Below are 71,417 nucleotides of genomic sequence, written 5' to 3'. Positions count from 1 at the left end.
TTAGTGTGGCTTTTTTTTGACTGTGTGGCTGCGGCATCTTAGTTCCCTCACTAGGGATTGAACCCAGGCCCTCAGCAGTGAGAACTCAGAATCCTAACCTCTGGACCACCAGGGAATTCCCATTGGCATCTTTAATAACATCTTTTTTTCCTTCCTTTCATCTTTCTTTCCTTCCTTTCTTCCTCCCTCCATCTCTCCTTATATATACACATACATATATATGTATGTATATATATATATATATGTATCTCTGTCTATCAGATATAATCCCTTGAATCTATTTCTCACTTCCATTGTATAATGGTAAGGGATTTGATTTAGATCATGCCTGAATGGTCTAGTGGTTTTCCATACTTTTTTCAATTTAAGCCTGAATTTGGCAATAAGGAGTTCATGATCTGAGCCACAGTCCCCTCTGGTCTTGTTTTTGCTGACTGTATAGAGCTTCTCCATCTTTGGCTGCAAAGAATATAGTCAATCTGATTTCAGTATTGACTATCTGGTGATGTCCACGTGTACAGTCTTCTCTTGTGTTGTTGGAAGAGGGTGTTTGCTCTGACCAGTGTGTTCTCTTGGCAAAATTCTGTTAGCCTTTGCCCTGCTTCATTCTGTACACTAAGGCCAAATTCGCCTGTTACTTCAGGTATCCCTTGACTTCCTACTTTTGCATTCCAGTCCCCTATAATGAAAAGGACATCTGTTTTGGGTGTTAGTTCTAGAAGGTCTTGAAGGTCTTCATAGAACCATTCAACTTCAGCTTCTTCAGCATTACTGGTTGGGGCATAGACTTGGATTACTGTGATACTGAATGGTTTGCCTTGGAAATGAACAGAGGTCATTCTGTCGTTTGTGAGATTGCACCCAATAACTGCAGTTTGGACTCTTGTTGACTATTGAGGGCTACTCCATTTCTTCTAAGGGATTCTTGCCCATAGTAGTAGATTCAATGGTCATCTGAGTTAAATTTGCCCATTCTATTCCACTTTAGTTCACTGTTTCCTAAAATGTCGATATTCACTCTTGCCATCTCCTATTTGACAATTTCCAAATAGATGGTAGATGTCACCACCCTTATGGCAGAAAGTGAAGAAGAACTAAAGAGCCTCTTGATGAAAGTGAAAGAGGAGAGTGAAAAAGTTGGCTTAAAACTCAACATTCAGAAAACTAAGATCATGGCATCTGGTCCCATCACTTCATGGCAAATAGATGCGGAAACAATGGAAACAGTGAGAGATTTTGTTTTGGGGGGCTCCAAAAATCACTGCAGATGGTGACTGCAGCCATGAAATTAAAAGACACTTGCTCCTTGAAAGAAAAGCTATGACCAACCTAGACAGCATATTAAAAAGCAGAGGTATTACTTTGCCAACAAAGGTCCATCTAGTCAAAGCTATGGTTTTCCCAGTAGTCATGTATGGATGTGATAGTTGGACTACAAAGAACACTGAGCGCCAAAGAATTGATGCTTTTGTTTTTGTTTTTTTTTGACTTGATGCTTTTGAACTGTGGTGTTAGAGAAGACTCTTTTTTTTTTTTTTGGCAAAGACTCTTGAGAGTCTCTTGGACTGCAAGGAGATCAAACCAGTCAATCTTTTTTTTTTTTTTTTTTTTTTTTTATTAGTTGGAGGCTAATTACTTCACAACATTTCAGTGGGTTTTGTCATACATTGATATGAATCAGCCATAGATTTACACTTATTCCCCATCCCGATCCCCCCTCCCACCTCCCTCTCCACCCGATTCCTCTGGGTCTTCCCAGTGTACCAGGCCCGAGCACTTGTCTCATGCATCCCACCTGGGCTGGTGATCTGTTTCACCATAGATAGTATACATGCTGTTCTTTTGAAACATCCCACCCTCACCTTCTCCCACAGAGTTCAAAAGTCTGTTCTGTATTTCTGTGTCTCTTTTTCTGTTTTGCATATAGGGTTATCGTTACCATCTTTCTAAATTCCATATATATGTGTTAGTATGCTGTAATGTTCTTTATCTTTCTGGCTTACTTCACTCTGTATAAGGGGCTCCAGTTTCATCCATCTCATTAGGACTGGTTCAAATGAATTCTTTTTAACGGCTGAGTAATATTCCATGGTGTATATGTACCACAGCTTCCTTATCCATTCATCTGCTGATGGGCATCTAGGTCATCTTAAAGGAAATCAGTCCTGAATATTCATTGGAAGGTCTGATGTTGAAGCTGAAGCACTAATACTTTGGTCACCTGATGCGAAGAACTGACTCAATGGAAAAGACTCTGATGCTGGGAAAGATTGAAGGCAAGAGGAGAAGGGGATGACAGAGGATGAGATGGTTGGATGGCATCACTGACTCTATGGACATGAGTTTGGACAAGCTCCGGGAGTTGGTGATGGACAGGGAAGCCTGATGTGCTGCAGTCCATGGGGTCGTAAAGAGTTGGACAGGACTGAGCGACTGAACTGAACTGAACTGAACTGATATGTATTTCTCTCTCTATATATATATATAAATAGATATAGATATGAGAGAGTGTGTAGAAATACAGAGGAAAAGGAGGGGCCCCAAGTTTTGTTCTCATTCTGCTAACTCCTTTCCTCCCTCCTTCCCTTCCTTCCTTTCTTTCATTGGAGCAGAATACAATTTAGGAAGTCATTTTTCAGCAACATGTTTTCTAGAAGGAACTTTGTACCTAGGATTTATAGATTGGTCAACTCTCCAAAATCTTTTTATTTCAGTTATTGAAAATGGTTGGCAATGAATAGGAATTATTTCAAAAAGCTCAGTTTAAGTTTTTGAATGCACTAGACTCAGAGCTATACAGGATTGTCTTTTCAAAGTAGTCTCATAGGATCTTTATAAAATGGTAGTAAAATACACATAACATAAACTTTACTAGCTTAGCCATTTGTATAAGTATACAGTTCAGTGGCCTTAAGTACATTCATATGGTTGTGCAACCTTCACCCCCATCCATCTCCAGAACTTTTATCATCTTGTAAAACTGAAATTCTGTACCCATTAAACACTAACATCCCAATCCTCTTTCCCCACAGCTCCTGGCAACCACCATTCTTCCCATTTGTATGAATTTGTCTACTTTAGGGACTTCATATAAATGAAACACTACAGTAGTGGTCCTTTTATGGCTGGCTTACTTCTCTGAGCATAATGGTCTCGGGTTTCATCCACGGAGCCTGCCCTTTTGAAGTTAGAAGAATGAGAACAAAGTTTGTGGCTAATCCTTTTTCTCTGTACGTCTACACACTGTATTTCTGTACACTAAAAGTGTACTTTTACACACTCTTTCTTATGTGTGTATATATATTGTTATATGTGATTTGGGAGTTTTTCTTCTTTTAAAAATTTTTTTATTTATTTATAGCTGCACTGGGTCTTCATTGCTGCACATGAGCTTCCTCTAGTTGTGGCGAGCGGGGGCTACTCTTCACTGTGGTGTGTAGGCTTCTTACTGTGGCGGTTTCTTTTGTTTCGGCACAGGCCCTAGAGCTCTCAAACTTCAGTATTCAGTGGTGTACCAGCTTAGTTGCCCCACAGCAAGCGGGATGTCCCCAGACCAGGGATGGAACTATGTCCCCTGCACTGGCCAGCAGATTCTCAGCCACTGGATCACCAGGGAAGTCCTGGAGTTTTCCTTCTATGGAAAGTCTAAACTGATAACAAAGCTGACATTCTGCATTTGATTCATGTTGAGAAGATGTGAAGGAATTCCTAAACAATTTCTTTTTTCCTTGAAATGATCATGGCCCAGTTGGAATTAAATGACAAATAATTAAAATCCTTAATGGATATTTTGCTCATTCACTTCAAACAACTCTACCTGTGTTAGTGTGTTAGTTGCTTGATCATGTCCAACTTTTTGCAACCCCACGGACTATAGCCCGCCAGGCTCCTCTGTCTATGGGATCCTCCAGGCAAGAATACTGGAGTGGATTGCTATTCTCTTCTCCAGAGGATCTTCCTGACCCAGGGATTAAATCTGGTCTTCCTCGTTGCAGGCAGATTCTTTACCGTTTGAGCTACATAGAAGTCTATTTACCATTTGAGCTATAGGAAACAATTTTTCAGATCCTAGAATTTTAATTCTCTCTAATCTCCATTGCTGTCCTTGTATTAATACTTAGTTTTTAAATAAACATCTGTTGACTTCAAAAAGGACTTTTTAATCTTTCCTAAAGTTATCAAACTCAGTCTTAATATTTGCACTGATGATCTATTGCTTCATTTACTTAACTATTTGAAATTCTAAATGATGGCTTTTATTCACAATCCTAACAGCTTTTACACAAGTTATTTCAACATTTTTCTTTTGCAATGATAAATATAAACTTTAACTGAAAGAATTTCCACATAAAACACTTGGGGTGATAGTTTCCTCTAAATTATATTCAAAAAAAAGAAAAGAAACAAGCAAACAAAAATAATAAATTACATCTAAGACGACTCCTATGTTTAAAAGTGATTGTTCATATGATGACAATCAATGACTTGTGTTGAGGGGCTTCCCTGGTGGTCCAGTGGCTAAGACTCTGAGCAACCGATGCAAGGGGCCCAGGTTTAATCCCTGGTCAGGGAACTAGATCCCACACGCTCCAACTAACAGTTCACATGCCACAGCTAAGACCTGGCACAGCAAAATTAATTAGTTAATTATTTAGTTTAAAAAAAAAGACCTTGTGTGGATAGATGGTCCTATGCTGAGTAGCTATGGTGATAGTTGAATCAGAGATGGCAAACATTTTCCATAAAAGGCCAGACAGGAAGTATTTTAGGCTTCTCAGGCCAATTTCGATTTCAACTACACAACTATGCCTCCTAGTTTGAAAGTAGCTATAGATAATTACCTGAACAGACGGGTGTCATGGGTTGCAATAAAACTTTATTTACAAAAACAGAAAAGAAGCTAGGTTTGGCTTCAAGGTGGGAAATTGCAGACTCCCTGATGTAGCTGTTAATTGTGCAAGCACAAGACTAAGCATGCCAGGGTTGACAGTAAGTTGGCATTTTACTCTTCAATCTTCCACAGGACAAAGATAAAGCCAAACAGCAGAATTTGGCAGAACGCTGAGGCTGAGCTGAACTACAGAGCTTCCAGAATATAAACCAGAATACAAGTTACAAAACATTTTCAGAAAGATAAACAATTGTCAGCGTAATTCCCTCTGGGAGTGGAAAGGAGGTGGGCGGGAGTAGGGAAATTTTCCTTCTGCTTTTACATCCTTATTTACTCTGAATCTTTTATCTTGTGCATTTTATTAAAGTTAAAAATCCTTTAAAGTTATTAAACTTTAATGTTATTAAAGTTTCCTCACTGAATGATTTGGTATACATAGGATCAGAGTTTGATGTTTTGTATCAAACAAATACTTGCTGTTGTGACACCTTTTTTAAAGTAGAAGATTAAAATTAGCAGACCTTATGAAATTCCTTTGTCATGATCATAGGTGGCAACTTTTGTCAGATAATTATGACTTAGTCTGTTTTTTGGCACTGGGCAGTCACTGCAAGATCAATCTATGATGGCAACCTATGTTCAAAAGGCTATAAGAGTCACAAATAAGGAACATATTGGACTAAATTATATTTAAAGTCATGAATAGTTTAATTCAGTTCATTGATTCTGTCTTTAGTCTTCTCCTATCAGCGTGATCATATTCATAACAACACATTTTTACCAAAAGTTCCTTTATAATTCACGATAGTTTTGTGTTATGAGGCAAAATATTTATCAACAAAACTTGGAGAAATATTAGTGACTGAAGTGTCTTGAGTACTTATCATGAGCCAGACACTGTGTTAGGTGCTTACCATGGATTGTAATAATCAGTGATCACAACATCCCTATGAAGTCAGTACTAATATTATCCCCATTTTACAGAGGATAAAAATGAGGCTTAAAGAGGTTTACAAGTTTGTCGAAAATGGTACAGTAGTGGTTTTTAAGAGTTGAGCCTAGCCTAAGGAGTCTGATTTGAATCTTTCCCCTCACTCCGGATATGTGACCCAACGAGAAAGGATGGAGTGAATAATTCAAAAACATTTCAAATTGGCAACAGAATGTACTCTATGATTTCCCAGTGCGTAAGGAAGTGGGTAGATGAATAACTTAGAAGTGGCACCAAACTCACCCCCTTACATGTTATTACCTTAGCATATTGACCAAAGCTGGTGTTCCATTTCTGACCAAATGTCATTTAGGCCCAAGGAGGAAACAATACTTTTCAGAGCATCTGTAAAACTTGTTCAGCTTTTAAAATTCACTGGTGTTACTGGACCCACGAACTGAAGAGTAACTGTATTGAAAAAATATCAACATCCTCAATTCAATTCCTCCTGTAACCTCAAGGTTCTAATGCAGTAGAAACACTACACCGTTTCTGGAAATGCTTGGGAATGCCAAGAAACACATGATCAGAAGCAGGCTGAACTAGAATGAGGGACAGATGTGATAAAAGGAAAGAAACAAGTAGGATCTGGAGGATGTGGTAAATGTCCAGGCCAAAGAAAGAGGAATAGGAATCTTAGCGGCAGAAGATGAAGCAGGGTGTGTGGTTGGGTATGTACAGATGAAAAGAGGAAATAATGGGAACATTCTAACAAGGCAGTTCCCTCGGATCCTTGAAAGTCCACGTTTGCCCTCTGAATGACTTAGCCCATATAAGGACAGTGTTGACAACCAAGCCAAGTTACTGCCAACTAGAGTTTCACGAGACAGTTAGTTGGACCAAGGAGACAGGAAGGTCAAACTCGCGGGTCATGATGGCCCAGCAAGCTTTCGCCATTGTGCCTGAAGTTTCCTCTGTCTTTACTTTTTCCTCTTTTGGTGAGGTCTGGCTGAAAACAGAGTAGTGAAACTTGTAAATAACCATCAAGTTTTATTTCCATTTTTCTTGTCCAAGGTCCAACTCCTTGGGAGCCTGGCAACTCTGTGGTCATCTAATTAATCTGAAAATCCAACATTATTGGTATGTGAACAGTGTCACCACACTCTTCCCCAGAGGTTAAATTCGTCCAAGTGCTTCACTACTGGGCTTTAATATCTCAGCCATTAAATGAAATAGCACATATTCAGATGACCACATGCCCACCAAGAATGAAAGTACTAGGTGATATTCTATCCTGAGCTACCTAGCAGTCAGTTGATGAGCACTTGGTGGCAAGAAAGATGGTTAAGGGACTTCTCTGGTGGTACAGTGGATAAGAAGCTGCCTGCCAATTCAGGGGACATGGGTTCGATCCCTGGTCTGGGGAGATCCCACATGCCGCAGAGCAACTAAGCCCGTATGCCACAACTGCTGAGCCCAAGTACTGCAACTACTGAAGCCTCTGTGCCTAGAGTCTGTGCTCTGCAACAACAGAAGCCCGAGAACCACAAAGGAGAGTAACCCCCCACTCACTGCAACTGCAGAAAGCCCATATGCACCAATGAAGACCCAGGGCAGTCAAAAATAAATTTAAAAAAAGTTTAAATAGTTAAGAAAGAAAGATGGTTAAAAAAAATACATCCAGTGTATTATCTGATATAGTTCAGTGGTTTCTAGACTCTTGTACATCATAGTCTCCAGAGGTGCCTGGCAAGCATATTCCAAGGCTCTTTCTCCAGGGATTCTGATTGGATGAGTCAGAATGGGAAAATATTTTTAGCAAGGTCCTGTGTGCTTCTGGGATTTTGGACTGGCTTTTGAGAATGGCTATGTGCAATTGATCTTTACAACCTCTTGCCCCACTTTTATCACCCAGCCTCCCCTCACCTCATTCCCCTGTGCAAGGGCCCTTACTTTTACCCAAGTAAGTCTTGCAGCTGCTTTTCTTCTCTTCTGCCTAATCTAGGCCATCTTCCATGTCATGTTGGTATGTCCTAGAACTTTACAACTACTGGATCGATTCCCTCCTTTCCCTAACACGTATTTTTCCTTGAGTGCCATTGGTGGTTCAGTGGTAAAGAACCCACCTGCCAATGCAGGAGACACGGTTTTGATCCCTAGGTCGGGAAGATCCCTGGAGGAGGAAATAGCTACCCATTCCAGTATTCTTGCCTGGGAAATGCCATGCACAGAGAAGCCTGGTGGGGTACAGTCCACAGAGTAGCAAAGAGGAGGACGTGACTTATTAACTAAACAACAACAACAAATTGGTATATATTGGGCCTAAACTTTAAATGGGAGCTACTGTCACTTCTATAACGTGATTGTGCCATATTATTTGAGAATCTTCAATTTTTCTGAAAATAACTAGTGATACAAAAAAGCAGAATAACAGATGAAACTCGTAAAACATGTTGAGGAAAGATAGCAAATGTGCTAAGTCAGAAATCTGTTAAGTTAAACAGAGCATATGTTTGATGAAGTGAAAGTGAAAGTGTTAGTCGCTTCAGTTGGGTCCGACTCTTTGTGACCCCATGGACTATAGCCCACCAGGCTCCTCTGTCCATGGGATTCTCCAGGCAAGAATACTGGAGTGGGTTGCCATTCCCTTCTCCAGGGGATCTTCCAGACCCAGGGATCGAACTCAGGTCTCCTTTATTGAAGCCAGATTTTTTACTTTCTGAGCCACCAGGGAAGCCACATATGTCTGATAAACATAGACAAAAAGAATGGAACAAACCGGAGTGCTACTTGTGGACAGGAAAGAATGGAAGAACCAGTCAAACCTACAATATGAATACAGCACAGATCATATATCATCTTTATGCTGTGTGACCTCTGCCGAACTCACAGATAAATCATAGCTCCTCAGCAAGTTATTGGTGAGTTTCAGGTGGGCCAAGATACTCATCCTTTCATCTCTTGGAACGAGTAAGCATGTGCTGGCTCCAGATAACTTCAGCCTGCTGAGTCCCCTTGTTGTTGTTTAGTGGTTAAGTCGTGTCCAACTCTTTTGCAACCCTGTGGACAGTAGCCCACCAGGCTCCTCTGTCCATGAGATTTCCCAGGCAAGAATGCCGGAGTGGGCTGCCATTTCCTTCTCCAGAGGCTAAGTGCCCTTGTTCACCCTTGGCTCTGGACCTTGTGATCATACCGGCAGCAGGAAATGAAGATGAGAGAGAGACAGAGAGAAAATGAGCTGTGGCTCTTTCACCCAACTTTCAGCCTATCCTCATGGTGACAGCATCCTTCATCAATATTTATTTATTTATTTTGGCCACATCAGGTCTTAGTTGTGGTATGTGGGATCTTAGTTCCCTGACCAGGGATTGAACCCGGGTGCCTGAATTGGGAGAGTGAAATCTTAACCACTGGACCACTAGGGAAGTCTGTCTTACCCTGTGTTTATTCCCGTGTGTTTTAAATTTATTCAGGGACTTCCCTGGTGGTCCAGTGGCTAATGGACCACCCAATGCAGGGGTCCCTGGGTTCGATCCCTGGCCCAGGAAGTAGATCCCACATGCTACAATTAAGATCCAGCACAGACAAATAAACAAATAAACAAATAAATTTATTCAATAAACCTTGTGATTCAAGCATTTAAATTTTATCTCAGCTTATTTCATGAACTCTACGGGAATCTTTCTGATAGTGGGCTTGAAGGCAGTGTGACCAATCTGTTCTGTTTGTCCAAGGACTTTCCCAGTCTTAGCAGGGCAGCTAAGCAAACGGTTGTGGTCAGTGTCTCTTTCACTAGTCAGGAGGTAACCTGTTTTGTTGCCTACTTCCTGTTTAGCCCCGACGCACAGAAAGTAGGGCACTGGCTTTGTATTTTCTAAATCAAACATTCTTTTCAAATAAAAATGTGCCACAGAGGAGTTTCAAAATTGAGGTCTGTTTTGAAATATTCAAGCAAGGCAGCAAATTGTTGAAGGTGACAGGCATCTGGAACAAAGGTGGTAAAAATGAAGAAAATCACAACAAAAACCACACACATAAAAAGACAAATCTACACTGAAGAGAAAAGATCAGCAAGAATACTAACTGTTCAATCCCCATGATTGTGGAGGGTGTAGAAATGCTTATTTTTCATGTCTTTAAAGCAACCTTGACTGTTTCTTCTTTGTAATAATTTGATTGCATCCATGTACCTTCCATTTCACTGTATTCACTCAGCTCTCAGCCAATCTCGTTGGCTTGAAGAGCCAGCTTGGATGTGTATATCTTCCCATCGTGACCATGGTGGGCTGGCAACGGACTTGCCTTCCTCCCCTCCCTGAAGAGTATACAATGGATTTGCTTCGGATCAACTCGTCAACAGCTGTTCACGGACTGCCTGCTCTGCATAACTAGCCTGTTAGATAAAGGAAGGTTCCTGCTCTAGTTGGGGTTGATGTTCTATAAAGAGGTTGGGGCTGTAGACTCTTTTTGTCTTTTGATTATTTGCCCAGGGAAAATAGCTGGGCTCACAGACAAAGTAGGGGAAAAAGTTGCACAAATATGATATAGTTCAAGAAAGAGACTGCTGCAAACACTTAGAATTGGAACTAAGACCTGAAATGAGGGGGGATTTCCTTGGTGGTTCAGCGGCTAAGAATCCATGCTTCCACTGCAGGGGGTGCAAGTTCCATCCCGAGTCAGGGAACTAAGATCCTGCATGCCTCTTGGCACAGCCAAAAAATAAATAAATAAAAATTAAAATGTAACATTAAAAAAAAAAAAAAAGACCTGAAATGAAGGTAGAGCAAGAGTGAGACACAAATCTATCTTGCTTGGGAAGTTTCTCAGAATCAGACTGAAATTTGCCACTGTGATTGTTTCTTGAGACTGATTTTTTTTTTTTTTTTTGCTTTTTAAAATATTTATTTCTTTGGCTGTGTCGTATCTCATTTGCAGCACATGGAGTCTTTCCTTAGTGCGGCATGCAGGCTTAAGTGCTCCAAGGCATGTGGAAGCTTCTAGGACCAGGGATCGAACTCATGTCCCCCGCACTGGCAGGCAGATTCTCATCCACTGTACCACCAGGGAAGCCCTGGAAATCTTGTGTATTTTCAAAACAACTTTTAAAATCGAGGGGGTTTTTTGTTTGTTGTGTCATGTGTTTGCTTGAGTTCTTAGCTACGTGATTGGCTGGCAGGAAGGCAAGCAATGAGACCCGAGTGTCATTGTCAGAGCAGGCAGTTTCTAGAAACCATCTTTAACGTCCTCAGCGAGCTATTAGATAATCAGCTGGCGTAGCACCAGCACAGACAGACAGCACAGCTGTGTGTGGGACTCCAGTAAAGGGATAAACCCAACGTTTAATACTTGCATCCAAAGGGCTGGTCAGTATAACACTTTGTGTGAACAGAATCAGAATCTCTGTATCACCCATGACACTCATATGTAACACCCACTTCCATAAAGAAGAACTGAATAAACAGATCACATGCAAAAAAAGGTAACTTGAGTAGAGTACAATGAGTGCAACTTCCTAAATAAGCCATCGTCATTTATACTTCTATTATTACAAAATGTGAAGAAAGTATTCGGATTTTTTTTTTTTGCTGTGCTGGTTAGCAACGTCCGGGAGGAAATAAGCATTGTCATCATGTTCATTCAGAATGAGCATCTGAAAGGAAGTACTGTGCGCTGGGAGCAAAACCAACTGCAGAAGTGGGGCTGGTAAGAGATGAGGTGGGCTTCCTGCAAGATGCATTGAAACAACGTTTTATATATAAACACACCCGTTCTTATACACCCCACACATACTTTCAGCATCCTTCTGCCAAAACATTTCGGATCTGTCTGCTTCATTTTGATTCTGATGATGTTTCCAAGACATATGTTGAGGCAGGGAACAGATACACTAAGAAACTGTCTCATGGTCACTTGTGATGAGGCAGATCTTAATACACGTTTATTGTATGGTTTATTGTATCGTATACTGAAGCTGAAGCTCCAATATTTTGGCCACCTGATGCGAAGAACTGACTCATTGATGCTGAGAAAGACTGAAGGAGGGAGGAGAAAGGAACAAGAGAAGATGAGGTGGTTGGATGGCATCACCAACTCAATGGACATGAGTTTCAGTAAACTCCGGGAGTTGGTGATGGACAGGGAAGCCTGGCGTGCTGCAGTCCATGGGGTCGCAAAGAGTCGGACATGACTGAGCGACTGAACTGAACTTAATATTCTATTATGTAAATGTTACTACTACTAGAAATAGTTCCTGACATTCTTGGGGTAGTAATAGTATTCACATACAGAGCATGGTTGTATGAAGTATTTTCATACAGTCACTGTTTCTGTGCTTTAGTCTTCTCATCTTAAAATTAGGAATGATAATAATAGTAATTTACTTTTACTCAAGATGACCTGGGCTTTCCTGGTGGCTCAGATGGTAAAGTGCCTGTCTGCAATGGGTTCGATCCCTGGGTTGGGAAGATCCCCTGGAGAAGGAAATGGTAACCCACTCCAGTACTCTTGCCTGGAAAATCCCATGGACAGAGGAGCCTGGTAAGCTAGAGTCCATGGGGTTGCAAAGAGTCGGACACAACTGAGAGACTTCACTTTCACTTTCACTCAAGATGACCCAGTAAGTAGAGGAGTCAGCTCTTACTAGTGCAAAGTCCACGATGTTACTTTCAACAAAAGTCATTTCTTCAGTGTGAAAATAACCAGAACTTCACTGAGATCCTGTCACTTTCTAAACACTCAATAAATATTTGTAAGTGAATGAATGAATGAAAGAATGCTGGTTTGTAAAAAAGGACTCCCCGAGATTGCTCCCTGAATTTTGGGGTTCATGAAATAGTACGAATTGCAATAGATTTTGTCATCAATTCTTTCCCTTTGAGAAACAATTTTGACAAAGTTACAGCATTATTGGGACTAATGCTCTCTACGTATTTTATTCATGTTTTGTCACTCTCAAGTTCATGAAAGAACAGGTTATTACAGCACTAAGAATACTAGTGCCATCTAGCGACCCTTCTGGTTATTGTCCCTAAAAGTGCATGTGACAATGTTGCCTGCTCTAAAAAAGATTCACCTGAGATTATAACGTACAACGATCAGTATGTGCAATTTGTAGTCTTCGACGTTTCTCTGTCCAAGAAATCTTTTCTCAAAATTTCAGTATGTGATACACCTTTTTTATCCTCATTCATAGTTCCCAGATGACATACTATTCACACCAGATTTTTCAGTAGCCATATATTTATATTCCAAAGAATGTGCTTTTTTATCTTTTATGCATGCTTGCTAAATTGCTTCAGTCATGTCTGACTCTTTGTGACCCCATGGACTGTAGACCGCCAGGCTCCTGTGTCCATGGGATTCTTCAGGCAAGAATACTGGAGCGGGTTGCCATTTCCTCCTTCAGGGGATCTTCCTGACCCAGGAATCGAACCCATGTCTTCTGCATCTCCTGCACTGCAGGTGGATGCTTTATTACTGAGCCACCGGGGAAGCCCCATTAAAGGTATAATTACACATAATTTCAATTTTATAAATAAAATGACTTCCATGTATATGATATATACTTATTGACAAATGAGAAAAAGATGTTGATTAGGCTACAGGTATTAATTATTGAATTAGGAAATTATAGGTTTAATGAGAAGCACCCTGCCTTACTCAAAAAGCTTAAAAGTTAGTCATTGCTCAGACGCTACTTACATAAAGTTGAGCAAGTGGGGTAACTTCTCTAACTCAGTGTGCTCACCTGTAAAATGCCTACCTTATCCACCTCCTAGAGTTCTGAGGATCAAATGCAATAATGAAAGCTCTTAAAACTCCTCTACGATGGTTAAGAATCTAGTGGTGTTAACTCCAATTATTTTCCTGAAGGGCAGATTCTGGGGCTAGATTGACTGGACTCAAATTATGGTCTCAGTGCTTCCCACTTGTGTAACCTTGGAAAGCTACTTCTCTGCACCTCGGTGTTTTATCTGTAGAATACCAGAATATTGGAGTGTTTGGTCATTCCCTTCTCCAGGGGATCTTTCCAACCCAGGAACTGAATCCGAGTCTTTTGCATTGCAGGCAGATTCTTTACAGTCTGAGCCACCAGGGAAGCCCAGAATGAGGATAATAATAATATTTTAAAAACCTGCCTCAAAGGCCAGTAGTCTAACATGCCTGTTACAGGGCATTCAGTATCGTTTGAACTACCTGATTACAAACACACAATCATTCCAACTGTGATGGCCAAGGCATCAACTGTCAATTGCAGAGATCATTACTGAGTTGTTCTCAAAAACAGGAAAGATATTATAAGAGATTTTTCACTATCATCACTAATATTTCTTGAACCAGAGAGGAACAAGGTCCTAGCTTTGGTGCCTTATAGAACGTGCTAGATTCCACTACTCTCTTTATAACCACTATGGATGAAACAGAATGGGATATGTCAGGTCAACATAAGGCACTCAGGAAATAGTTTTAGTTGTTTTTAATCTTGAAAACTTTTTTCAATCTCCCAGTCTTCTCAAATCTGCCTTTAAGCAGAGCAAAAGAATAAATGTGGTTAAAACGATGCCAGAGAGCTGGTGACAAGGCAGGGCTGGAGTGGAGTAAAGAGGTCAGAGGAGAGCCACCTCCTCGACCATCTGCGCAGTTCGAGCCACCCTCTTGTCTTGCCTGGACCATCGTTGACAGCCTCCTAACTGGATGCCTTCCTTCTGCTCCTCTTGCCCTCCATTCTACACACAGAAGCCAGGCTGAGTTTTTCAAACATAATTCACATTTCTTCCCTGCCCAAAGCCCTGTGATTCTGCACTTAGATGCCGCAGCAAATACCATCTGTATGTCCTTCCTTGAGCTCTCCCAGTGCTCCCGCCTTGGAGGGAGCATCCTCTGTGGTTGGTCAGCTCTGCCCTGATCTCCACGTGGGCACCCCCTTCTTGTCTTTCCAGTAACCCATAGGTACCATCTCAGAGGTCCTCAGTTCTGCTTCCCACAGGATGTAGGCATGCCTTCCTGATCTCGCCTCTCACAAGAAAACTAAGGCGCAGGAGGGCAGCATTCTTTTTTTAATACACATATATATGTTTAAAATTTTTAATTTATTTTTGGTTGCGCTGGGTCTTCATTGCTTTGCATGGGCTTTCTCTAGTTGTGGTGAGAGGGGGCTACTTTCCTTGCAGTGGGAGGGCTTCTCCTTGCGGTGGCTTCTCTTGTTGAGGGGCACAGGCCCTAGGCTCTCCAGGTTGTCATTGCAGCACGAAGGCTCAGTAGTTTTGACTCCAGGGCTTAAGTTGCTCTGCCGCATGTGGGATCTTCCCAGACCAGGAATTGAACCTGGGTCCCCTGCATTGGCAGGCAGATTCTTATCCACTGTACTACCAGGGAAGTCCAAGCGCAGTGTCCTTGTCTGTCCCGCCCTCCTAGTTTTCCCCAACTTAGAAGTGCCTGGCACATACCAGTGACTGGTAAGTATTGGTTTATTGACAATCAAAATGATCCCAGTATTTCCCCCACATGGTGGTTCGGGTTTTGACACTGCATGTGACGTTGAACTTGGAAGTAGAAAAAGGAGCCAGCTGTGGATTCTTGTTCTTGTGTGGGACCTTGGACTGTTGCTTCGGCTTTCGGGTACTTTAGCTCTCATAAAAAAGCAGGAATCTTACTTGCCCTGCTTACCTCATGGGCGGTGCCTGAGTGCTCAGTCTCTTGTGTCCGACTCTTTGTGACTCCGCGGAGTGTAGCCCGCCAGGCTCCTCTGTCCATGGCATTTTTCCAGGCAAGAATACTGGAACAGGTTGCCATTTCCTCCTTCAGGGGGATCTTCCTGACCCAGCAATCCAATCCATGTCTCCTGCGTCACCTGAATAGCAGGCGGATTCTTTACCACTGAGCCACCTGGGAAGCCCCATGGGCAGTGAGCACTAGATACTATGAACTACAAAGCACTTTGTGTGAACTAGACCTTTAGAGTAGAACTGCTCTTTTTAAAGATGGTGAAAAGCCTAGAAAAATTAAGTGATGGTAAGTGACCAGATCTGCCTGCCACACCAAGCTAGAAAGCACAAATATTGAACAGCATGTAAACGCATTGATTTTAAGCAGATAAAATACCAATACAACACGTGTACGAGCAGGTAAGTGTTGAACAACATTGGGAAACTTTTTTTAATGGATTGCTGTTCCTTTTTTAAGATTTTTCTCTATTTCTCAAATTGCTTGGTCTTAAAGATGTTAAATGAGCTCACAACAGCCCTGTCTGGTTTTCAGACCTTCCATGCAATTTACACTCTACACTATGTGAACCTCCTTCAGTTATATTGCTTATAATCTTTTGTTGTTGTTCAGTCGCTAAGTCATGTCCGACTCTTTGTGACCCCATGGACTGCAGCACACCAGGCTTCCCTGTCCCTCACCATATCCCAGAGTTTGCTCAAACTCATGTCCATTCAGTTGATGATGCCATCCAACAATCTCATCCACTGTCGTCCCCTTCTCCTGCCTTCAATCTTTCCCAGCATCAGGGTCTTTTCAAATGAGTCAGTTCTTTGCATCAGGTGGCCAAAGTATTAGAGCTTCAGCTTCAGCATCAGTCCTTCCAGTGAATATTCAGGGTTGATTTCCTTTAGGGTTGACTGATTTGATCTTCTTGCTGTCCAAGGGACTCACTAGAGTCTTCTCTAGCATCACAGTTTGAAAGCATCAATTCTTCAGTGCTCATCCTTCTTTATGGTCTAACTCTCACATCCATACATGATTACTAGAAAAAGCATCTTGTCAAAAAAAGCTTTTACTAGACAGACCTTTGTCAGCATATAGTCTTTGGTCTTCTATTTTTTTACCTGGCATATAATTTTCTGAATTCTGTTCCCACAATGTCCCTCAAGTTATTTTAAATCTCAATAATGACTATAAAATTATGTTAGAATGTAATGAAAATGTCATGACCTTTTAGGCATTCGAGGCTGCTCAGAGATAGCACGGTGGTCTCTTCATCTACGCTCTGGAGGGGGTGCCCTGGCCTGGAATCCCAGGTTTGGTAGAGACTCAGATCAATCACTCGATTCCCCAGAACTCATTTTTTCCTCTTGAAATAACAGAAATCTATCCCACAAGGTTGCTGGGAGGATTCAATGAAAACTGCCTACATACAATGCTTTACATAATGTAACTATTCATCAGATTTTACCTCTTATTCCTAGACCTGGATCAATAAAACGGTCAATGTATTCTTGGTTCCATTCTGTATTTATCATTCAATAATTTAAACATATGACCAGAAGCATGAAAGAAACCAAGGTATAACTAGTTTTTACTATATAGTGATGTTAATTTATATTAAAAATACTGTCCGATGTATGTGAAAAATCAGGTTTCCTGTGAAATCTGAATTATATGAAGTTGAAAATCTAAAAAAAGGACTACCCCCAACTACTAGGTATTTAACTTTCCATTATATTCCATTTGAGTCGGCATGATCTTTATTTCAAAATAGCATTTTTATTATATAAAAATGTAAAAATCCAGCAAAATCAGAAATACCGGATATATTTTCCTGGGCTTTCACATTTGTTGATTTTTATTTGCAATCTCTTTTTTCAATACAATTTACAACTTTATCCCCATTTGCAGTCTGATTATACAAGTGCTAAGTGGCAGGAAGGTCTAGAATAAATACACCCAAAAAAAGAGGCAAAGCTGTGAATCAAAGTTGCATGCAACAGGTCTATGGTGGGCGGGGGGTAATGTCTAGGAAAAAATATAGAGTAAGACAAAGTAATTGGAAAGTTTTAGCTCAAGTTCTTTCAGTCGTCTTTGTCTTTCGCTCCATGCTTAAGGATGCGCGTGAACTCGATGTAATTGAAATTCCCCTTTTTGTCAATAGGTGCTTCTCTGTACAGCTCGTCCACTTCCTCATCTGTAAACCGGTCTCCCATTGTGGTCAGCAGTTCTCTCAGGTAATCCTCCTGAATGGTGCCTGGAAGGCAGCAGAGAAAAGGGAGTTGTGAACACTGCCCAGCATTCTAATGATCTGGTTCTCAAACTGGTCAATCTTACAAGATATTTCATAACATACACATTTACATGAACAAAAATAAAGCAATATGTAACCATATCATTATGTTTTCCTATTGCCTTTAGAGTTCTTTATTAATATTAAATCATTTTAAAAGCTCAGTTAGTAGATCATATGCTTACAAAATTAATTTGAAGCAAGCATTTTCCAGAGGAGGGAAAAAACCCTTGTATTTTATACACACACACACATGACAGATATAGGATAGAAGGGCAATATGTTTCTAAGACCAAATGAAGGATGGTGCAGTTTTAAAAGGTTGAGACGGGGAGGCAGGAAGGAGGACGCAAGGTGTATCTGAGGAGGAGATGTGAGTGGCTGAGCAGAGGATTAATGCAGAAGCAAAGGGGAAAATTAAAGGAGTAAGAAAATGGAACAATCAGGCTTTTTTCAGTTTTAAATAATAAGGGGAAAAAAACCTAAGGTTTTAATCATTCAAGTTAGTGAACCATATATTTTGGTGAGATTTAAAGTCTCCTGAAGATGTAGTTTTCAGTGTCTAAGAAATACTATTTAACAGCCAATTCTTCTGGCTTTCATGGATGCTCAGAACCAAATTCAAAGGTTAACACCACACACTGTGTAGCTATATGACCTCCATACCTGTGTTTTGGCCCTTCTCAGTCAACTGTCCTATTGTAAATGATGGTTCCCTTTATTCATTTAAAAAAATTTTATTTTACTAATCTTTCTCATTTCCTAAAAACCGTCTTACACAGTCTGGAATGAGGCCGGGCAAAACAAAGAGTGCTCACCAGTCGCTTCTTCATCAAAGCAAGCAAAAGCATTTCTGATGACATCTTCTGGGTCTGTGCCATTCAGCTTCTCCCCAAACATGGTGAGGAACATGGTGAAGTTGATGGGCCCTGGAGCCTCGTTCATCATGGCTTCCAGGTACGCGTCAGTTGGGTTCTTCCCTGTAAAATTTGACATTTTTCCCATTTAAGGACAAAGAACTCATTTCAATAAATAACTATTGTTATTGTTATGTTCCACAATGTATTTTTTTTAAGTTACACCACCATTACATAAAACTAGTCTTTCAGTTAATTTTTCAGTTAACTTACATTGCTGTTGCTGTTTGTTGTTTAGTCACTAAGTCGTGTCCAACTCTTTTTCGACCCTGTGGACTGCAGCTTGCCAGGTTCCTCTGTCTGTGGGATTCTCCAGGCAAGAATACTGGAGTGGATTGCCATTTCCTTCTCTAGGGGATCTTCCCGACCCAGAGATCGAACCTGCATCTCCTGCATTGGCAGGGTAATTCTTTATCACTGAGCCACCAGAGTAGCCCATAACATAAAAAATCTTAGATACACCATTTTAAAAATGCATTCTGGGCTTAGATTGTCCATTCACTGATATTTTCTGCAACTTTTCCTTCACTGTGGTTTAGTTGCTAAGTCATGTCCAACTCTTGTGACCCATGGACTGTAGCCCACCAGGCTCCTCTGTTCATGGGATTCTCCAGGCAAGAATTCTGGAGTGGGTTGGCATTTCCTTCTCCTTCACTATTTTTCATTCAAAATGAAACAAAACAAACACATGAACTATGAAACAGGCAATGCCACATTAGCACATTCTGAATGTTGATAACATTAAAGACCCATCAGGACATTTCAATATTGGTTATTTAAAAAAATCTATTCACATTTCTAACTGTGGTACACGTAGCCATAATTGGTATGCTTCAAACAATTTATTTATAAGTTAGTCATTTAAGCTAAAACCATTAGATTGGTTTAGAACTGGGAGCTCATTTTAAACACTGTTAAATTACGTTCTTTTTGGTTGTCAGACACATCCCCAGATGCCATTACTGGTGTTGAAATGCAGTCTTGTTTAGCATTGTTCATGATGGGAAATCTTAACCTCAGTTCCAACCGTGAACACGTCTCCCTGTTCTGGTACAGTGGGAGGGAACTCCCCTGACCTTCCGCTGGAAGTTGGAAGAAATTCCCCTGGAATGGCCTCATTTGGTGGGAGTAACAAAGAGCTTCCCCGGTCCCAGCGCTTGTGAGGTCTACATGGTGTGGGAAAAGCAGCCCTGAAGGAAGTGTCTGGAGCAGTGGGTTTGAACCCCAGTTCTGCCCCTGGCTGCGTGCCCAGGAGGAAGGTGGCACCTGTCCAGGATTTACTTTCTATCTGTAAAACGACTTGACTAGTTAAACTCCAGAAGATTTCCCTTCCAGCATTAAGTTTGTACGATTCTCCATGAAAAGAACATATACATCAGTAAGTCTCTATTACACCCAACTAAGCTCTAATGCTATCCATGCCAGAATCAAGGTTCATATGTAAGTTTTACTCCTGGGAATCTGAGTGGAATATAAGTGCCAGGTTGACATCCATCTTATTGCATTGCAGTCTTCATTCAGTACACCTATTCAACATACCAATACAAAATCACCCCAAAATTAATCTCAGAATTCTTTAAATAAGTGAAAGTGGTTAAAAAAAAAAACATTACTTTTCTACCTTCAGGCCTAACCCAATTCTCTTGCAGCAATTTTTGGGGGATAAAAAGTGTAACCCAAAGGTGTGAAGAGTACATGGGTACAAAGAAGACACAGGGATTTAAAATGAACTGGCTTAGGCTAGGCACCTATGGACCCATTCAAGGAGTCTAATATAATTTGATTTAAAAGGTATGGGGTTCCCCAAATGGAAGTCCTCAAAGTCAGCCTCTTATTGTACCACAACTCTTTCACCCAACAAAAGCTAACTGAACATCTACTAGGAGGGAACAGGCTGAGTGTTCAACCTCTGGGATACAACCAAGACCCATAATTTTCCTTGGTGGGCTTCTTCGATAGTGACCTGAAATACACTTAGTGATTCAAAGTGTGGAAAACACTGGGATCCACCCCACCTGCAAGTCAACAAGTCAGATCCTATCTCTACTCTTGAAACAGAACTTGCCCTCCACCATGTCCTCTGCCTGCCTTTTGTCTGTGGAATAAATTTAGTCAGAGAATATATTTAATCAGAGAAATGAGAAATTCAGAAGCAAAGGAAAACAGTCAAAGGAGACCAAATAATAATAATGTAGCCATCAAGCACAATCAAGAACCTTTAGTTCTTTCTCAGGGGCTATAGATAACATTCTGAGTCACATTGTGGGAGCCATCTTATAGATACTAAAACACCAGGGTGAAGAAGTTAACCACACTATGACCAGACACCACCCACCACTTAGGTTGCCACAATTCTGAGAACTGGCCTCAAAGAAATAGAATCAAACGAATCCCAGAACTAAAGAGTAACTGTACTTAAAACAACCAAGATGACTCTGGTCAGACCATCAATGACCAATTTGAAGATGACTGTCAGGGCTGACTGTGCTGTTTCTACATGTAGCCCTCTCCTTCTGTCTATAAAAGCTCTTGCCACACTGATGGCCAGTGGAGGGGTGGGGAGTCCGCCTTTGGACAGATGCTTGCCCTCCCTTCCCAGCTGCCGGTGTCTGAAATAAAGCAAACTTTCTTTCCCACAAACCTGGCCTGTTTATTGGCTTCTGTTGGCTTCTGGGCGTAGAAGCCGGACCCCACACATACCCCTTTCGGTAACACTCTCGCTCTAAGAGGAATGTTTCAAAATGTTAACAACCAATGAATCTGGGTAAAGGATGGAAGTGTGTTCATTATACTGTTCCTTCAACTTTATATTAGCTTAAAAATTTTCAAGGGAAGGGCTATATGTATATTTATGGCTGATTCACATTGTTGTAAGGCAGAAACCAACACAACACTGTAAGCAATTATATTCCAATTAAAAACAAATTTTAAAATATTTTCAAAACAATGTTAGGAGAATAAAAGTAAAAGTAAAATAGGGGAATGAGATCATGTGGTTACTAAAAGGAAAAAAAGTGACACCTTTCCTCCTGTTGTCCGTGGCCCTGGAACAGCCGTTTCTGGCTCTCGGTCCAACATAGAAATGCTTATACACAGACCCTAACTGCGGGCCATGCTTGACTTGTGTCCCCTGCCCCCAGGCTTGACACTCCTTTCTACCAACCATGAAATCAGTGCCAACTCAGGCATGACAAGGAGGACTTTCCCTTCCTTTCTTAAGATCAAAACAACAAAATCACATAAAGAAGAATAAACTCACACCCATGTAACCAAAATGACAGAGGTTTCTGTTTGCTTTAAATCTTGTCTCTTTAAATGAAATATTGCCATTTGCAGCACCATGGATGGACCTACAGATTATCATACTAAGGGAAGTACGTAAGGCGCAGAGAAAGACAAATATCAAAAATCACTTATATATGAAATCTTAAAAAAAAAAAAATACAAGTGAACTTCAACAAAACAGAAACAGACTCACAAACATGGGAAACAACTTATGGTAACCAAAGGGGAAGTGGGGGAAGGGATAAATCAGGGATTTGGGATTAATAGATACACATCACTATATATAAAATGGATAAGCAACAAGATTTACTGTTCAGCATGGGAATGTTATTCAGCATCTTATAATAATCTATGATGGAAAAGAATCTGAAGCTGTATTCCTGAAACTAACACAATATTATAAATCAACTATAGTTAAATAATGTGTGTGTGTGTATGCTCAGTTGTGTCCGACTCTTTGTGACCCCATGGACTGTACCCTGACAGGCTTCTCTGCCCATGGAATTTTTCAGGCAAGAATATTGGAATGGGTTGCCATTTCCTACTCTAGGGGATCTTCCCAACCCAGGGACTGAGCATGTGTCTCTTGAGAGTCTCCTGCATTGGCGAGTGGATTGGGCCACTGGGAAAGCCCAAATAATGTATAAAAATCCATAAATCCCCTACCTTTACATTTTCATTTCTGTAATTATAAAAAAGTTATAAAGTGTGAAAGTCCCCTTCCTTGTGTTCCCCATCCCCCTTTTTTTTACAAGACCTGGCCTTCCTCCCTGAGATGATCATGATCACTTCTTACTGTCACTTCTGTTCTTATAACCTGTTCTCAACCTCTACCACTTGCTGTTGCTGCCAAGTCGCGTCAGTCATGTCCGACTCTATGTGACCCCATAGACGGCAGCCCACCAGGCTCCCCCATCCCTGGGATTCTCCAGGCAAGAACACTGGAGTGGGTTGCCATTTCCTTCTCCAATGCATGAAAGTGAAAAGTGAAAGTGAAGTCGCTCAGTCGTGTCTGACTCCTAGCGACCCCATGGACTGCAGCCCACGAGGCTCCTCCATCCATGGGATTTTCCAGGCAAGAGTACTGGAGTGGGGTGCCATTGCCTTCTCTGTTTACTACTTAGTACACTGTATTATTAACCACTTTTGTTTAAGATTCTGGTATTTTGCCACCTAGCCACTCCCTAGTTTTTCACCTAGTGGACTTACCATATTTAGCCACAGGAACGGAACCTGCCCAGCCACAGAGGCTGCCAGGCCCGCACCCCTGCAGGCGTATCCTCTTGTGACTGGCCCCGCCTCAGGAGGGAATCTCCCACTCAACATCTCTCAACAGGCCTCTGAGATTGCATATCCCACAAAAATTAATTCATAAAATGCTGATTTATGTTTATGCTGGAGGAGGTAGGCATATTAAGAACATAAAAGTCTACCTAGAGAAGCAAGCATGTCATGCAAGTCTTCCTTGTCGATGAACCCGTCCCTGTTCTGGTCGATCATGTTGAAGGCCTCCTTGAACTCCTGAATCTGGGACTGGTCAAACATGGCGAACACGTTGGAGGTTGCGCGCTGGGGGCGCTTCTTGGTCTTGGTCTTTGCCTTTTTGCTCGACATGGTGGCGGCTTAATTCTAGAATGAAAAAGAAAAGAACATAAAGCAAAACCGAAGGCATAGAGCACAAAGTAAAGGAAAGGACTCATGACACCTAAAGTTAGTGAGTAAAAATATCTCAGTGTAGAATGATTATTTGGGTTATGTTATGCACATAAATTTTATTTCCAATGTCACCAAAAAAATCTACAAAAAAGGAAGTTTTGAAGAAATAGGGAAGTACTGATGCAGCTTTCCCCCAAGTTTCATGAAACTCATTTTTATTAAACATGAATGAGATTAGAAGCATGCAGCAATAGCTCACACTTACCCAGTGCTACTGTGTGCCGAACACTGCTGTGAAGACGGGGGACTCCCCTGCAGACTCCAAAGTGGACACCTCAGTTCCCAAGGACCGTCCCATTTAACCCTCACAACAATCCTATGCAGCAGGTATGCCTTTTAACTCCATTTGACCACCAACATTACATAACCTCTCTGAGCCTTGGTTTGTTTCAAAATACAGTTTGAAAATTTAGAGAAGCTCACTAAATTCTGTTTTAGAGCAAAACACAATAACTACTCTAACAGAAGTGAGAATTAAATGAGATATATGCAAAGAGACTGGTACAGTCACTATAAGTACATGTTCAAAAGGCTCTCATTGAAAAAAAAAATCAAAACATATCTTTAATCTTGTATCCCTTCTAGCTACATCTTCATTTCCCATTTCCCCAGACAAAACTTTTAGAATAGTAGTCTAATTCTCAAATCTCTCCATTTTCTCATCTTCCCAAACACTCCTCAATTCTTTGTAATATAGTTTTAGTGGTAGCCTGTAATACTTTACCACCAATAATTTATATGTCAAATAGAATACACTTCTCATCCCCCCCTCCTTTTTTTTTTTTTGCCACATCATGTAGCTTGTGGGATCTTAGTTCCCCAAACAGGGATCAAACTTGGGCCCCTGGCAGTGAGAGTGCAGAGTCCTAGCCACTGGACTGCCAGGGAATTTTCTTATTCCATTTTTATTTGCAGTTTCAATTGATGTAAATAAACACAACACAAATAGACTATTGGCTTTGGAATTAGAAAAGTGCTGAGTTTGAATCTCAGCTTTACCATTACTAGCTACCATGGACACCAGGAAAAAAAATTGTTTTTTAAATATTTGTTTGCACGGAGTCTTAGCCACTGGACTACCAGGGAAGGCCACAGAAAAAATTTTTGATCCAATGTTTTATTCAGTGTTCACAATGGCCCTAAGAGAGAGGTACTCCCTCATTAGGTTAAAAAAAAAAATTAATGGCCCTCATAAAAATTTTAATTTTGCCCCAAAAGATGTCTGGCCTTGGTCCTCAGCTCCTGGGAGGTAATCTCTAAGTCCTTAGGATGTCCTGCCAGGTTTATCTGGAGTCTTGGGGTCAGGTGTTATCAGTCTGTCCTCTAGACAAACTTCTGAAACTGAAATCGGCCTAGGAGCAGTGGACAGTATCTAGGGGAAAGGTTCCCAGCAAAAGCTACAGCTAGCAAGCAAGGGTAGACAATACTCTGGCAGGCAATAGTCCATGCACACTGTCCCATCTTACCAGGAATCAATATTGCCCGTGGAGACCACTGGGAGCTGAGCATTTGGAATTCTCCTGGGCTCTGCACATCTCTTCCCTTGATTGATTTTAGTCTGATTCCTTTTGCTGTAATAAACCAGAACTACAGGTGTCACAGTTCTCAGTGAGTCCTAGCGGATTACTGAATCTGAGCAGTGGTTGTCCCGGGGAACCAAAACTGCAATTTGGTGTCAGAGATGACGGGGGCCTTGGGGACTGTTCTCTAACTCTGAAGCCTCAGAGTGCAAAGGCAGATGACTGGTGGGGGCAGTGGCTGAGCAGAGGAACTCTGGACCTGGGTCTCTAGGCCTTCCAGACTTGGACTTTAAATCCATATTGTTTTAGTCCATTTGCAGTTTTGAAGCACATCAGCCTTACAGTCCTTACTCTTGACATTCCAACTCCTTCCCCTGCCCGCACACTTGGCCTGAAAAAATGTTAATTTCTTCCCCTTCCTGTAATTTGGCTTGTATGTGACCTCAGTTATACTGAAGGTCAAGTTGGACACAGAATGTGATCCACTAGCAAGGCACTTGACTCTGCTTTAATTCTTCCTCACATTCCAAAACTGTGGGATTAAAATTCTTTCTCATGCTAAAAATTCTATGACTCTTATTTCTTCAAGATTCAAAAGATATAAAAGGCAGTAGATCTGAAGGCAAGAATTAGTGCTCTCCCTCAGTATCAACAAATTGTGTTTGTAACAGTCATTTAGAAAAATCTCCCAGAGAAAAATCTTTATGAAAAAAAAGATCAGACAATTGTTTCATGCTAACCCTACAGCTAACCCCAAAATATATTTAAACATCTTTGAAGCTTAGTTGGAATTGTACAAGAAGCTGATGCTGAGAAGGGAGAGGTAACCCAGTAAGGCTAGAAAAGCCATTATACAGTGAGCAAGTCTGAGCCCTCAGTCAAAACCTGTTACAGAGCAGATATGGCTCAATGTAGTAATACCACGATTACTTTAAAAAGAAAAAAGTTGATTTTTTTCTCTGTACTTCTTTTAAAAGTGGGCTTCCCTAATAGCTCAGCTGGTAAAGAATCCACCTGCGATGCAGGAGACCCCAGTTTGATTCCTGGGTTGGGAGGATCTGCTGGAGAAGGGATAGGCTGCCCACTCCAGTACTCTTGGGCTTCCCTTGTGGTTCAGGAGGTAAAGAATTTTCCAGCAATGCAGGAGACCTGGATCCGATCCCCAGGTTGGGAAGATCCCCTGGAGAAGGGAAAGGCTACTCACTCCAGTATTCTGGCCTGGAGAATTCCATGGACTGTACAGTCCATGGGGTTGCAAAGAGTTGGACACGACCGAGTGACTTTCACTTCATTTAAAACTAGTGCACATTTATATTTGTATATGGTACCCATAAAAGTACACATGTAAAATATCAAGTGATAATAAAACATCAGCTGAAAAGTAAGGCAAAGTTGTAGCAAAACGATCAATCTGAAACGAACTCTGGCCTCCAAAGAAACTTCCCTCCTCTTTCTCCTCAACTACTGAGATAAACGTCTTGGCTTTCTCCACTTTCTCACTTCCCACTCACCACAATCTGGCTTTCTCTTCTCTACTGTAAGCACTTTCCATTTGGCAAATCCCGTCTAAATCTTCTTGGACCCTTCTGCTGTATTTGACACCATTTTATCCTTCTTCTCTTCAGGCATCAGCAACTCTTGGCGTTGGTGAACTGTAATAGCAGAAATGAACTGTCCCAAAAGGAACAGGAGCCCCAGGTTCCCATCCTTGAAGACCTCACACTCTTAGGAGGGAGAATCCTGAACATCAGCTTGGGGTGCCTGGTTGAAGTAAGATGCTGGTCTGACTTGGTGTCTCAGGCTTCCTCTCAGTTCTATTTCTATGCCTGGTCTTCCTCCAGTTTCTTGTTAGCCTCCTCTTTCCTCCATTCACTTAAATATTCATGTTCCCCAGCATTCTCACGGTCCACAGCTCATTAAATTAACTCTGCGTTCCCTGGATGATCTCATCGGCTCTGTTCTGACAACACCTGTGACTCCCACGTCTGCATTCCCAGGGCGGGCCCTTCCCTTGGGCTGTGGACTCAGAGCCATTTGTGCTGGTGTGAGGCACTCATTTTAAGTCCCACAGACCCTCGGAATCAATGTGTTAGAAACTGAATTATCTTCCCCTCCTAACCTTTCTCAACTTTGTTTCCTGTCAGTTGACGGCACTATCGCTTACTCTCTCGCCAAGCCAGACAACCATGAGTCATCCCTGACTTGTCGTCTCCCCGAGAAACCAGGCCCAGCCTCTTAAATATATATCAGATTTGCTCATCTTCCTCTTGCTACCACCCTACTCTGGGCCTTCATCACCCCTGTGTAGAATATGTCTATGGCCAACACACCAACCTCCTTGCCTCTTGGTGGCCTGTCAACTGCTCTTTATCTTCCAGCCAGAGGTGTGTAAGACATGAAATGACCACATCATTCCCTTCTGAGAACTCTTCGGCCCTCCACCTAGGCCTACAGGACAAAGTACAAATTCTTAAGCACACACACCTTCCCCTGCTCTAGAATGACCTTTCTCTAGCCACTCTGCTGTCTACTTTTCCTTCAGCAACACCAAATGTCTAGAATGTGCCCAAGCACCATGCAGTTTCTCAACTCATATATTTGTTTTTGTTATTTTTCTAGCCCCAAATGCCTTAGCACCAGAGAGAATTAAAGGTCTCCTCAACTTATGGCTACTCCCATTTGCTGAGTGACCAATGTGCTAGGCACACGAGTCAATTAAATTTTCACATGCCCGCTTTACACATGAAGGAACTGAATAGCAAAGATGTCAAACAACTTGCCCACGGTTACCTGGTGGCAGACCCAGAATTCAACCCCACTTGTTCAAGGTGATTTTACCTGTGTATTCTTCATGCAATTCTTCTAGTTTTTATTTTTGGCCACAGAGCACAGGCTGTGGGATCTTAGCTGCCCTACCACGGATTGAACCTGCACTTCCACTGCAGGGAGCCATAACCACTGGACTGCCAGGGAAGTCCCTCTAGTTATTATTTTTAACCATAAAATATTTCTTAAACTTCCAATACTCACCAATATAATCCAACATTTCCGAACAGCTACTTTCCTCTAAACATAATTCCCAGTGAAACTGAGTTTTCAAATTCCAACTCTTCTGGGGAATTTATTTGCACAGATTAGAAGTACACAGCTGAATGGGAAGGGAATAAAACACGAATGGCACCCCCTGCAGCTGTGCAGTGCTGCAGCCCTTGTCTGGGTTCATCAAACGGCAGTATTTCCTACCAGTACCTGTCCTGGTTTGACATGACAGGTAAAGGCGTGACATCTTTACCTGCAATTGTCAAATTACTACTTGACCTATAAAGATCAAATGAATAAAACCCACCAAACTCCATCCTTAGTTACAAAAAATATCCATTTAGAACATAGCATATAAAGTAGTGAATAAGTCTTAACAGCAATAAAACAAGTCTCACTTCCTCTTCAAAATTTTTATTGTATTATTTTTGTAAATTTCTGATAGAGTGAACTAAAGGTTATATGTAGTATTCAGAGGTTAAAGAAGGGCAGGGATATAGGAATACTGGTGGTACAGGTGGTTATGGTGTCTATTTAGATCATAGTCTAAATATCTGCAAAATCACCTGCAATACTGCTGTGCAAATCAAAACATGGGCACTGTGATCATTAACAGGCAGCAACTGCTTGAGAACTTCATCCAGCCTCTGTGGCTTTATTGGGAGCCTGGGAGAGGTACTCACGGTGCAATCCGTCAGCTTCCTAAGAAGCATCTCAGGCAGCAACGTGATGCTACCATATGGCAGGTAAATATAGCTCTCACAGCAGTTAGCCTCTGGTTTCGACCTTGGCTGCACATCAGAATCACCTTGTAAAGTTTTAAAAAGTGATGTCTAGGTTCTGGTCTGGTACAACTGAAACTGAATGTCTGCAGGTGAAGCCTACGAATTGGTATTTTTAAAGTGCACCAGGTGATTCCAATGTAGAGTGAAGGTTGAGAATCACTGAGTTAACCACTTAGAAGGCACTGACTGTGGTTCTGAGTTTCTGCCTAACACTTCGTAATAACAGACTAATAACAGAAAAACAAATAAGTTTATTAAGGTGTATATCTCATATTTACCTGGGAGATACCCAGGGAAAATGCAACTCTCAGAGGTAGCTTAGAACTCTGGCTTCAATATCATCTTCGCTAAAGTCAGAAGAAAGGTGTGTGTGAAGGGGAGAGGCTAGGGATGAAGGTGAAAAGCACAGTATAAACAAGGGCAAGTTTCCCTTGCAGATTTCAGTCCCAGCCTTCCCCTCTAAGAGTCTAAGGTTGTCTCTTTAACAACCTTTGTCCTTCCTGATAGAGAGCGAAAGAAGACCTTTGTAAATTTGTGTCCTGCTTTAGGCAAACTTCCTGAAGCCAATGCTTAGTCCTTCGGTCAGGTCCTTTGCAACCCCAAGAACTGTGGCACACCAGGGATTCTCCAGGCAAGAATACTGGAGTGGGCTGCCATTTTCTTCTCCAGGGGATCTTCCAGACCTAGGGATCAAGCCTGCTTCTCCTGAATCTCTTGCACTGGCAGGTGGATTCTTTAGCGCTGAGCCACTGGGAAGCCCTTCAGGCAAATTGAGGGAGGGCAAAGAGATTTTCTTGTGTCTGCCTCTTTTCAGTTGCCTTCAGCTCCAAGTAATTTTTAGGCCAAAGTGGCATATTTTGTGGTGGCATATTCTGCCACCCTTCATACACAATGGAACATTGTGAAAATGAAGGGGTGTGACCTTGTCATAATAGATGTTGTGGGTTCTGCCATGCTCTCGCTCAGACTGCTCTACGTGGGGGAAGCCAGCACCAGGTCATGAGGGCACTACACGACCCCATGGAGAGGTCCATGTGGCAGGGAACTGGGGCCGCCTGCCAACTGCCAGCATCGACCTGCCAGCCAGGTGAGTCCACCATCTTGGAGGTGGATCCTCCTTCAAACCACTGCAAACCCAGCTGACAGCTGGACTCCCAAGTTCAAGACAGCCAGAATCACCCTGCTAAGCTGCCCTGGAATTCCTGACCCTCAGAAGCTCTGTATTGTTTTCTTAAGGTGCTAAATTTGGGCGTGATCTTATATACCCACAGAAAACTAATCAAGCCATTGTGTTTCCTTGGCATCTACAATATTTAATAGGGCAATGCCTTTATTTCAGAATTATAGCCAAAGAATTTTTAAAACCATGAAGGGGCCACAGCCACGTTTGCACTGGATAGGGAATTTTCTATTCCTGGTTAGCAAACTTTAATTCCTTCTATTCGGTTTCTCTCAAGTTCAGAGGGTTCTTCTCTTAAGTACAACAGAGTCACTCCTTCCTCAACATTCCCATCACTAACCTCTATCCTTTTCTTCAGGCTGATTACTATGCTGATTTCCTAGTTCTTGCTTTCTAATTGGAGTTTTCTTCAGTTTGTCTTGAATGATTGACTTTCTCAAGTACTGGTTGAAAAATTGATAGCATAATGGTACCACTCAAAAATGAGGTAACTGGGGGAGGAAGGAGGAGTTGGTTTCATGAGCAAAGGGATGACAGAGAGTTCAAGTTTTAGCCATGCTACAGCAGAGATGCCTGGGGACAGGATGTTTAGAAGGTTTCCTCTCAAGGCTGCTTTGTGAGCAGAGGCACAGAGTGAGGTCTGACAGTGGATGAAAGCAAAAAAAGCAGAGTGCTTCTTGGGTTAAAACCTAAGATAATTTCTGATTCAATTCTCATCTTCGCCAAGGTCTATCAGCATCTGCAGAAACATCTCGTGAATTCCCATGGCCATTACTGTAGTCAAGACCAGTGCTCGTGCTAATTGGGAAGATCAAATGACTGGATATGTGAGCAAATGTGAACAGCAATAATCAAGAGAACTGAGTATATAATCAACTTAAAATACTCCACAAAATTAACCTGACATACTCAACGACATATTATTGTTTTTATGCTGCCTATTTAGGCAGATATATAATCAGTTCCATAAATTACTGTATCTGTTATTTTAGAGCCAAACTCAATTTTACAGTTTTTCTCTTAGCAGCGGTGAAGTTTTCCCCATGCTATATGCATTTTAACATTTATCACATACATTATAATGCTGTCATTGCTATATTATGGGTTTTATGATCATCCCAACTGGTAGTAAACTTTCTATCATTTCTATTCCCCTATCATTTTTTTATTGTGAAACAATAAAGTTAAATTTACATATGGTGAAATGTATAGATCTTAAAAATGATGTACACCTTGTAACCACCACCCCAAGTAACCAACCATCAAGTAACAAACATGACTCCAGAAAGTTCTCTCCAAATCAATCACTCTCTCCCTAGGCTACCATTGCTCAGATTTCTATCACCACAAATAGTTCTGTCTTTTAACTTCTTATAGATGGAATTATACAGTGCATACTTTATGTGTCCAATTTCTTTCACTCAATGTTTTTGTTATGTATCTCGCTGCATTTATCAGTGGTTCTTTTCTTTACTCTTAATGCTCAGTCATATTCCATTGCCGTATCATTTACATGTCCATTTTTATGGCATTTAGCCTATCTACCAAGGATTGCCGGGTTAAGTAGAGTGTCTTACACATTGCTGGTGCTCAGTAAACACTAGTCAAGTGCACAAATACATATGCCTCCTCAAAATCACAGACAGAATTACATACACATACATCCTCTGTAAGGTAGGTCCCTAGGTCTGACTCCCCAGTTATGGCTTTCTCCAAGGTCTATCCATAAACTCCACTGGACTCTGGGCAAGAGATCCTTAACAAAATGTACCAGTCACTCCTTGTTCCATACCGGGAACAAACAAAAGCAATAAGAGTGCTAAATATGTGCTAGGCACTGGTCTAAGCATTTCATATGAATTAACTTATGTAATCCTCAGAACCACTTTGACATAAGTGCTGTTATTTTCCCCATTTCTCAGATGAGAAAATTAGGGCAAAGAGAATACATAATTTGTCTGGAGCCATAGGCAGAAAAAAGTAGAACTTAGATGCAAAATCATGCTCAGGAAGTCTACCTCCAGCACTTACACCACTAGCTCTTAACATGCCCTGCAGCTGAAATTCTCTACCAAGAAAACGTGGAGAGCTGGCTGGAGATAACAAGCACCACAGCTCAGGTGCAGAACAAAGGAAGATGCCAAAATCATCTCAAGATATACATTGTCTTTGAACCTTGGGAGACCAACAACCAGCTTTCTTAGGGGCTCCCAGTCCTTTTATCTCTCCTAAGTCCAGCAGCCCTCACCTGGGGACCTGTCCTTAAGCTGCAGTTCATCTTGCCCAAACTCAGTCTAATTAAACCATAAACCAAGTCAATCATCACAGAAGCTGTATCATTCAACAGAGCCTGGACAAACAAGAAGCTATGTACTTAACCATAAGCTCCAAGAGTCAGTCCATCTAATGCTCAGAGAAAATGGGTGGTCCAGGTGAACCCCTCAAGTGACCTTGGGCAAATTATCTCACCTCGCTGGATTTCACTCTTCTCCATTATAACACTAAAGATAACCTATAAGGTTCTTTTGAATTCTAAAGCGCGATGATTCTTTTCTCACTGAAGGAAAGTTACAAATCCATCTTTAACCAAGGTTGACAAACTAATACTCTAAACACTCTTTTCTTCATCTCTCTCCCTTAGTGAAGAATCCAAAATGACTCCCTAAAGCCTCTTACATAATCTTTTATTTCTCGTCAAGTTGGCAAGACATCTGTGAAAAGATTCCCACGGATCTACCCATTCCCAGCTATTATCCATCACAGTTCTGTTCCGTTCAGGCTGGTCTCCCCATCGTCTCCTTTCCACACGACACAATTTCCACCTTTTGAGCTTTTGGTCTTGTTACCGCCTACCACAGATCCAGCCATAAATAGTAAGTTCTCCCTCCCAGGGCTAAGTCCAAGGTCTTCACTGAGGTCACGATTCTTTTTTTTCAGGAAACTTTTCCTGATTTTTGCTGTTTGTCCTCTTCTTCATTGGTAGGAATAGAGTAAATCTTTGTAAGATGAGAGATGCTGCGAAAGAGCCAAAACTCCTACGGAAATCGTTCCATTCTGCCGGTGCCAACCCGGCACTCCCGGCAAGAACCAGATACTAGCTGGCCCCTTGTGTCCCCAAAGCACCCAGCCCTGTGTGTGGCACAGAGCCCCCTCACCCACCGACCGGGCCGCGGGGAGCTGGGGGGCGCCGAGGCACCAGGTATGTGAAGCCGTCGGGTGACGCAGCGCCGGGGACCGGCCGCCTCCGCCAAAAGGGCGGCTCCCCAGCCCGTTTCCAAACGCCTGAGCCTCCCGACCCCTCGACGTCCAGGCTCAGGCCGGCAGCGGCCGAGGCCTCCTCCCTGACCCTCCCCGCCCCACCGACAGGTCCCACAGCCCCCGCCCAGCCCGCCCGCCGGCACTGGGGGCGGGGGCTGGGGTCGGGCGGCCGGAGGCGCAGGGCACCGGGGCGGCCCCAGGGGTGTCGCGCGCGGGGGCGAGCGTCACTCACCGCGGCCGGACACCAGCACCAAGATGCCGGGCTGCCTGTGCAGGACCAGCGAGGGGACGGGCGCGACAGCTGCGGCGCCGGCACTTCCTGCCTCAGGAGGCGGACCGGAAGTCGCACCGGAAGGCGCGGCGGACCCAACTCCGGGAGGGGCGCTGCGCCGCGGTTCTCGCTCCCGCCGCGGCCGACTTCGCCTTGTCCGCCCCGGCGTGGGGCTGGAGCCGACCATCGCGGCCTGGGTTTTCGCTGTGTCTCGCGGGCCGTGAGGTCCGGAGCGGGCACGGCGCGGCCGGGGCCCCGCGGCCCGCCCTCCGCCCCCGCCTTCGGCAGCAGGTCCCGCAGTCCTTCCGTATTCCCGGGCCGGCGCGAGCCCCAGGTTTGGGGGTCGCAGGGCGCCGCCCACCCAGGGTTGTCACTTGGCAGATAAAAGTACACCTCGCCTGGTTACACTTGAGTTTCAGATAAAACGAGCAGTTTTTCAGGTTCCATCCCACGTCACACTGGGGAAGGTTAAGAGGGCGGCGGCCAGCGGTGCCCGCCTGCAGGAAAGCCCTTTCTTTACAAACTGCACGCCCAGACCGAGTTCTATCATCTCTCCTGTCTTAATCCGCACGTTATCTATCAGGTGTACGCCCTGACCAGGACAGTTTCTCCTTTCAACCACGGGAAAGCTTTATTCAAGTTATTTGCTTTCCTTTGATTCACTACAGTACAAACTTACATACAAGCGCACACGTTTCATACCATGCTCTTGGTCAAAACAAAGGACACCACCAAAATGCATTATTCCAGTTTTGTCCTAGCCTTCATATTCCCTCAACCTTGGGATATTATGAAAGTCACTCAGTCATATCCGACTCTTTGTGACTCCATGGACTGTAGCCCGCCAGGCTCCTCTGTCCATGGGATTTCTCAGGCAAGAACACTGCAGTGGGTAGCCGTTCCCTTCTCCAGGGGATCTTCCTGATCGAACCGGAGTCTTCTGCATTGTAGGCCGATTCTTTACAGTTGAACTACCAGGGAAGCTCTTGGAATATTATAGACGGATAAAACTATTTCTGGATAAAGAGATAAGAGGGCAACCGTTTGTGGAGCACTGTTGCCTCAACGTGTGCTGGATGCTAGGGAGAACAATCGAGTTTTTTATATTCTAGGAAAGTGATTAAGAAATCGAGGAATCTTTGATTAGAAATTCCTAGGTCATAGGAACCTTGTGTTCATCACTCTATACCAGTTGTTCTTAAAACAGTAGCACCAATAAGAAAAACCTGTGGGCTTCCTAAAAAAGCCCAACACCCCCCACCCCCCCGGCGCAGATTCAGGTCAAGGGTAGGGCAAGTATCTGCATTCCTAGTAATCACCCAGCATCCTCCCTGGAGTAGCACTGACCCCAGGTCCTTAATTGAATGCATTTTCTCTAGAGTCTGAAACCAATTGCTGAGAAGTCACATCTGGTTCTAAATTTCTCTCAGCTGCAGTCTCCCCTTTGGTCCAATAATTAAATTTTTTCCCATTCATCATAACATTTTGGCTTCTGAGGTCTTTGTCACAGAGCTCTTCTAGTGTGGGCTATTAACCATCCCATAAGTCCTCACCCTGGCCACCTTAATTAAGATCATAGCTGAGATGCCCTGACTGTACTGTCTTTGATCTCCATATCTGTTTCTAGAACTGTGCTTTCCAACACCATGGTCACTAACCACGTGTGGCTATTTAAATGTAAATTTAAAAATTCAGTTACTTGAGACACATTTTAACTGCCCAATAGTCACATGTGACCTAGTATCCTTATTGGAGAGCACAGAGCATTTCCATCATCACAGAAATTTCTACTGGCTAGCACTGTTCAAAACAATAATCCTAAGGTATACTGTTCTCTCTAGATTCAAAAGAAAAACTTGAAAAATTTATTGCTTATTAATGAAAAGTTGAATAAGTATCCAGTGATTGGGGAACAGTTAATTATGGCATACCCTTATCAAAAATAATTGTTTATTGTGGTCATTAAAAACAATGGTTTAAAAATAGGTAATACACTTAAAACAAAAATGGTGGGTATGCCAAAATATGACCATTTAAGATACATTAAACTAAAAAGCAAGTTGTGTATTTATGACAGCTATAAAATGTATGTAGATTAATATAGAAGTTATGATGCCTGTTATTTGAGCAGTCACACAGAAATCTAGGATAAAAAGATACAGGGACTTGGGAAAACTGGCTGTTGAAAGATGAGCTCCAGCAATACTTTCAGGACAGCAAAGATAAAAACCAGGGTTGCAGGGAAATCAAGAACTTGTACACTTAAAGAGGACCTAGAAAGATACAAACAATTCTGATAAACCGGACCTACTTGGAAATCTAAAGTAAACTGTTTAAGGACATACTCTATACCACACATTTTTATGTATATTTTCATTAAATACTAATAACAACTCTTCAATAAAATTCTAGTTTGAGATAATTTACTATCAAACCACTGTAGACTACTAACCTCAGCCTTTTAATCTCCAACTATGATTAACTCCTGTTACCTACCCTTTGCTGTTTTCAGAGGGAGCACTATCCATTTTTATTTTTCTAAGAATAATCCTACAACATGTGATCTAGGTTCTCTTTCCTTCTGTTAGACATCACTCCTTTGGTTTCATTCACTTTTTCTCTAAAGAAATGCCCTGTGGTCCTGCCTTCCTATAAGCCTCTCCCACTGCCAAACAGCTCCTGCTGGTAAACAGAATAACCACAATCTGAATATCTACTGGATGCCAAACCATTTAGCTTTACTGTTTCTACTTTTACTACAAACATAGAGGGTACTGTTCCTGTTAAACAGGTGAGGAAACTGACACTTAGGGTGACCTGCCCAAGGACACAAAGCTCATCAAATAACAGACTGGCAGAATTGTTGTTGGCAGAATTCACTCAGCCAAGTCTGACTCTAAAACCCATACTGCTCCTAATCACAAAAATGCTGCTTTATATATTCATAGATTATGCTCCTATTACGAACCAAGAGCATTACTTCCATTTTACAAATGAACAGAGGTTGAGGGGGTCAGATAACTTTCTTAAGGTTATAAAGCCATGATGGAGCACAAACAATGTTAAAATGCAGCTGGACTGAACCCCAAACCTAGACACTGTCCCTGTCTCCTGCTACATTGAATTCTGCACTCAAAACTCTACCTAACAGTTCTAGCAGAAGTGACTGACTTGCCAAATCTAGTGGCCTCCTTTAAACTCTGCCATATTTTTCTGTGGCTTAACACTATTGACTAACCTCCTCACTCTTCCAACTATTCACCTGGTTTCCATCACACTGTGTTTGTGGCTTTATCTACTGTCCAAGCCCCTTTCAACATCTATCTGATCCTCCTTACAACTTGCCAGCACACCCTGTAGTCTAGTTATAACTCTTGTGGTTCTTTCCTCATTCCTTGTAAAAAATGGTTGCCTTTCCTTTTCATGATTTGCTTTCACTTGTCTCGTAAAGGCAGGCCTGTTCCTGTTTCTTCCAGCAGCACTCAAAAACTGCTGCTCTCAACCAGGCATAGAGGCTCTTCAATCAATGCAAGTCAGGGCCCTGGAGTCGGAATGACACTGTCATCATAAGCAATTGGGTAAGGAGGCTGCCCCCATTAGGCTGGTTTCATCAGAAGTTTTGCAGTGGTTTGCTTTAAGTATGGCTTTTCATCATGGAGGCTGGTTTTTCTAACAAACGCACTCACTGTTGGAGTACACGCTTGAGCGTTTTACTGGCAATCATCTTAATTACGCAAAGCCTACTTTCCAGGTAGAGAATGCTGTTACTAAATGAGGAGACATTTCATTCAGGGGAGACCATCCACTGTTTCTAATGGTGGCTGGTTCTTTGAGCAGTTATCTGAAATGGAAATGGAGACACTGCAAGAGATCATTTCAGTAGATGAGGCTACTTTTTTCCCTCCCAGTATGGGAACAGTGTTATTTGTTCTTCACTGGAAATTTGTTAACAAAGCAGAAGTGATTTTTTTTTTCCAGTTGAAATGTAAATTTAGTTCAACAAACAAAATTTCAGCATCATGGCTATAGCCTGAAAAAAGTACTTTGCTTATTTAAACCATTGATGAAATTCAGGAACACTCTAAAGGCAAGAGTTAAGGCAGGTACTAAGAGCCTAATCTTAAAAGGCGCAAGGAGCAGTCTCATCACTGGTCCTTCCAACCCTGTTCTATAAAGCTGGCCTCATGAGGTAAAAGAATCCAGCTCACCTATTCTGTTGAGTGTGAAGGTCTTATGCCCTAAAGGCATTCAGTAATTGCATGTTCACTGAGGTAATAGTTTTGTCCAAGGATAGTCTTGTTATTAGTAGTATAAAATTATGAGTAACAGTCCATTATTCATCTTCATAGCCTAATTGTCCATCCACTCTTCCCACCTAACTTTCCCCCAGTGTTTCAAGGTCTTTCTTAAACTCACGAATCTTCAAGAGTCAGATTTTTGAAGCCCAAAGTAAATGAAACTCTCTACCATTTCCTGATTAACTCTGAAAACAGTCCTGCATTCCTGCAAACAGCAGAAGTTATTTTTAGGATTGAAATAATGATCTCACTTTCCCAGGCATGTAGCTTCAGCTGTTCTGACTGTGGGCAAGTCAGGAATGTCAAAGATTTGTCCATGAACTCATGTGAATCTCTGCATAAATAAACACGGTGTTTCAATAGGGACCGTGTGTTAAAAAGAAACTACATACAGAAAAAAAAAAACCCCGTCTACTTCCAACACTTTGAAATGCAATACAGAAAAATCTGCCTTTTTGATAAAAAGCATTCCATAGAACCTTTGGGGGCTAAAACAGTTTTAAAAATTAGGACAAAGTAAAATTGCACTCAGTGGCCTGGTCTAGTTTTAAACGACATGAAGGAATGTACAAAAAGCTTAGAACAGATTTGGAGGGATGCTGGCAGGTTCAATATTGAACTTTAGGATTTAAAGCTACCGAAGCTATCATATATGTATATATATGCAAATTCTATAGGAAATTATTTTAAAATGCAAAGTGCAGAAACTCCATAAAGGCAGTTAAAAATTGGATTATTTTTTAAAAGGAGGGGAAGACTGAATAAAGTAAATAGAACTGTTAGGAAACCTGGAAGGAGTAAGGGGTAAGTATAACAACCATATATATCATTTTCTAGGATTTGCCTTACTACCCTTCTTTAGATAATGCACCAAGACCAATAAAAGTCAATTTTGGTAAATAAAAAAGTTTTAAACAAGTAAGTTTTTATCATAAAGTTTAATTATGGTTCAGAAAAAATTGAGTGAATAACCTTCTCTGAAAAAATATATTGACTCTGTAGACTGCAGTTACTGGGGGCGGGGAGGGTAGACGGCAGCTGCTAAGTTAAATTACCCTATTTTCTATTCTTAAAATGACAAGAAGTCCCACATCCAGTCTGATTATAGAGATGCATGTGCCCCAAATGGCTGAGAATAAATACAACAAGAAAGGCAGAAGCTGTAAAGCTAAGGGCATGCAACAGGCTCTAAGAGAAAGTCTCAGAAATACCCAGAGTGGCAACAAGGAACGTTTGGCTGGAGTTTGAAGTTCTTTTCAGTCGTCTTTGTCTTTCGCTCCATGCTTAAGGATGCGCGTGAACTCGATGTAATTGAAATTCCCCTTTTTGTCAATAGGTGCTTCTCTGTACAGCTCGTCCACTTCCTCATCTGTAAACCGGTCTCCCATTGTGGTCAGCAGTTCTCTCAGGTAATCCTCCTGAATGGTGCCTGAAGAATAAAGAAACGGAGATCAGAAGAGACACTCCCCTGAGGAATAATTACAAGGAGCATCTACACTTGACTAAGCACAGGGTTTACGTTAAGGACTATAAGCATGCAAATGTATGAAATATAGTCTTGACATGACTAAGCCAGCCTCAGCACAGCTGCCTAGAAAATGCTCCGTTGCTTAGTGATATTAACCTTCTCTGCTCTACTGACCTCACTCGACAACAACTTCCCAATCTCTTAGTAACAACAGCTAATCCTATGCCTAACCAGAAGCCATGAAGTATGATGCTTCCTCAACATACCATGTATGATCACACTTCTTCTACAAGCAAATACACTAAAATCATCATTGTTCTTATTTAGGCATTAAGTCGTGTCCAACCCTTTTGCAACCCCATGGACTATAGTCCTCCCTCTGTCCATGGGATTTCCCAAGCAGGAATACTGGAGTGGATTGCCATTTCCTTCTCCAAGGAATCTTCCAGACCGAGAGATCAAACCCACGACTCCTGCTTGGCAGGTGCATTCTTTACCACTGAACCACCTGGGAAGCCCTAAAATCATCATAAACATTGGTAAAATGCTTCAGTGGAAAGAATACTGAAGTTGTGAGGTCTGGTTTTAACAAGGTATGTTACTTCAGGCACTTCACTTTACCTTTTTAAAACACGCAAAATGAGATTTAAAAAATTTTAAAAAACAAATCTACTTTTAGATTCAGTAACAAATATGGTTAGGCCCAGTGCAAAACCACTGAGTAGATAGTTGAGCATTAACTATGTCACAGATGCTGGGACAGGCACTGGAGCCTAACAGTGAGCAGAGAGGAACGTTCTCTACTTTGGACCTGTGCAAGCAGGGGTCTCATGAAACCTGACTGCACATCAGAATCATCCAGGGAGCTCAAAACAACCCCAGAGGCCACCCTGACACTGACATTTAAAAAGGCTCCCTAAGTAATTTCCACTGGACTAAAGAGTAATTTCCATTAGCAATCATGATCGAGACCCACTCCTGTAGTAATCCAAAGGTATTAAATGACAATTCAAGCACAGAGATTTTTGAAATTCATAAAGTTTCTACTTTACGGTAACTTCTTTGTGTGTGTGAAATTAAGTTAAAACACTGATATATTTCCTATAAAATAAATTTAAAGTGTAAGGTCAGTTCACAAAAGAAACTCTAAATTTATGGGTTCTTTTGGTAACTCAACCCTAGATTTTTTTTTTAAAAAAAAAGTTCTCTAAATCTTAGACTTTTAGATTTTAGAAATAAATTCTCCTCTTTAGCCAAGTCATTCAACCACCATGTAAACGAATCAACTGTGTGCAGGGCCTGTGACAGGAGCCGGGAGGGGTTACGAAGAAGAAACAGGCTGCTGCTGCAGATGCACCCAGAGCGCGGGAGACTGAGGCCTGGACACACGCGCACAAGCCAAGCCCGAGCGCAGGCAGAACGCGTGCGGGCAGAGACACAGCAAACCACGGTGCGGGTGGAGAGAAGCGAGAGCTTTTCAAGTTTTCCCAGAGGCTGGGAAAAAACAGTACGAAAACACAGCTAAGGCTCTATTAAGAATGTGACCACTGAGATGACTCTGAAGAACAGATAAGACACTTTAATGGTTTTATTCCCTTCCACTAAAAAAAGTAACACATGTTCACTGTTTAAAAAAAAAAATTAACATACAAAAGTTTTTGGCAAGAAAAAAAGTCTCTTCTGCCTGCCCTTCCCCTACTGGTTCCGGAAATAACTGTTCAGAATTTTTGATTTCAAGGGGAAGGAGGTGATGTGAGAAGGAAGGCAGAGGCACAAATGGCAAAGATATGTCAAGGCAACAATGCATGGAGACTGGAACAAGGTTGGGAAGATGATGCAAAAGTCAAGAGGGTAGTCAGGCCAGATGAGGCCCCATTGTGGGATGCCTTCAAAGCCAGAGTGGAGAGACTATGCTTCTATCCCCACATATAACACTTGGGACTGTTTAAACTAGTCCAAATACTGTGTAACCAAAGGGTGTGCCTTCCTTCTTAAAAATCTTGCCATGTAAGTTACCCCCTTATTTTTTTTCTCTTATATACACTTCTGCCAAAGGAGCAGGCATTCATGTAGCTAGCCTTTGGGTTTCTTTGGGAGTCCACTTTATGCAGGCAGTAAGCTACTATTTCATTCCCTCATTTAATCTTCACAACAACCACACAAGGTAGGAAATATTACGGTCCAACTTACTGATAAGAGCCTTAGAGAAGTTGCCTGAAATCAGACAGCTATTATGCAGAAGAGGATTATGAAACCAGGGCAACTGACTGCAGATACCAAATCGAAACAATCTCAGAGCAGAGAGGTACCTGATAAACCAACATAGGACCATACTGACACCACCACCTACAACAATCTACACTTTTTCCCAAGATTGCTCCTGTAAAAGATTTTCATTTGACACACAGTGCCTAACCCCTGTGGGATTATTCTAGTAAAGGAGTAATAGTTTCCTAAAGAAGTTCCAAATTCACCTATTAAATTGTGAATTAAATATTTAAGGGCAGAGGCAGTGAAGTGAGTACCTAACATGCCATAGGTGAAACCTGTCCCCCAAAACAGATCTGGTATAAACCTGAGGGTGTTACATGTCATCATGTTTCAAGTTATATATTTTAGCTGCTATAACCAAACAATAATCAGTTGGTAGTTAAAGGCTACCTCAGACTTACCAGTTGCTTCTTCATCAAAGCAAGCAAAAGCATTTCTGATGACATCTTCTGGATCTGTTCCATTTAATTTTTCACCAAACATCGTGAGAAACATGGTAAAATTTATGGGACCTGGAGCCTCATTCATCATGGCATCCAGATACTCATCAGTTGGATTTTTTCCTGAACAAAAACAGAGGGTCATAATTTTAATCACATCACAAAATGCATCATAGTAAACATTTTGACGTGACAGATGATCATTTATACAGTTTGCTATTTGTGTTCAAAATAGTAAAACTATTTGGAAAAAAGTCTTCTCGAGGAAAAGGGTCTGTATTAAGAGTCTGGAGACTGTGCTATTCCGCTGGGATGTCAGGAGGAATAACACTGCTTTCATAATCACGATCAGTTTGCAGCACACGCATGCACGCGCGCACACACACAAACACAGCTGGTCTCCAGCCTGATTCTGAGACTTGACTAGAAATCTGCAGGTGGTCCAAGGACCTTACTTTGGGAAACAATGCTCCAGATTTTGAATCTCAGTGAACTGTAACATCACTAGATTGGCTTCACAAAACTTTTAAGACTTCAAAAATAAATAGAAAAGGTTGTTCTGGAAATTGTTTGATTTATTAATATTAAAACTGATCATTACCCAGGGAAGCAAGCATGTCATGCAAATCTTCCTTGTCGATGAACCCGTCCCTGTTCTGGTCGATCATGTTGAAGGCCTCCTTGAACTCCTGAATCTGGGACTGGTCAAACATGGCGAACACGTTGGAGGTCGCGCGCTGGGGGCGCTTCTTGGTGGTCTTGGTCTTTGCTCTTTTGCTCGACATGGTGGCAGTTAAATCCTAACAAAGAGGGGAAATACAAGAAATAGCAAAAACTAAATTGAACTAGCCTTCCACAGATATTTGCGCCACTGAGAGATGGGTTTAAAAACTATTTCACGGGACAGTATCACTTGGCAAAAATCTGTCAACTAATTGCTACCATTACTCAGAGGATCAATCTACAAATAGAAAAACCAGGCTCGTCTTTTGAATTCAGTCATCCTTAGTAGCTGTGACGTTTAGTAAACAGTCTGTTACTAATTTCAAGTTCCAAATTACCACCAAGATTAATTCAAAGCTCAGAGCATTATCAACAAGATTTCCTGTCCCCAGTACTACTGGGCAGCTGATTAAGGACTGATAATAACTCAATCCATCAGCTTAATAACAATATAGAAAACAAGAAACAAAAGATGTCAGGACGCTGGAGGAAAAGTGTTAGTTGTGTATCTCAGTGTTATGCAGTACTGACGAACATTAACTCATCTTCTAAGTCAAATCATCTGAAGTGATTAAGTCCTCTAAACAAAAATCAGAGCACAATACAAAATTTTTAAAGCAATTTAGTTTTTAAGAAGTTTTGGAAAGCATTTTAAGAGATATGGAAACTACCTTTGCTCTCTAATAATCTAAATTTCTCCCCGTAAAGCTTTTAGGTTGAAAATAAAAATAACGTCTAATAATTCCCTTTCAACACTAAATCTTTGAGACTATAAACAATTTGTTTGAAGTTAAAAATCCCACAGTCATCAGACAATAAAATTTTACCATACCATCCTTCAGAGCCGAGGTGGCGAGGGCAGTCAGCAAAACCTCTAACCCACAAGACTAAGACACTGTAATCAGTTATATTCTCTCAAGCAGGTCTAAAATAGGCACTAGTGATTTCACACTCTGACCAGGACAACAGTTTTAAAGCTTACGTTCTGAAAACATTTAGCTATGATGTAGCAAAACACTATGCCCTTGCTCTAAAAATAAGTGTGTGGATTGCAAAGAATGAACTACCTAGATGTCAGGACTGCCAAGTGAACTTAGGACACAATGCTTCATATGAGTTTTAAAACTTATTTCTTACATTCTTTCCTTTATTACACACCAGCCAGCCAAACTACATTCAATTATGGAAATAATTAGAAAAGCTCTGACTATGCCTGAATTTTTTTTTTTTTTAAAGCTTACTCTGTTCTCAGATTTTTAGAAGGAAATTCCAGAAAGGAGAGTCACAAATTCCAATTCATCAAATATAGCACTCCTGCCATGCACTGGAATGTGCTGCTGGTAAGCCATACCCTACTTGACACAGAAGTTAGGATGTATGCTCCTCCCTGGTTTCCAAGTTTCCTTTAATTACTCTTTCGTGATATTTTCATTTTATAACATCTCTGGACGCAGCAAATCCCTTTATTATCTAAACTACAAAGAGAGCTGTATGTAATTCCCCCCTCTAGTCTAAATGCAGTTTTAAAACAAGTAGTTACAGCATATATTATTTCTTCCTCTCCTAAATGGACTCTAGGACTTGAGTTAGTGGCTAAGATGCAATGAGTGGCACATATTTACCAGTCCACATCTCTTTAGTATTTTAGGTATGCCCCTGTCTTTGCAAAACAAAGCATGTGTTTAAAAATAGTCTGTTTTGTTTGACAACATTGTATTACCCTAACTATGCACAAATGTCAGTTGTTTTAAGAACAAACAAACAGATGAAAAAGACAGGTCAAGTGGTTGATAAGAACTGATTTTTTAACCCCACAAGACCTCATAATACTGAATTTAGTATCGTTTCTCTAGGTACCTTTTTAAAAATACTTCAGTTGGATTATAAAGTAACACACACTCTTTCATTCTAGAATTTTGATACATTTCCTATTTAGTCTTTCTTTTAATCATGCCTTTAATTAAAATCAGTCATTTTAATCATGCATTCTTTAAATAAGTAAATACATCATATTTTAAAGTTATAAAGGTATTTTGGGGGTCAGCACTGACAATGCCCTCAGTTTTTCTTTAGCTCATCTGATCCTTAATTATTAACCATTAATATGATCAGCAGAATTACATTCATGTGCATCTAACATCATGAATGCTGATTATCATTTAAGAATTAAGAAATGTTAAGGTAGGTGTGCTCTCTTTGAGGAACTTAAATATAGTTGGGGAGGCAACTGTGAAGAAATGAGATGATTGATTCAACTTATGAAATGAGTTACATAGTTTTCATTCCCTAAGTATGACTCTCAAGTAAAAACAATGTGTAACAAAAATGAAAAATAACTCAAAGGTGGTACATGATTATCAAATACTATGAATTCATAAAAGTCCTTTGTTTCTAAAAGTTTTTTCTGGATGGGTGGGGGGAAGGGTGGGGGAAAGAACTTGAAAAACCCTAAAAGCTACAAGACATCCTTATCCTTAGAATTAAGAAATTGAAATGTTAGTCTTAATCCTAACAAATTAGGGTAGTTAATGCTATCAAAATTTGGTAGTATAACGCTGGGCAAGTTACTACATGGACCTTTACTTTTTCAAGGAGGTTGGATTCTGATCTGTGAGTTTATCTCCCACCAGAAATCTGGATCCTTTCAGTGATAGGGAGTTCAGCTTTGCTGTCAAGTTATTTCAAAACAAGGAAAAGCTGTTTTTTTTCCCCTTACCAAACTGAGAGTACGGGTAGAGTTAACTCTGGCGGTAATGTGTGTTAGTCGCTCAGTCGTCCTACTCTTTGCGATCCCATGGACTGTAGCCCTCCAGGCAAGAATACTGGAGTGGGTAGCCATTCCCTTCTCCAGGGAATCCCAACCCAGGGATGGAATTTGGATCTCCAGCATTGCTGGCAGATTATCACCTGAGCCACCTAACTCGGGTGGAGAGGGAGCCAAATGAGAAACAGTGCTATGATCCCAAGGAGCCGATCACTTTAGATACTGTCACTGTCCTCCTTGCTATGATTCAAGTATGCTGTCCACTTTTACTTTCCCCAAACAAGCCAGCCTGTAACTCTCTTCATATAACAAGCCCTCAGCAAATGCACAACTCTTATAGGCTAGGGAAAAATAAAACTGAAAATATTTTATACATCAACCTAAGGATTATTTATGTACATTGAGAAGATTGCTATGCAGGCACCCACAGTTTCCAAGTTATGTCTTCACTCATCATAAGCTCAGTCTAGACTTTTGAGGCATTTAATGAAAGATCTTTGGTGTGAAGGGCTCTGTGTTGCATGGAACTTGAAAACCCTGAGACTTACAGAGTCAACCTCTATGAAATTCACAAAGATTTCAGATGCATGAGAAAAAGTGAATGAAAACAGTTCAAGGGCTGTTAAGGAAAATCAGTTTACAGAACCGAAGGAGTATAACCTTGTCTTAATCAGGGAAGGGGAGTGCTGGTGGTAATGAATTTCTGGATTTATCCTTCTAGCTGGATCAAATAGGAAGAGAATCATTCAAGGTTATGACAAAAGGACAGATACAAACTATTTCAGGAAAAAGTTAGGCTAGATTAAGTGATGGGAGAAATGGAAAATAAAGATCCTCAAAGAGGCTTTCCCCACACACCAAGGGCAACAAAAAGACTTTTCAGAATTTGTAGATACTCTGGTTTTATTTATAAAATGGGATTAAACCATACCAATATTGGCTTTCCCAGTGGTTCAGCGGTAAAGAATCTGCCTGCAATGCAGGAGACAGGGGAGATGTGGGATCAGTCCCTGGGTCGGAAAGATCCCCTGGAGGAGGAAATGGCAAATCACTCCAGTATTCTTGCCTGGAGAATTCCATCCTGAGGAGAGCGCACACACACACGCACACAAATATTACTTTGAGATTGCTAAGTCGCATCCCACTCTTTGCGACCCTATGGACTGTAGCCTGCCAGGCTCTTCTGTCCACGGGATTCCCTAGGCAAGAATACTGGAGTGGGTTGCCCCGCCCTCCTCCTGGGGATCTTTCCGACCCAGGGATCGAACCCGGGTCTATTACGTTTCCCGCATCGGCGGCTGGGTTCTTTACCACTAGCGCCACCTGGGAAGCCCAGAATACTCTAGTTAGAATTCTAGAGTCCAGCATTTATAGTGGTAATAAATGTAAACTAATCTGAAAACTTTCTACAGAACACTCAAATTGATAGTATTCTGGAAATATATGTTCTTTAATGAAAAACTCCCATCTTAGGAAACACTTCCTAATGTAATGGCACATAACATCTACTTTCCAATCCAGACCAAATCTACTGTCTCATTTAATAAATGTATTTTTTTTTACAAGCTAAGTTTATATACTTTTTTGGTGCTAACCACAGTTTTTGAAAAGTATATTTTCAGGCTGGTGTTTCCGTTCCAACTTAACCAAGTTTTCAATTCCTAAGTAAACTTCGATTAGTCCTCTAAGACTGCCACACCCAAAAAGTTGTCAGCACTTGACAAAGGCAATTCGTTGTCGAGGTTCACTAGCCTGTAAAGCCTCACTTTTTAAAGTTTTTCTTGCTGGGTTTTCATCAAAAGCTTTCCAGAACAATGAAACAAAGAATAGTAATTTTAAGAATCACTCGTTTTCTCCATCTTTAGATGTGCAACTTTCTGCACTTAAGTTAAAATCTGAACTAAACGCTTATTTGTTTCAAAGTTCTGTAAAGAAATGATACACTCTTTGATAAACCAATTCAGATACTTTGAAAGTAAACACTTTGAGAAGCGGACTTAACTCGGAGGCTCCACCCCAGAGTAACAGGGAGTTTTTTGGGAGTTTTCCTGAAGCCTCAAACTAAACCCCAAACTTTTGTTTGTCCAACTATCACTTAAAAAAAAAATCAAAACACTCCAGTTACAAAAGTGGATACTCAGCTGAAGTTGCGAACTTGAGGTGGTTATTCCCACTAAACGTAGCCACACAGCTGCAATAACAGCTGCTGCGGGCGGGCGTCCGGGGACCGCACCAGGCTACAGTTTTTGCGCAAACTCTCTGGAATTGGGCAAGTTTACGTTAGAAACTAAACTTAGTCCCAGCGTCAGCTCCTCAGGGCTCGGGTTTCGCAGGCCGGCTGCCGCCCAAGCTCGCGGCGCCAGCAGGCTAAACCACACTTCCCGAGCTCCAAGTTTGGGCAAACGAGCGAAGCTGGCGTCCGGGCCGGTTCCGGCCGCGGCCTTCGACGCCGGAGCGGCCCGTGGGCTCGAAACCCAGGAACCCGCACGCACACCTGCCCAGGTGCGCCCCCGGCAGCGCTGCTAACCACTCCGCCAACCCCAGCCTCCCCGCGGGGATGCACCTCGGGACGGGCCTCCCGCGAGCACCACTCACCCTAACTCTGCCGCGAGAATCCGAGAGTTTCTGCAACCTCCTCGCTGCCCAAGCTGCCGCTACCAACTCCCTTCCACTCCCAGAGACTGTACAAACCGACACTTCCGGCCTTCGCTTAGCGGACCGGAAGGAAGGGAGTCACCATTCTCGGCTAACAGTGCGAGCCTGGCAGGGCGACAGGGCAGGGGGGTTCCCGATGTGCTCAGAGGGCGCAGTTTTGACCGAGTGCACTGGAAGGACGTGTCGAGCGGGCAGCTTAGAACACAGTAGAAAGGGTAATGATTCTCCAGGTCTGATGACTGAGTTTCCGTCATTTTTACACCTCGTCTTACAGTGTAAACTGTTTCACCCCCCCTTCCTATTTGCAAATGGTTGAGTCTATTTTGTGGGTCTGCCCCTCCGCGCATTCCAGGGCCCGGCCGGGGGCGGGGCTCGGCGACCCAAGTCCTTGTAGGGAAATCGCGGAGAGGGCTTCGCGGCCCACGTGATTGACCCTCGCCCCACCCGAGCCGCCGAGCGGCTCTGCGCATGCGCTTGGGCCTCTCCTCAGGTTGAGTGAGGAGGGTGGTGTCTTCGCCTGCAGGTCGCCCCGCTGTATGTGTACCCCGAGAGGATGACTCTAGGCAAGAGACTTGACCTCTTGGCCCGGTGTTGTGTTATGACGAGTCACTCCCCTCCCCACGGAAACAAACAGTGTTTAGTCCGGAGGGCCCTCAGCCTATTTTCGACCCAGAAGGAGTTCTTCAGGCGGGGGGCGGCCGAAGACATTCTCCCTCTTCAGAAACGTTCGCGGTTATGTTTCCCCGGGGAGTCCCTCAGGCCCCAGAACAAGGAGAGCCTGGCCGCGTCCAGCTCGGAAGGCAGCCCGCAACCCACAACGACGGGGTCCCCAACCTCGCCCCCTACTCTCACTGGTGCCGACGTGCGCCCCGTGAAGAGGACAGGAAGTCGGGCCTGTTGTGCTCAGCTCTCTGGCCTCAGGGCCGCCTGGCCGGGGCATCTCGTGGAAGGAAAATCCTCCCCACCCTGAGGGAGACTGTGCTGCCAGTCTCCGCGGAGGAGGATGGTCCCTGCAGGGGAGGGCTGGGCCGGGCCGACGCCCTTCCGGGGTCGTCCACGCTCCGGGTTACGTGCCTCGTCTGGCTCCCGTGGCCGGAACGTTTCTGGGGTTTGGAGCCGCGCTCACTCCAGTCATCCTGCTGACGAGGAAGGTAAAGTTGCCGGATAATGTACTCGCTGCAGGAATCAGCTGCACCGTCGGGAACCTCAGTAACATTCCATTTGTTAACCAGTAGTCTGTTTCCAAGTTCACTTAGAGGTAAAGTCACTGAGAGATACTTTACTGCCCTAATCCTACAGCAGGACTGAAACGAAGATGGTTCGTTTACCAAACAGCCTCCAATAGAATCACTCGGGGTACGAGGGAAAAATTACTCAGTATTGGGGGTCTCATCTCCAACCCGCTGAATCAGCCTTCTAGGTCAGGTCCTGGGAAGCCATCAATTTAAGAGGGTCCTAAGTGACTCTCAGCCCAAAGGTGGGGTCGCAGAGCGAGAACAGGTTAGGTTCTAAGATGAGAGAGTGACGGTACAAACTCCAGATGGTTGAACCGGGGTGGGGGCGCGGGGGCAGGGAGATGCAGAGGGTCCTTGGAGCCTGGCTGCCCGCGGGGCGAGCCGACTGCTGTGCACACACCTACATCTGTCACTAGGGGGCGCTGGAGTTTCCACTGCTGTCCTTCAGGGAGAAAACATCCCAAAAGATGACATGGGCTGTTGAGTTTTCATGCTCAGAGCGACAGGGAGCAGCAGCAGTCTTTTTTCTTTCTTTTTTTTTTTTTAACAGACTTTTAATTTTGAAATAATCTTAGATTTTCAGAAAAGTTGCAAAGATAGTACAGAATTCTCATATACCCTGTGCCCTTCTTCCACTAATGTTAAATAACGATGGCACCTTTGCCAAAACTAAGAAGTTAACAATGGTATCATACTATTGCTTAAAGAACACAATTTAGTCAGGTTTCACCACTTTTCCCATTAATGGCTTTTTTTTTTTTTTTTTCTGATCTAGGATCCAATTTGGTTTACCCGGAGCAACAGTCTTCTGCTTCTACGTTGTTACTGAGTCGCTGTCATGTCTGACCCTGTAGACTGTAGGCAGCCAGGTTCCTCTGTCCTCCACTATCTTCAGGAGTTTGCTCAAATTCCTGTCCATTGAATTAGTGATGCTCTTTAACCATCTCATCCTCTGCACACGCACCACCACCCCCACCACCCCCTTCTCCTTTTCTTTGCTTTTATAGTATCAGAAAATTGCTTTGGTTGTCTGCTTTCCTGTGCTTGTAAGGCATAGTTCGGTCGAGGCAGAAAAGGAAAGAGGACCTCAACAGAAGTAGGTTCCCTTTATTCAGGCAAGGAGGGGCGACAGTTGGCCTAATGACCAATCTGAGCTCCGAGAGGGATCAGGGAGGCTTCATACTTATAGGGAGGTTTGTGGATGCGATAAGGGAAATGTCAATCAGGCGGGATATTTTGAGTAATCTTTTGTTGAGATGACATTTGTAGTTGGGCAGGGGGTGATAAGTCTTCTGGGCGGGTGTAGGGGATGGTAGGTTTCCGGACAAGGGGTTCTAAGTCCCAGATAGATGCAAACGGCCTGGAGCATCAGGGTGGAACTAAAGTTATACTTTGTTTTCTCCAAAGTTAGATGATTCAGCAAGGGACCTTTGAGACTGTTGTTCTCTTTTCTAGGCCCAAAAGACTCCTTCATTCCAGATCCTGAAATCATAAAAAAATGGGGTAAAGGGTGCCGTATCTCTCTGGCTACTTTGTTTTCTCCGAAGTTATATGATTCAGCAAGGGCCCTTTGAGACTGTTGTTCTCTTTTCTAGGCCCGAAAGACTCCTTCATTCCAGACCATGAAATCATAAAAAAAAATTGGGTAAAGGGCGCCGTATCTCTCTGGCTACTTCCTGCTGGATAGGGGCGACCGTTTTGGGTCTGGAATGGAGGATCGCCCTAGGGCCCATGGTCTCTTTTTTCTGAGCTTGAGGTGAGGCTCTCGAGAAGAAGAATGGTCTTGACCTGATCTCGAGAGATGGCCCGAATCCGTTCTTAGAGAAACCTTTGAAAGAGATTGAAGAGACAGAGTCCAAATAAGAGGAATATAATGATAAGTATCGGTGGTCTCAGGAAAGGGAGCAACCAAAGGAGGATGTGTTGGAACAGGTTTTGGGGAGTGTAAAGGTTTTGTAACTCTTCTGCGGCGGTCAATTCTGTCTCTAAGTTCTTTGACTCTGCCCTGGACTGTACCCGTTTCATTAACAAAATAGCAGCAGTCCTCTCCTAGGAAAAGGCAGGTCCCTCCCTTTTCTGCGGTGAGAAGGTCCAGGGCTTGCCTATTTTGTAGGGCCACAGAAGCTAATGAGTTAATTTGTTTTTGGATTGAAATGAAGGACTCCACTACCTGCTCCATGTCCTCATTAAGTTCTTGGGACAACTTGTAGTAGAAATGGGCAGAGGTTGAGATGACTCCAATCCTGGTGTCTAGGGCTGCTGCTATGCCAGTCCCAATCAGGATTGGGGCTATGACAGCTTGTCTTTTCCTGTGGGAAAGTTCCCCTTGGGGGTAGACTATTTGTTCTACCACTTCTTCTTTGAGGAATGTTAGGCCCGGGATCAGGAAGACCAAGATGCAGGGTCCAGGGGGGTCTAAGGGGAGGCATGAATATGCATAGGTCCCATAGAGAATGAAGATTCCCGGACTGGTGCAATTATTTGTGCTGTTCCAGAGAACCCAAGTGGAACAGAAGGAGGGAGCAGAGTTTGTAAGACCAGTGTAGTTGGGACTAGAGTAGTTAATACAGGTTAGGTTTGAAAAGGCTGAGAGTAGGACATTGTCAGAGACTGGCCCAATGAGTTGTGTAGTTTTCTGTTGGGAAGGGGAGGTATAGTTGCCCTGTGACAGCCAGGTTGAGGGTAAGGGAATTGCTATGTGTGGTGAGGGAGACAGTGACATGCATATCCAGCACTGGGATGTGTGTTGTGTGTATTGGAAGAATTGGAAGGAAGAGTTGAGAAGGCGGGTAAGGTGTTGGTTGCCAGAGGGAGGTTTTAGGAGAGGCCGTAATTGGGAAAGGCGGTCAAGGCATTTGTAAGGCTCAGGGGTCACCTGTAACCGGGAAATTATGTTCTTTATGACTTGTTCTTGTTTCTTTTCCCTATTTTGATCTAGTACCCCACCCCCGTCTGAGTACCCCCAGTGGGTAATCAGATAAAAACATATGTTTTTTCCATTTGGCTTATGGCAGGTACTCACAAAACTTCCTCTCTTTTGTACTTTTACAATGGGTAGGGATTTGGACTTCCTGCCCCCGAGGGTGCATGGTTTTGGAGCTGTATCATAACATGAGGAATGTACATAGGAATAAATTTCTGAGCAGGGGCAGGGAGTAGCCAGGAGGCTGGGGAGTGCAGCAAGGATAAGGAGCAGAGGAGTCATGGGGCTGTTGGGCAGTACAGAGGAAATAGCACCCTATGAGTAGAACACAGCTAGCAACGTAGGCGATACCCACGGAAAGACGAAGGATAGGTGGCCAGTCTTGAGGGGAGACAGTTCCTAGGCCTATTGCAAGGATTAAGATTAGGAGTGCAGTTATAGTTAGAAAGACAGGGAGAGGCCAGTCAGGGCAAGGGGCAGAAGGCCCCAAGTTGGTGGTGGTTTGAATCTGAGGAGGAACAGTGCTCATTAGGATGTAGAATGATGTAGAGAATGAGAGTAAAGAAATCGATTTTGTCTGGAGTCAGGTTGTAGAAGCTTCCCTGGAGCCACAGTTGAGATACCAGTGTAGTCAGGTCTTTGAAGAAGGTTCCTGTTGGGGCGCTGGTCCAGAGGTCTTGCAGTAGTTGGGTCAGGAACACTTGTAGGTTGAAGAGAGTCCAGGTCATTCAGTGTCTTCTCGGATGGTTGACAGGGGTTGTTGCTGGGTGAATTTTAAGGAGGTGGGTCCTGTGAGGGAGACCTGATAGGTGTCATTTAAGGAGGGCAGCGCAGGATTGGAGGTGACCCGTTTTAGGCGAGAGGGAGGTGGGTCCTGTGAGGGAGACCTGATAGGTGTCATTTAAGGAGGGCAGCGCAGGATTGGAGGTGACCCGTTTTAGGCGAGAGAGGTGTACCCAGGAGGTGATCTTCTCAAGTTTAGCTGCAGTTGGGGTAAGGAGGATGACTTTGAATGGTCCCTGCCACTTTGGGGTTAGGTCACCCTGGGGACTATCAGACAGATAGACCATGTCCCCAGTTTGTAAAGGGGGCAGGGAGGCTTGGGGGTCAGGGGCAGGCAAATTGTGGTTGACGTTATTTCCAGAGGGCATTGCGGAGTTGCGCCAGCAGAGGGGAGTGTAGGAAGCTTGATATGGGAGGAGGTTTAGCAGGGAGTCCAGGAGGGAGCATGGGCCTTCCATACATCACTTCAAAGGGACTCAGCCCCAGGGGCTTTCTGGGCAAAGCCCGTATTCTGAGAACAATTGGCAAAAGTTTAGTCCAGTCCAGATGTATCTTGAGGGTTAGTTTGGTAAGGGTTTCTTTGATTATTCTATTCATCCTTTCTACCTTTCCTGAGGACTGGGGATGGTATGGAATGTGAAATTTCCAGGGTATCTGTAAGAACTGGACAAGTTGTTGGGTGACCTTGGATGTAAATTCTGGGCCATTATCAGACTGTAGGGATGAAGGCAGCCCAAACCTGGGGATAATTTCTGTGAGGAGGATTTGGGCCACGGTGTGGGCTCTTTTGTTTGTAGTGGGAAATGCTTCTACCCATCGCGAAAAGGTGTCCACAAGGACTAGAAGGTATCTGACTCTCCGGACCTGGGGCATATGAGTAAAATCTATCTGCCAATCCTGTGCTGGGAGGCTGCCTCGCATTTGATGGGTTGGAAAGGATGTCGGTTTAAGGTTGGAATTGGGGTTAGTACGTTGACATGTTTGACAGGAGCGGGTAAGGTTATCTAAATATTGTTTGTCAGCATTGGATATGGGGAAGTGGTTACGGAGGAACTGTTGGAGTGTCTTGGATGAGGGATGAAAAAGTGAGTATAGATAAAAGAGGATTTCTCTGGTGGTGGGAGGGTCTGGTGGAGTCAAAGATAAGATGACAGGGGACTGGAGGGAAGGTTGGGACAGTGCTATCTCCTTTGCCTTCTGGTCTGCAGCATTGTTGTAGGCTGATATGAGACTTCCCTTTTGATGTCCCCTACAGTGGAGGATGGCGGCTTTGTTTGGTAAGAGTGCTGCCTCTAGAAGTTTGTGGACCAGGTCTGAATTAATAATGGGGGATCCCTTTTGGGTTAGGAAACCTCTTTCTCTCCATATTAGGACGTTTGAGTGAAGTATGTTATAGGCATATTTGGAATCTGTGTGAAAACCCTTAGATTTTTAGCTAGAGTTAAAGCTCTGGTGAGAGCTATCAGTTCTGCCTGTTGAGAGGTGGTGTGAGGTGGCAGCGATGAAGCTTCAATTGTCTGGGTTCCCTGATTGTGACAAAGGTGTCCCTGGATGATGGCATATCCTGCTGCAAAGGGTGGGGATTTTTGAGAGCTGCCATCAACCAACCAGTGTGGGGTGTCTGGGTCTAGGATGGGCTGATCTGTTACATGTTGGAAGGGGTTTTGGGTAAGATCTACTGTTAGGCTGCAGCTATGTAAGAGGGAGTCTGTTGTAGAGGACATGGGTAATAAGCTGGCGGGGTTAAGGGGAGAGCAGGGGGAGAATGAGAGCTGAGGGTTGAGAAGAAAGGCATGTAGGTCCTATACCCTGGAAGGGGGAAGGGAGAGGAAAGCCTGGTGTGATAGCAAGTCTCGGAAGGTGTGTGGAGAACAGACTGTTAAAGGGGCATGTCTAGAGAGTTTATTTGCTTCGCGTACGAGGGCTGCGATAGCAGCCATGGCCTGTATGCACGGAGGCCACCCCTTGGTCACCATGTCTAACTGTTTTGATAGATAGGCTATGGGAGCCCAGGTGTCTCCAGCCTGCTGACATAGAAGCCCCAGGGCCTGTCCTTGGTTGGAATGTACAAAGAGAAAGAATGGTCTGGTGTGATCTGGCAGATGGAGAGTTGGCACTCGGAGGAGGCTCTGGGTGAACTGGCGAAGAGGATTGGCCAGTGAGGAAGGATTAAAGAGGGGCTCATCCAGACATCCTTTAGTTGCTTCATAGAGCAGCTTTGCAATGAGGGAGAAGTTGGGGATCCAGATACGGAAAAAATTTAGGAGGCCGAGGATAGACAGGAGTTCCCTTTTTGTTTTTAGAAGTGGATGGTTAATTAAGGCCTGGATTCTATCTGGGGGAATAGTTCTTTGTTGATGGGATATGGAAAGCCCCAAGTAGGTGACTTTTGTCTGGACTATTTGGGCCTTAGATTGGGATACCCGATAACCACAGGATCCCAGGGCCCCAAGGAGTTTGGCAGTATGTTGAAGGCAGAGTTTTCTGGTTGGGCTACAAAGGAGGAGGTCATCTATGTATTGGAGGAGATGACTCGGGGCTAGGTCGAGTGTCTGTAGGTCCTTTTGTAAAGCCTGTCCAAAAAAGTGGGGACTGTCTCTGAACCCCTGGGGGAGAACTGTCCATATTAGCCTTTGGGACACATGAGTCTCAGGCTTTTGCCAGGTGAAGGAGAAAAGGGGTTGGGAGAGGGGGTGGAGGGGGATGGTGAAAAAAGCATCTTTGAGATCTAGTACTGTGAAGTGGGTTGCAGTCAGGGGTATGGTAGACAGAAGGGTGTAAGGGTTAGGGACTACTGGGAATGTCGGCATAATAGCCTCATTGATTTTTCTCAGGTCCTGGACCAGTCTCCAAGAATTTGGTCCCTTCTTTACTGCCAGAATAGGGGTGTTGTGTGGTGAATGGGTAGGAATTAGGTATAGTCTTGAAGAAGACGGTGTATAATAGGCTTAAGTCCCTTGTGTGGGCCTCTGGGGTGAGAGAGTACTGTTGTTGGGTGATTATAGTCGAGGGATCTTTTAGGATAATGTGGACTGGGGGATGATGTTTGGCTATGGATGGGTGATCAGTGTCCCAGACTTGGGGGTTTAAGGTGGGTAGATCCAAGGGAAGGTCAGGGGAGAGGGATAGGGACTGTCTCGGTGTCATCTGCATGCAGAATATAGAGACTGTATCGAGGTGGGGTATGGTAATAAAGACCCCCAATTTGGATAACAAATCTCTCCCTAGGAGTGCCATCGGGCACTGAGGCATTATGAGGAATTAGTGTATAAGGGTCGCTTTTCCAAATTGACAGAGTAATGGAGGACTGATTTTTGGCCTTAGGGGAACTCCAGAGACCCCCTTGATTGTGAGTTCTGAGTCTTGAGTTGGGCCAGAGTAGGAAGTTAAGAAAGAGAAAGTGGCTCCAGTGTCTACTATAAAAGAGATCTTTTTTCCAGCCACTACCCTGTCTACCCTAAGTTCTGAGCTCGTGTTTAGGACACGGGCTGGGGGGCTGGAACCTGGGCCCCGTTATTGGAACAACTCTCGTAGAGTTGGGCTGGGGTTTTGAGGAGAAGTAGGGATCTCCCCAGATGCGCCAGGGTGTCCCTGTGGACATTCCACTCTCCAGGTCTGGGAGGTGGGGACCTCCCCAGGGGCGCCAGGGCGTCCCTGGGGACAGTCCATCTTCCAGTGTCCCCACTGGCCACAGGTTGGGCATGCTTTTGTGGGGAGCCTGGGTTTGGACATGCCTTTGCCCATTGTCCTGACTGGTTGCATTGGAAGCAGGGTCTGGGGGGAGTCTCAAGCCCCGTTCTGGGATGACTTTGACCAGGCTGATCTCTTTCCTTAATTGCTGCTGCCAAAGAGGCATATTTAGCTTTTCTCTCACATTCTTTTTCTCTCTTAGCCTCCTCCTCTCTATTATTGAACACCTTAAAGGCTACTTCTAGAAGGTCTCTTTGGGGGGGTCTCAGGGCCCTTTTCTAGTTGTCGAAGCTTGCGTCTGATGTCAGGGGCAGATTGGCTGATGAATTGAACGTGAAGGTAGAGTAACCCAGCAGGGGTAGTGACATCTAGGTTGGTGTACTTCTGGACTGCCTCTGTGAGGCGTGCCAAGAATAAGGCTGGATTTTTGTCTGCCCCTTGGGTGATTTCCCTGACTTTATCATAATTGACATGGATATGAGTATTTTTCTGCATTCCTTCCAGAATGCAGGTGATCATATGATTGAGTCTCCTGATACCTGGGTCACCGGGCTGATAAGTCCAGTGGGGATCTAACTGAGGCACCGCCTCATCAGCAACTGGGCTGTCCTGGTCTTGGTTATGTAAATCATGGGCTTTTGCCACTTGCCAGATACGGTCTTTTTCATCTGGAGTGAGAGTGGCATTTATGATATAATATACGTCACTCCATGTCAGGTTATAGGCCTGGGAGAGTTTTAGGAATTCTTTTCTGTATCTGGTAGTATTTTCAGAAAATGATCCCAACTTTTCTTCTATCTGGCTCATATCTGACAATGAAAATGGCACATGGACTCGGGTGGGGCCCTCTGGTCCTGCCACCTCTCTCAGGGGAAACAAGTGTTGGGTACCTGACTGTGTGTGTCAGGGGGAGGGAGGAAGGAAGTGGGGAGGGGGAGTCGGGGAGATGGGGTAATGGGGCCGAGTGGGAGTCAGGAGAGGTTTCGGGGCCAGGTGGTGAGTTGGATGAAGGGGAAGGAGAGGGTTGGCGGGGTGGCGGGTAGGGAGGGGGCTCATCCGCGGGGTCAAACTCTGGGGGTGCGAAAGGTTGCGGTCTGCGGTTAGTTGAGGAAGAAGAGCCCTTTTGCTTGGGAGGCAAAGTGCATAGAAGGACCTCGTGGGTGGAGCAGGCCTGGCATAGGCAGGGCATGCTCCGAAGGGCCCAAAAGGCTTGGGCATAGGGGATCTCTGACCACTTGCCATTCCGTTTAAGGAAGTCAGTGAGATTTTGGAGAATGTTAAAGTCAAATGTGCCGACTTCAGGCCAGCGGTCTTGATTGTCTAATTGATATTGAGGCCAAATCTGTGTACAGAGTTTTTTAGGCAGTTAGCTTTGAGTTCAGTGAGTGAGAGTGGTTTGAGATTTTTGAGAACACAGGCCAGAGGGAAATCTTTGGGGACAGATTGGCCAGACCCCATAACTCAAGTCGTCACCCATAGTCGCAATAGGAGTTATGAGAAGAGAGCTCTGTGTCGAGGTGGAGCGTACCCCACCGTCGCCTACAGAGTGGCCCTGGGCCGGGGGTCCCTGGGACCCGGAGAGGACTGAGTTCTAGGGCGCCTCTAGAACTCCGTCCAGATCGGATCTTACCTTAATCTAGGGGCCGGCTTGAGTAGAGTGTTGCATGTAGAGCCGTCGAATGGCAAGAGGTCCCTATTCTGGAGGTCGTCAGAGAGAGAAAAGGGGGTAAAGCCGAGGCCTGGTGGTACGCAAAGCATCAATAAAGCCTTAGCACAAGGCTTGCACCGCTCTCGAAGGCAAGAACTTAAGAGCCCTGGTAGAGAAGTGAGCTCGGAGGATGTTCTGGCTCCCAGACTCTGGGGAGAAGGGGAAAATAATGAGAGGGAGGGAGATTGAGAGTGTGAGACGAGTGCCTCGCCCCCTCCCGGGTTTCGGCACCAAGAATGTAAGTAGTTCGGGCGAGGCAGAAAAGGAAAGAGGACCTCAACAGAAGTAGGTTACCTTTATTCAGGCAAGGAGGGGCGACAGTTGGCCTAATGACCAGGCTGAGCTCCGAGAGGGATCAGGGAGGCTTCATACTTATAGGGAGGTTTGTGGAAGCAATAAGGGAAACGTCAATCAGGTGGGATATTTTGAATATTCTTTTGTTGAGATGACATTTGTAGTTGGGCAGGGGGTGATAAGTCTTCTGGGCGGGTGTAGGGGATGGTAGGTTTCCGGACAGGGGGTTCTAAGTCCCAGATAGATGCAAACGGCCTGGAGCATCAGGGTGGAACTAAAGTTATACTTTGTTTTCTCCAAAGTTAGATGATTCAGCAAGGGACCTTTGAGACTGTTGTTCTCTTTTCTAGGCCCAAAAGACTTCTTCAGTACTGGGGAAAATACAACAGGTATTAAAGAGCAACTGCAATGCCAAGCACCGAGGTGAGTGCTGTGGTTTATGTGGTTTTTGAAACAAACATCTCACACGCTAGTAAAGTACTGCTCAAAATTCTCCAAGCCAGGCTTCAGCAATATGTGAACTAAGGACTTCCAGATGTTCAAGCTGGTTTTAGAAAAGGCAGAGGAACCAGAGATCAAATTGCCAGTATCCGCTCGATCATCGCAAAAGCAAGAGAGTTCCAGAAAAACATCTATTTCTGCTTTATTGCCTATGCCAAAGCCTTCGACTGTGTGGATCACAATAAACTGTGGAAAATTCTGAAAGAGATGGGAATACCAGACCACCTGACCTGCCTCTTGAGAAACCTGTATGCAGGTCAGGAAGCAACAGTTAGAACTGGACATGGAACAACAGACTGGTTCAAAAATAGGAAAAGGAGCACATCAAGGCTGTATATTGTCACCATGCTTATTTAACTTATATGCAAAGTACATCATGAGAAACGCTGGGCTGGAAGAAGCACAAGCTGGAATCAAGATTGCCGGGAGAAATATCAATAACCTCAGATATGCAGATGACACCACCCTTATGGCAGAAAGTGAAGAAGAACTAAAAAGCCTCTTGATGAAAGTGAAAGAGGAGAGTGAAAAAGTTGGCTTAAAGCTCAACATTCAGAAAACTAAGATCATGGCATCCAATCCCATCACTTCGTGGCAAATAGGTGGGGAAACAATGGAAACAGTGGCTGACTTTATTTTCTGGGTCTCCAAAATCACTGCAGATGGTGATTGCAGCCATGAAATTAAAAGATGCTTACTCCTTGGAAAGAAAGTTATGACCAACCTAGACAGCATATTAAAAAGCAGAGACATTACTTTGTCAACAAAGGCCCATCTAGTCAATGCTATGGTTTTTCCAGTAGTCATGTATGGATGTGAGAGTTGGACTATAAAGAAAGCTGAGTGCCGAAGAATTGATGATTTGAACTATGGTGTTGGAGAAGACTCTTGAGAGTCCCTTGGACTGCAAGGAGATCCAACCAGTCCATTCTAAATGAGATCAGTCCTGGGTGTTCATTGGAAGGACTGATGTTGAAGCTGCAACTCCAATACTTTGGCCACCTGATGCAAAGAGCTGACTCATTTGAAAAGACCCTGATACTGGGAAAGATTGAGGGCAGGAGGAGAAGGGGACCACAGAGGATGAGATGGTTGGATGGCATCACTGACTCAATGGACATGAGTTTGAGTAAACTCCAGGAGTTATTGATGGACAGGGAGCCCTGGCATGCTGCGGTTCATGTGAACACAAAGAGTCGGACACAACAGAGTGACTGAACTAAACTGAACTGAGTAACCCCAAGAGCAAGTCATTCAGCTGATTTGAGGTTCAGTGTTCTGATTAGTAAAACAGAGGTTAACATCTGTCCTGCTTATTTTGTGGAGTTTTCTGATTAAATGAGTTAGTTTATATGAAAGTTTTTATTAAGTATACAACAATGGCTTTCAAATTTTTGACCACAGCTTGCAGTAAGAAATTTGAATCATTAAGCAATACTGCTTGACTATCTGTGATATTTTGTAAGATTTCTATTCTTTTCAATTTTATGCCATTTAACTGTTTTAAATGTTCCTTAAGACCCAGTACATGTAAATTTACCATCCACTAATGTGAAGGATCTCAACCAGGGGTGACTGTACCCCAAGAGAACACTTGGCAAGGTATGGAGACATTTCATAACCAGGAAGCTGTAACTGGCATCTAGTGGGGAGAGGCCAGGGATGCTGCTAAACACCCCACAATGCACAGGACAGCTCCCACAAGAAAACATTATTCTGCCAAAAATGTCAGTAGTGCCAAGGCTGAGGAAACCCATGCACTAATATTAGGAACTCAGAGTACATGGTATGCAGTTATTTGGGGATACTGTAATTACACCAAAAGGACACTACTGCTCCTGCTTGAAGATAAGGCTCCATTTCCCCCCCTAAGAAAAGATCCAAAGGGAGAAAGAAAAGGAACACACAGTTACTATATACCTACTATATATTAGGAATTCTACATAAGCATTTTTATCATTTAATTCTTAACAACAACCCTGTGTGGGAAAATAAGGAAAGTTGCTCAGTTGTGTCTGAATATTCAGGACCCCATGGACTATGGCCCCTCAGGCTTGCCATGGAATTATCCAGGCAAGAATACTGGAGTGGGTTGCCATGCCCTTCTTTAGGGGATCTTCCTGACCCAGGCATCGAACCCCAGTCTCCTGCATTGCAGGCAGATTCTTTACCATCTGAGACACCAGAGAAGCCCTGTGAAGTAAGTATTATCACCTCCATTTCACATATTAGTAAACCAAGGCTTAAATACTTAAATGATTTTTACATGTTATCAAAAGGCAATAAATTAACCTAGATTATAACTCATGTCTCTACCAGGGGTATGATAGAAGGAAGGACAGGAGGCCAGTATTTCTTATTCATCAATCCCTAACTCGTAATAAAGTGCCTAATTATCCATCACATCATGTCCTGTATTAGTCATTCAGTTGTGTCTGACTCTTTGCGACCCCACAAACTGTAGCCCGCCAGACTCCTCTGTCCATGGGATTCTCCAGGCAAGAATACTGGAGTGGGTTGCCATTTCCTTCTCCAGGGGATCTTCCCAATCTAGGGATCACACCTGGGTCTCCCACATTGCAGGCAGATTCTTTACTATCTGAGCCACAAGGTAAGCCCAAATTATCCATGGGTGCCAATAAATATTTGATAACTGATTACTTGTTCAATTGCACTTAGCTAGTAAGTGTCCCAGCAGAAGGAAGTGACAAGCCACTCCAGTAGTCTTGCCTTGGAAATCCCATGGACAGAGGAGCCTGGCAGGCTACAGTCCATGGGGTCACAAGAGTCAGACACAACTTAGTGACTAAACCACTACCACTAGTAAGTATCCTGACCCAAAGCCCACATTTTATTTTACGATACTGTTCTCTCTTCTTTGGTTCAAGGAGGGAAACTCCATACCCAAACAACCAAGAAGCATAGCTGAATTGACCCATGGTGTTTACAACCTAAATCAATTTCCTAATGATCACTTGCAATTTATGTTGCATATACGAAACATTTGAATGTTAAGAGGCATGGCTTATGTTCTGGTTTAACCTACTTAAGTGAAATTCAGATTCTTTGTCCATGAAATAGAATGTAACAATTGGCATTAATTTAGGAAAACAGTAGGAGGAGCTCCTTTCTTTTAAATGAAGTAAAGGTGTTTAATCTGTATTAACTTTAAAGTTAATAACCTTAAAGCACCAAAACTACAAGTAGTATATCAAAAGATCATAGAAAATTCTACATAAATAATTGCTTTTTATTTTTTAAAGGAAATCACAATTATTTCTAAATTCAGGAATGACATAAAAGAAATAACGTAAAGTTGAACTAAGAATATTTGAGGAAAGGTATGACTTCCATACTACTAAATATGAAAAAATAAGATAGATAAATGCTTAGAAAAATTAAAATACTAAACAAGATGTAAAAGGATATGAATAAGCCAAACCAAAGTAAAAAATAAGGATTACCTAGAAAATAAGCTACCTGGCTCTGGTAATTAATTGAAGAAATGTTGCTCCAACTGTTAAAGATTCCTCATACTGTAAACTATTTTGAAATACATAGCCTAACGAAGTTAATTCTAATAATAGTTTGTAAATGAACATAATGACCAGATTACATTTTCTTAATTAATATTATGAGGCAAATTTTAAAAAATACCCCCAAATAAAACTAATACCTAAGACAAAACTTATGGTTTAGACTTAGTTCAATTAATTCTTTAGTTCCTATGACTGGAAAAGAGCATAGTAATGGTATCCATTTTATTCAACCATTGTATGGATTAGGTGAAATAATCCATGTAAATTTTTTAGTGAGAAATAAACTGTGGTTGGTTAGGGCACTGAAATTTGGAGTTTGTCCAGCAGTTAACCTAACGTGACTAATTAAGTACCAATGTTTTGTTTACCTGCCTGGAGCAAACAAGCTGAATTGCTACACTTTAACTAATGACCACAGACCTCAAGTGGGCCCTTGATGCTATCTAGAAACAAATGACATTTGTCTAACATTTGTTTATTTCTTTCATACTCCTAATCTCTTCGACGTCAGTTTTATAACTTCTGTCTTCTCACACCTTTCCCTCCGCCCCCACCCAGCATCCTTGCTCTCAGTCCATGACATTATTTCTGAGTCACTGAGAAAAAAAAATGACTATTACAGGCTCCCACAGCAACCACATTTGCCCACCAGCCAGCATCTCTCCTTATATGTTATCTTCTCCCTCCTCTTCTATTAAATGGAGAGATACCCTCATTGCTCCTAGGGCTTTCCAGGTGGCTCAGTGGTAAAGAATCTGCCTGCCAATGCAGGAACCACAGGAGATGAGGGTTTAATCCTTGGGTCAGGAAGATCCTCTGGAGTAGGAAACTGTAGTCCACTTTGGTATTCTTGCCTGGAAAATCACATGAACAGAAGAGCCTGGCGGGTTACAGTCCGTGGGGTGGTAAAGAGTTGGACACGACTGAGTGTCTGAGCATACAAGCACATTCCTTGCTCCAAGGAGCATTTTGGTGCAAGGTAACCTCTCTCACAAGGGCTTCTCTTATGGCTCAGCTGGTAAAGAATCCACCTGCAATGCAGGAGACCTGGGTTCAACCCTGGGTTGGGAAGATCCCCTAGAGAAGGGAAAGGCTGTCCACTCCCGTATTCTGGCCTGGAGAATTCCATGGACTCTATAGTCCATGGGGTCTCAAAGAGTCGGACATGACTGAGTGACTTTCACTCAACCTCTCTCAAGCCTGGAATTCTGCAATAGACTTTTAACTGGTCTCCTTACTTCCAGTCTGAGCAGATCCATCACCCCCAAGGTTTCCACAGGCCCATTTGTGATCCATCCTTCATAACCCCTCCCACTTCTCCCTTCCCCCACAATCAGACAACCACAAATCTGCTTTCTGTGACTTTAGTTTGCACAAATATAAGCTTTTGACTGGTGAAAGTATTACTGATTGTAAGTTTGGTGATTCCACTTTTATGAAAGTCAAAAAATAATGAAGTAAAGCAAAGAAAGAATTGAAATGGAAGCATTCTGTGACAAATATGAGAAAAACTTACTATCCAGAATACTTTTAAGATTAATAAAAAGGATTTTATTTTGGCTTATATGATAATAAGGAACAGAGATATGTTCCAGTTAGCTTTAGAAAAAAGGTACATTTATACCCCAAAAAAGGGATATAATGAACTGGATCTAAGCTGGACGGTTAGTGAAAACAGGTAACCTGAAGGATTGACTCTTGTTTTTCTCTCATGGGCCAAATGATTGTTCCCTGAGTGACCTGTTGCTTTAAGAGCATCTCCTGTGTTTTCTCTTTACCAATTGCCTTTCTCTGCTAATTTTAGTTTCTGTTCCCTCATAATTTCAGCTTGTCATGGCTTCTGACTCCAGGTATACCCATGGCATCTTTTGGTTCAGCCATTTTTGACTTTTGCTCCTTCTAGTAAGTGTGTTGATGCTCAGTATTTCCAAAGTCAAATTTACAAGCTAGGAATGTGATTGGCCTGACTCACCTTTGGGCCTAGATCATGTAGTGTAGTAAGTTGCTGGCCAGGATATACATCAGTTACCTTTGGGTCTGAACTGACCCATCACTTGTTGTCATACAGCAGGAATCACATGGTGCAAAATATCAACAGGTGTAGAGAACAGGGCAGGCATTAGGTGGTTTCCTGTCCAATAAAGAGGGCTTCCCTGGTGGCTTAAGTGGTAAAGAATCTACCTGTAATTCGGGAGACCTGGATTTGATCCCTGTGTCAGGAAGATCCCTTGGAGAAGGACATGGCAACCCTCTCCAGTATTCTTTCCTGGGAAATCCCATGGACAGAAGAGCCTGATGGGCTCCAGTCCATGGGGTGACAAAGAATCAGACATGACTGAGCGACTAATACTTTGACTTTTTGTTCACTAAAGGGAATGGAGTGCTGGCTTCGGCAGCACATATACTAAAACTGGAACTATACAGAGAAGATTAGCATGGCCCCTGCGCAAGGATGACATGCAAATTCGTGAAGCGTTCCATATTTTTACTCAGCCATTAAAAAGAATTCATTTGAATCAGTTCTAATGAGATGGATGAAACTGGAGCCCATTATACAGAGTGAAGTAAGCCAGAAAGATACAGTATACTAACCAATACAGTATACTAACCAATACAGTTACAGACCAATACAGTATACTAACACATATATATGGAATTTATACTATATATATATATGGAGATATATATATATATGGAATTTAGAAAGATGGTAACGATAACCCTATATGCAAAACAGAAAAAGAGACACAGATGTACAGAACAGACTTTTGGACTCTGTGGGAGAAGGCGAGGGTGGGATGTTTCGAGAAAACAGCATCGAAACATGTATATTATCTAGGGTGAAACAGATCACCAGCCCAGGTTGGATGCATGAGACAAGTGCTCGGGCCTGGTGCACTGGGAAGACCCAGAGGGATCGGGCGGAGAGGGAGGGGGGATTGGGATGGGGAATACATGTAAATCCATGGCTGATTCATGTCAATGTATGAAAAAAACCACTACAATATTGTGAAGTAATTAGCCTCCAACTAATAAAAATAAATGGAAAAAAAAAACAAAGAGAATGGACAATTAAAGCCAGATGGAGCTGTGTTCAAATCCCAGTTCTATTTGCTATCTATGTGACCTCGGGTAGCTTTTGTAATGTTATCCTCTGGACCTTAGTTTTCTCATTTATAACTTGGGGATGATAACTGCTTTGTAGGATTTTTGTAAGAAATAATATGTGTAAAGAACAACATAGTATCTAACACACCATAGATCTTTTTGTTAATGGTAGCTATTTTATCTTATTTAAAATTATCATTTATTTTATTATTATTTAACAGATTAATAATGACCTCAAGAAAAATAATATACCTCTTTGATTTGGCAAATATCAAAAGAGAGCTTACACAAGGGGAAAACCAAATAGTTAGCTAACATTGAAGGAAATGCTCTGCTCACTGTGAATTTTAAAAATGCTTTTAAAAATAGCTATAAGAGGGACTTCCTTGGTGGTCCAGTACTTAAAACTCCAAGCTCCCAATGCAGAGGGCCTGAGTTTGATCCCTGGTCAGTGAACTAGATCCCACGTGCCACAACTCAGAGCCTGCATGTCGCAACTAAGACCTGGCACAACCAAATAATAAATATAAAAAATAGCTCTGAGATATATTTAACATCTGTTAAACTTGCTAAAATAAAATTATATATTCCAATATTGTTGGAGCAATGAAGGAAGAGTACATTTATATTTGGTAGGTGGTCGTATTTGGTATGTACATGCATGCTTATTCAGTGTTTCTCTTTGCTACCCTAGACTGTAGCCCACCAGGCTTTTCTGTCCATGGGATTCTCCAGGCAAGAATATTGGAGTGGGTTGCCATGCCCTCTTCTAGGGGATCTACCTGACTCAGGGATCGAACGCGAATCTACTGTGTCTCCTGCATTGCGAGTGGATATTTTTTACCGCTAGGCCACCAGGGAAGCCCGGGTGGCATTATATAGATTAGCCTAATTATTCCAAGTAACACTCTCACAAAACATACCCTTCAATTTATAGTCCCTTTTTGGGGAAATATCAATACTTCCCAAAGAAGTCATTGAAAGGAAAACTTTGTGCAAAATGTTTATAGCTCTCTTTTTAATTCAGAGTCTTTCATTATTTTAGAACTGAAAGAGACCTAGGAGATTATTTTTCCTCTAGGGCTGCATATTAGAATCATTTAGGAGCTTTAAAAAATACTCATTTTCCCATGCCCAGAGATGAAGAGTTAATTGTCCTGGAATATGGGTTGAGCCTGAGTGTGGCTTAAAAGCTCCTCAGGTGATTCTAACATGTAGCAAGGATGGAGAACCACTCTTCCAGTCAACTCCATTAGGGGAACTATGACAGAACAGAGCCAGGGGTTGGTTAAAAGGCCATCTCTGAAGGGAACACATATATAGATGTGGTAGAAGACCTGAGTTGAAAATGGAGATGCTCTTAATTCTTAGTTTCTAACTTCTATTCTTGGTGAATAACTGGAAATAGCCATGTGGCCAACACCTAGAGACTTGGTAACAAGTTATGGTGGAATAGTACAAGGCATTCACTAATTGTTATAGAAAGGTTGTTTAGTTACTCAGTCACGTCTGACTCTTTGTGACCCCATGGACTGTAGCCCACCAGGCTCCTCTGTCCTTGGAATTCTCCAGGCAAGAATACTGGAGTGGGTAGCCATTCCCATCTCCAGGGTATCTTCCTGACCTAGGGATCAAATGTGGGCCTCCTGCATTGCAGGTGAATTCCTTACCATCTGAACCACCAGGGAAGCCCCTATAGACAAAATTGAATGTAGTGTTTATATTTGATGGATTATACTACCCTATGGACTGTAGCCCATCCGGCTTTTCTGTCCATGGGATTCTCCAGGCAAGAATACTGGAGGGAGTTGACTTGCCCTCTTCCAGGGGATCTTCCTGGCCCAGGGATTGAACCCGAATCTCCTGTGTCTCCTGCATTGCGAGTGAATTTGTAGACATCTGTAGACAAAGTAGAATGTAGTGTTTATAGTTGATGAGAAATAGGTGTGATAGTGGTGTATCCGTTGCTGCCTCATTGAGAGAGTCCCAACCAGGACTGCTGATTTCCCTCTTTGGAGAGTCACAGGTCTTCCTTCATGTTCTCCCCTGACCAGGTGGTCAAGTCTCCCATCTCTCTTGAGGGGAGAGGGGTTATCAATATCCAGGACTGCTGAAGGTGGGCTGTCCATACTGAACAGTAACAAATCAGAAGAATCCATTTTTAAACCTTGTAGTGAAATACACCTAGCATAAAACTTACCACCTTAACCGTTTTGAGGTGAACAGTTCAGTGGCATTAAGTACATTCACATTGTTGTGCAGCCTTCACCGCCACCCAACTCCAGAACTTTTTCATCGTGTTCAACTGAAACTTTCTACCCTTTAAATAATAACTCCCCATTTCCCCCACTCCATCACCCAAGTCTGTCAACTACTATTCTACCTTGAATTTGACCTCAGCAACACATATAGATAGGATCATACAACATGTGTCTATTGTGACTGGCTTCCGTCACTTAAGGGCTTCCCTGATAGCTCAGTTGGTAAAGAATCTGCCTGCAGTGCAGGAGACCCTAGATCGATTCCTGGGTCCAGAAGATCCACTGGAGAAGGGATAGGCTACCCACTCCAGCGTTCTTGGGCTTCCTTTGTGGCTCAGCTGGTAAAGAATCCTTCTGCAATGTGGGAGACCTGGGTTCAGTCCCTGGGTTGGGAAGATCCCTTGGAGAAGGGAAAGGCTACCCACTCCAGTATCCTGGCCTGGAGAATTTCATGGACTATATAGTCCATGGGGTCGCAAAGAGTCAGACACGATTGAGCGACTTTCACTTTCACTCACTCCACTTAATGTCTCCAAAGTTAGAATTCATTTTTAAGGAAAAATATTCCATCTTTATGTCCACTTCCTTGCTCTTTCCAGCAAAGGTCCATTTCATTCCAGGTTGAGGATCACCCCATCCCTTCTGTTGGTCCTTGCTTTCCTGTTCTATTAGCTACCCTGTCTTTCCCCTCTTCTTTTTCCTAGGTTCATTCTTACCTAGTGAGCAAGACAGGAAAAGCTAGCTCTGTAAGCTTGTATTTGAAACTAAGTCTGAAGCGTGTTTTGTTTTGCATCTTTGTTTCAGCTTCAGTGTAGACTTGGGAAGGCAAGGGGTCTCTTAGGGTATGAAAGGAAATAAGGAAACATAGAACATAGTTAACACTTGGAGACATATGCCTGCCTCAAATATAAAAGTGGTACCTAGTGTATTAAAATTTTGAGGAAGTTATAGAATTTGTCAAAATTGGTTTGTTTTGATCATAAGAGACTATTGTGTGCTGGTTGACATATGAACTCTGGATCTGGATTATCTGAATTTGAATCCTAGCTTTAACACATTTCAGTTGTGTGCCCAGAGAACTTACTGAACTTCTCTGTACCTAGTTTTTCCTTATCAGTGAAAAGGTATTATAATAATAGTACCTACCTTGTAGACTGTTGTCAGGAAAAAAGTTAATACGTATAAAGCAATTTTTAGTACCACCTGGCAAAGAAGCCGTAAGTGTTAGATAGCAATACTTTTTGGCCAGTGTTTTGATGCTCTGTTATCTATCACACCAAAATGAGTTGGTGATGGACAGGGAGGCCTGGCATGCTGCTATTCATGGGGTCGCAAAGAGTCGGACACGACTGAGCGACTGAAGTGAACTGAACTGGTATAAGGAAAATAGATTTTAAAATTCAAGATAATATTATTCATACTAGCTCCAAACTGGACACAATGCAAATTTGATTTGTTAATGAACAGATAAGCAAAATATGGTGTATCTTTTTAAAAATTCATTTATTTTATTAAAAAAATTTTTTTTCGGCTGGTCTGGGTCTTCTTTTCTGCTTGCAGGCTTTTTCTAGTAGCAAGCGGGCTACTCTTTAGTTGTGGTGCTCAGGCTTTCATTGTGGTGGTTTCTCTTGTTGCTTAGCACAGGCTCTAGAATGCGCAGGCTTCAGTTGTAGCGTGCAGGCTTGGTAGTGTGGCTCAGGCTCAGGGGCTGTGGTGCACGGGCTTAGTTGCTCCATGGTATGTGGAATCTCCCCAGACCACTCATCAAACATGTGTCTCCTGCATTGGCAGGTAGATTCTTAACCATTGGACCACCAGGGAAGCCCAACGTGGTGTATCTTTTATCACAGTACTTCTCAGCATAAAAAATAGTAAGCTGCCGAATCATGCCACAACATAGCTGAATCTCAAAAACATTTGGCTAGGTTTAAAAAAAACAGACCCAAAAGACTGCTACTGCTGCTGCTGCCGCCAAGTCACTTCAGTCTGACTCTGTGCGACCCCTTAGATGGCAGCCCACCAGGTTCCGCCATCCCTGGGATTCTCCAGGCAAGAACACTGGAGTGGGTTGCCATTTCCTTCTCTAATGTGTGAAAGTGAAAAGGGAAAGTGAAGTTGCTCAGTTGTGTCCAACTCTTCGAGACCCCATGGACTGCAGCCTCTTCTCGAGCCCACCAGGCTCCTCTGCCCATGGGATTTTCCAGGCAAGAGTACTGGAGTGGGTTTTCATTGCCTTCTCCACCCAAAAAACTACATATTATATAATTCCATTTGTATGAAATTCTGGAAAAGGCTAAACTATAAGGACAGAAAGGTCACTGGTTGCCTAGGTTGTGGAAGGGACCACAGGCTGACTGCAAACTGACATGAAGGAACTTTTCTGATGAAGTATTTTAAAACCGAATTTTGGTAATGGTTGTGCAACTATATAAGTTTACTAAAACTTATTGAATTTTACTGTTAAAATCAGTAAGTTTTATGGTATGCAAATTACACTTCCATAAGAGTGTTACAGAAGAATTCAAGATAAATTGAAACCAGAGATTCATATCTGTTGCTCTCTAGTCTGTTTCTCACTTTAAAAAAAATCTTTTTTTGGTAAGAATAACATATGTTGATTGCTAGGAAGTGATTCTCATGCATCAGTCATGTTTCAGCACGTTTGCAAGCAAGCCTCCGGCTTCCCTTGGTTCCAAGCTGTCTTTTCAGGGATGTTTGAAGGTAGAGAAAGTGTTTTCCTCTGTGGCAAAGACAAGCATGGCCCCTCTCCATGTACAGTAAAGAAAATGTCTGCCTCTGGAGCAAAGAGTGGGCATACTTACTGCTTATAACATACTTGGGTTCCCTAAGCTCAAAGTTCCACTCTCATGATGCAACCCAGTGTGCGTGCAGGTGTTACCTGGCCCTCTTCATGTTGCCCTGTGAGAATGGGGGGCGTGGGGTGGTCAAACCAGTAAAGAAT

At 42.9% G+C, this 71,417-nt stretch overlaps 2 protein-coding genes and 1 non-coding gene across 6 annotated transcripts; 1 reads left to right on the top strand and 2 right to left on the bottom strand.

The window, feature by feature from the left end:
- Positions 1 to 17,289: 17,289 nt before the first annotated feature.
- Positions 17,290 to 33,903, bottom strand: LOC122425826 (myosin regulatory light chain 12B). Of its 3 annotated transcripts, none has more exons than XM_043444469.1 (4): positions 33,756 to 33,903; positions 23,459 to 23,654; positions 18,642 to 18,803; positions 17,290 to 17,787 (listed from the first exon to the last, which is right to left on the bottom strand). In XM_043444469.1, exons 2-4 carry the CDS (start codon positions 23,637 to 23,639, stop codon positions 17,615 to 17,617), a joined length of 516 nt encoding a protein of 171 aa, XP_043300404.1. In that variant the 5' UTR covers positions 23,640 to 23,654; positions 33,756 to 33,903; the 3' UTR covers positions 17,290 to 17,614. The 3 variants fall into 3 exon arrangements, with proteins under 3 accessions (XP_043300404.1, XP_043300405.1, XP_043300406.1); XM_043444470.1 differs by lacking the exon at positions 33,756 to 33,903 and adding an exon at positions 26,773 to 26,913; XM_043444471.1 differs by lacking the exon at positions 33,756 to 33,903 and adding an exon at positions 25,208 to 25,980.
- A 5,108-nt stretch (positions 33,904 to 39,011) lies between these two features.
- Positions 39,012 to 48,499, bottom strand: LOC122425824 (myosin regulatory light polypeptide 9). 2 transcript variants are annotated; one of them, XM_043444468.1, is made up of 4 exons: positions 48,354 to 48,499; positions 42,873 to 43,071; positions 42,233 to 42,394; positions 39,012 to 39,521 (listed from the first exon to the last, which is right to left on the bottom strand). In XM_043444468.1, the coding sequence occupies exons 2-4, from the start codon at positions 43,054 to 43,056 to the stop codon at positions 39,349 to 39,351; spliced, it is 519 nt and encodes a 172-aa protein (XP_043300403.1). In that variant the 5' UTR covers positions 43,057 to 43,071; positions 48,354 to 48,499; the 3' UTR covers positions 39,012 to 39,348. The 2 variants fall into 2 exon arrangements, with proteins under 2 accessions (XP_043300403.1, XP_043300402.1); XM_043444467.1 differs by lacking the exon at positions 48,354 to 48,499 and adding an exon at positions 43,827 to 43,969.
- Positions 48,500 to 65,466: 16,967 nt separating this feature from the next.
- On the top strand, positions 65,467 to 65,573 carry LOC122425947. Its single transcript, XR_006265089.1, has one exon. It is a non-coding gene; the product is annotated as a U6 spliceosomal RNA (small nuclear RNA).
- Positions 65,574 to 71,417: the final 5,844 nt, after the last annotated feature.

This window comes from Cervus canadensis, chromosome 23 (assembly GCF_019320065.1).
Source record: "Cervus canadensis isolate Bull #8, Minnesota chromosome 23, ASM1932006v1, whole genome shotgun sequence".
Lineage (NCBI taxonomy): Eukaryota > Metazoa > Chordata > Mammalia > Artiodactyla > Cervidae > Cervus > Cervus canadensis.
This window is presented reverse-complemented; position numbering and strand designations above follow the sequence as displayed.

What these genes read in the sequence shown, in the direction of transcription:
- LOC122425826 (XM_043444469.1), bottom strand. Translation starts at nt 23,639, where the DNA reads ATGTCGAGCAAAAAGGCAAAGACCAAGACCAAGAAGCGCCCCCAGCGC. An exon ending in TGACATGCTTGCTTCTCTAG is followed by an intron (nt 18,804 to 23,458) that starts GTAGACTTTTAT and finishes CAAATTTTACAG; the next exon opens with GGAAGAACCCAACTGACGCG. An exon ending in CTTTGATGAAGAAGCGACTG is followed by an intron (nt 17,788 to 18,641) that starts GTGAGCACTCTT and finishes GCTGCCTTCCAG; the next exon opens with GCACCATTCAGGAGGATTAC.
- LOC122425824 (XM_043444467.1), bottom strand. An exon ending in TGACATGCTTGCTTCCCTGG is followed by an intron (nt 42,395 to 42,872) that starts GTAATGATCAGT and finishes GTTTTTGTTCAG; the next exon opens with GAAAAAATCCAACTGATGAG. An exon ending in CTTTGATGAAGAAGCAACTG is followed by an intron (nt 39,522 to 42,232) that starts GTAAGTCTGAGG and finishes TTTATTCTTCAG; the next exon opens with GCACCATTCAGGAGGATTAC.